General features: G+C 36.4%; 1 pseudogene; it reads left to right on the forward strand.

Moving 5' to 3' along the window:
- The first annotated feature begins 23,084 nt into the window (after positions 1–23,084).
- LOC119522352 lies at positions 23,085–24,433 on the forward strand (annotated as a pseudogene).
- The last annotated feature ends 47,656 nt before the right edge of the window (positions 24,434–72,089 follow it).

Raw genomic sequence — 72,089 nt, forward strand, 5'->3', positions numbered from 1 at the left:
CTGGTTGATGATACCAGTGGGAAACAGTCACTGAAAATGTGAAGAGGAAAATAAAACTGTCTAACCAATAAATAGTCACCACAGAACCAATTGTATTTTTTTGCTGTTACTTAAACTGAAAAAGTAATCATAAGCCGTCCATTATTCTGTGATTAGTTCAAATGTTATATATTTCTCAAAGACCAAACTTGAAAATGTCCAAAGGTTTTGTGAGTTATTGTCATTTCGTGCCAAAATACCAGAATCTTAACTGGAATGATCCACAAGAGATCCTAACTTCAGGCCAGCAAATGTCTAATATTTAAAGATGGATGATTTCTGTTCTTGAAGGTTACATGGACTTAACCTTCTTCAGCATCTTCATCATTTTATTATCTGGTTTTTAATAATTAGGAAATTCTTCTTGATTTCTATCCAAAAATATCCGAAGGTAAATAGACTTTTTGATACACTTTTGAGGAGCTTTAGGTGATATCAAAATTGTTATGATGTATCTTATCTATTTGAAATTTTGTTAGTTTTACATTTTCATAAATCAAATAGGTAGGTATGTTGTATTGCAAATGACAAATTTAATACTGGGGTGTTGCAGTGCTAAAACTAATATTCTTTTAGTTTAATGTGAAATTCAAGAGAACCTCCTAATTTAACTTAATGTTTTGATTCTTTGTAAGGATAGTCTTAATATTTGACAGTTTACAAAATATTATTTTGGGATATTTGAGGGTGCAATGCTTTGATATTGGATTATTCCCCAGATTTTAGTTTTGGGGGTTAGCTCAGACTAGTAGACACTATGAGATATGAGATATATATCTATACCTATATATAATAACTATTATATATGATATTTATTATATATTGCATACATATAATAACTAAACTCAAAGGAACTAGAAATGGAAAATCAGAAAACAAATCTCTTTTTTTAAAAGCTATTTTATAAGAACTGAGCTTTCTTTAGAGTAGTCAGTAGTCTTCAAAGTTTGTCCCTAGCTGGACCCAGACAGAGCACTATAATTTTGTAGTTTCTACCCAGTGAACTTCTAATAAGCCATAAATGTCATTACCAAAACTGAAAATTATCAGAAAGCTTAACCAATACAGCATATTAAATAATCCCAATGAAATTAAAGAATACCTTTGTGTACAAACACTACACATTAACACTTTACCTATATGGCAACAACTTTTCTATGCTGATTTACTGTCAAAATGATGGAAATTTCTTTGGGTCAAAGAATTTGTTTTGTTTTTTTTTTAATTATTAAGACATTTAAAAAACACCTTTGTTTTAGCACTGTTATGTCAAAGACTAAAGTAAGCCCTGTCTTTTCTCTCTTTTTTTGCCAATAAAAAAGTGTTGTAGTGACTAAATAGTACTGATTTTGTTATTGCTTCCACTTCCAAAAATGTATCTCCAATACTAAATAAGATAATAGTTTTACTGTAAAACTATTATTTTAAGAAACTTGATTATACTTACCAAAGGAACATTTCCTTTTCCTTTTGTGTTAAATCTTGAAAGGTTTGGTCTTTTACCTAAAAAGTCAATTTTATCAAAGTGATTAGTCCTAATTTTCTTTTCAAAAGAAATATATGGAATGGAGTCAACTAAAAAATAAAAAAAAAACAAAAACAGAATCTAAACCATAAATGTTGAAGAAATTCTCTAAAGAACTGATTTAATTAAATACAAGTGTAATATTTCAGAATTCTTTTTTGAGGTTTTCAGGGGAGAAAAAGGGAGCAACAGTATGGAGATTGCTGATTTTGGAATATGAACTAAAATAGATGATGAGAACCATCAGATTTTAAAAATTGCATTGTGAACATAAAGTTATATCAAAACTTTGCTCTCACTCTTTTGGGTATATTAGAAAATGCTAAATAGAAAAAGTGAAAAATTGTAATAGAGCATGAAAAAAATGTAAAAAAAAAAGCTAAATTCCAAAAATTATCTGAGATCAAGAGATAAAGGTGTCACAGAAGACTCAAGACTGTTATCAGTTAAGAACTCTCATTTCAGTTTTTTTGCATGACAATTCACTTCAGCTTCATAAAGATTTCCAATGAAATTGAAGAACTCTGCTTGGATTTATTTTGAGTATATGTCTCTCAAGTTATGTTATTTCTTGTAGAATTTTATAAATATGAGTTTTGTATTTTGTGTTTAATGGTTTATGATATAGTTGTTTTATGCAGTTATTCTAAAATGTTGCCTGAAGATAAATCATGACAAGATTTTTTTCTTTTATTTTAAACATGTGGGACCACTCATAGATTTGAATTTTTGTTTCATTTTTCCTGTACTACCCTCCACTCTGTATCTCAAAACCCATTTGGTGGAAGTTCTTTCAAGAAATGAACTTGCTAAAAGCTCATAGCTTGAAAGGAAGCAAAAGAAGCAAAAGGCCAGTAAAATTGATTTCTGAACAAAAAAATAGAATTGATTGGAGATCTGGTTCACAAAGATGGTGGTAAGATACTCCAGGGTGCCATTCCCTAACAAAGTCTTTGAACAACCAGCAAAACTGGCAGAGCCATTTTCTCAAAACTCTAATAAATTGTTAAAGGGTTGCAGGAACTGGGCAAGTGGCAAATTAAGAAAACACAGCCTAGAAAATGAGGGTGAAGCTCATGGTACTCTTTCTAGCTGCTTCCCCACCCCCTTCCTGACAAAGTGTGGAGCTAGTCTGAGCACCCATTCTGGACCTCTGGCCATGTTCCAGAGGGTGCAGTCTAACCCCTGTGTGCATACTGAAGTGCCTTCCTATTGGTGCCAATATATCAGGAGAAAACCTGAAAGACTGAACCAGGAAAATTATCTCAGGCTCACCCACCCAGAACTTGTCTTGAAGGAGGAAGCAGCTTGCAGACAGATGAAGCAATGTAAGAAATAATTAAGTCAAAGCATCATCAGGGCAATGGATTACCTGCATTACTTCATACAATAGTGTACACAGGAGGGGATGAAATCTGTTTCATAGGAAGTAGAGGGTGTATTTGGATTTCTGTAATCAGTGAAATCCTTAAGGCTATGAGCAAGCATAATTCCAGAACAAGGAGCAGGCTCCACTCAGGCTCAAAAGTGACAGAGAAGACAAGGCAATTGTCCCATGAATAAAAGGTCAGGGCCAGATGACTACACAGGTGAAGTTTACCAAACATTCCAAGATTAAATAACACCAATCCTGCTCAAACTTTTTTAAAAAATTGAAGAGAAGGTAACACTATCTACCACATTCTATGAGTACAGCATCACTCTAACACCAAATCCAATAACGATACCACAAGAAAAGAAAATAACAGACAAAAATCCCTTATGAATATAGATGTGATAATACTCAACCAAAATATTAGCAAACAATGCACATTAAAAGAATTATACACAATGATCAAGGAGGATTTAATTTCCTATTAATCATGAAGGAGAAAAAAAAAACATGTATCTCAATTGATACAGAAAAGATATTTGACAAAATCCAGCACCTCTTAATCATAAAACACTAAGATCTAGAAATAAAAGGAACCTTCCTCAACGTGATAAAGAGCATATATAAACAGCTCTCCAATGGCATCATCCTCAGTGGCTAAATGCTTGAAAATTCTTTCTCTGATCAGGAACAAGGCAGACTATCCACTGTCACCACTGTTAGTCCAGCGGTAACATTGTATTTGGAAGTTCTATCCAGAGTACTTAGGCAAGAAAAAGAAATAAAGAGCACCCAAATTGGAAAGGAAGAAGTTAAACTTTACCTATTGGCAAATGGCATGATTCCATATACAGAAATTCCTGGGGAAGAAAAAAACACAAAATATTGCTAGTGCTAATAAATTCAGCAAGATAGCAGGGTACAAGATCAATGTGGAAAAATGAACAGTGTTTGTATACGCTAGTAGTGAACAATTTAAAGTGGAAATAAAGAAAATAATTCAATTTATGATACCAAATAAAAAAATCAAATGCCCAGGGATAAGTATAACCAAAGACATAAAGGATTTGTACTTAGAAATATATGAAACTTTGCTAAGAGAAATCAAAGACCTAAATAAATGGATTGGAACACAAAATATTGTTACATATTCAGTTCTACCGAATTCAATTTACAGATTTAATTCAAACCTAATTAAGCCTTATTTGCAGATGGGAAACATAATGAACAACTTTTTTGTGGATGGTAAGGGGTCCTGAATAGCCAAATCATCTTGAAAATGAATAATAAAATTGGAGAACTCACACTTCATGATTGTAAAATTTATTACAAAACCACAGTAATAAAAAAATCATAGTACTGGCACAAGGACAGATATACAGAAAAGTGAGATCAAATTGAAAGTTCAGAAATAAACCCTCACAGCAGTGTCAGAGGGGTTTCCATAGAGGATGGAAGACTAAGAGTAAAAGAACACACTTGTCCCACAAAACATCAAGTATACAGGCAGAAACTGTTGGAATCAAAATTTCTGAGGCTCTGAAGACCAGGGGAACACTTTAAAGAATCCAGGAAAGTGGGATGGGAAGTCTGAGAGGCTGCAGCAAAAATTGTGAGTGAATCACTCCTGTTGCAGTGGCCAGTGTCCATCTCTCACTCTCAAGCTTTGGCTAAGATATGGTCCATAGCTGGCTGCCCCAGAAAGAGAGGGGCATGATGGACTTCACCTCAGGAACTGAGGAGGGGATGGGACACAGTTAAGTGTTGACTTCTGGCTTCTGGCTATGAATCACATTCTAGAATGCCTGCAACAGGGAGCTCCATGGCCACTGTTTCAACAATTCCAAGTGGAGGTTGAAAAATTCAATCCATGATTAGAGCTGTGGGACAGGATGGCTGAAGAGTGCCATCTGTTGGGCAGGTGAGGAAAGTGCAACTTAAAGAAGGTGAAAGTAAAACAGACTGAAGGGTGGGGCAAGATGGCAGAATGGTGAGGTGTGGAATTTAGTTACTCATCTAAGGCAGCTGGTTAATAGCCAGAAACTGTATGGGACAGCCATTTGAGGGATTCCTTGTTACTGGCCATACATCTTACACCAGTCTTGAATGAGTGGAATGGCTGAGATCACAGCAAGACCTGTAGGTTTCCTGAGTCAGGGGTTGGTGCCTGTCCACCCCAGGCATGGTAGACTGACTTGGAGCTCATTCTCTGAAGGAAAAAGAAACAATCTGTGCTGGGAGCAAAGAGGGGGCTCAACCTGGTCCCAATTGCAGAATTAATTAACAAATTCAGACTGCTGAATAAAATCTCTAAGCACAGATAAACCAAGAACAGATATGAAAGGAATCTGGAGGAATCAGTCTGGCAGAGAAGAGGGGAAGATAACAACAACAGCAAGAAAAAAAACAGACTTTTGGAGTTGGAGGTGTTCAGAATACAGGAAAAGTGTTGGGTTCCTAGAAAAAGGGGCACATAGAAATAGGTAACAACTCAGGCTCTAGTTGGCAAACACATGGAGCAGGAGTCTCACTCTGAAAAGGGTTTTTCTTTCTTCTTTTCTTTTCTTGTTCTCTGACTCCATAACTTTCTACTTTTCAATAACCCATCAGAGCCCCTGCTTCAGCAGTCTCAGGGGCAAAAGCAGAATTAAAGTTGTTTGAGAGTAACTATTCAGGTGAAAGGCATAATAGCCTAAAGGGTGTATCCTTAAATAGTCTATATGTGGACTGACAAAACTTGGGGGCTGGGAAGAGGCCTTGAAAGGGGCTTTCTTTTTCTTTCTTTTTCTCTTTCTTTCTTTCTTTCTTTCTTTCTTTCTTTCTTTCCCTTTGGAAATCATTCTTCTAAGTAGCTCATTATAGAAAGCCTCAGATATTTGCAATTGACCATTTGACCAGGCAAGAGCAGAGCTAAGATAGGTCTGAGAGAAAAAGCCATGAGTCTAGTGGGGGAGACAATTCCCTAAAGGGCATAACTTCCCTGAGAAAAGGGGTGGGTAGTTCAGCCCAGCTCAACTAGCAGCCCTCCTTCAAAGAACTAAGACCCCAGGGCTGGAAAACAGAAACCAGCTTGAGACAGCCATTCCTCTGGAATGGACAGTGTATGCAAAGAATTAAAGGCAACTGTGGCACCTCTTTACCCAGAAAAGGGAGATGTAGACTGACAAGAACCACCTGCTGGACAGGATAGGAAAAGCACAGAGTCAAGAGTCTTAAGAGGTGGGTCTGACAACTTGCAGAGACTCATTCTCAGGGAAACATCATACCTTGCTCCTGACACCTGGGACTGTCTGGACTGGGAAAATCTGATTTGAGTCAATCATATCTGGGGCAACCCTGTCACAAATAGGTTACATAGAGGCAGGGCAAGAAACAGAAAAGTGATGAAAAATTCTGACCAACTAAACAGAAACTAGGTTAGAAGTCTAGAACAAGTTTAACTGAACACCAAACAACAGATAGAGAACAAAGTAACCAACAAGAAAAACCCTAGGTAAAAGAATAAAAATGAGCTCCAGAATAAAATAATCAAGAAACTCAGATACATAGTTAAAAATAATGAGCCATACAAGGAAACACAAAAATATGGACCAGCCAAAGGAACAAAGTATCACTTCAACTGAGATACAGTAATTGAAACAAATAAATATTTTCAAACAAAAATGCTAAACCAATTCAAAAATAAAATCAATGAGCTGAGGGAAGATATAGCAAAGAAGACAAAGGGTATACAGAAGACATTGGGCAAACATAAGGAATAACAAAAGTTTGAAAAAACAAATGACAACTTATGGGAATGAAAGGCAAAATAGAAGAGATGAAAACCACAATGGAGTCATACAACAGTAAATTTGAAAAGACAGAAGGAAGGATCAGTGAACTGGAAGAGATTATATGAAATCATACACATAAAAGAACAGATAGGGAAAGAATGGAAAAGTACAAGCAGGGTCTTAGGGAACTGAATGAGAATATGAAGCACCTGAATATATGTGTTATGGAAAACAAAAGGGAAAAGGGGCAGAAAGAATAATAAAAGAAATAATCACAACATATTTTCCAACTCTTGTGAAAGACATAAAATTACAGATTCAACAAGTGCAGCACACACCAAACAGAATAGATCCCAATACACTTACTCCAAGACACTTACTGATCAAATTGTTTAACATCAAAGACAAAGAGGGAATTCTGAAAGCAGCAAGAGAAAAGTGATCCATCACATACAAGGTAAGCTCAAAAAGTCTATGTGCAGATTTCTCTGCAGAAACTATGGGGATGAGAAGGCAGTGACATGACATATTTAAGGTTCTTAAATGGAAAGATTGCAACCAAGAATTCTGTATCTGACAAAACTGTTCTTCAAAAATGAGGGAGAGATTAAAATATGTTGATACAGACACTGAGATTTTGTGAATAAAAAACCAGCATTACAAGAGATACTAAAGGGAGTGCAACAGGCTGTTAGGAAAAGACAGGAAAGAAACATTTGGAGAAGAGTGTAGAAATGAAGACTATAAGGACAGATAAAGGAGAGAGAGAGAAAAAAAGTAAGAGATGACATATAAAATCCAAAAGACAAAATGGTAGATGTAAGTACTGACCTTACATTAATAACACTAAATGTTAATGGTTTAAACTCCCCCCAAAAAACACAGTCTGGCAAAATGGATTAGAAAACATCTATAGGCTGTCTACAAAAAATCTCACTTTATAAACAAGGACAAAAGTAGGCTGAAAGTGAAAAGTTGGAAACAGTTATTTAATGCAAACAACCACCAGAAAAAGTGGGGGTAGCAATATTAATATCAGATGAATTAGACTTCAAATGTAAAACAATTAAGAGGCAAAGTAGGACACTCTATATTAATAAAAGGATCAATTCATCAAGAAAACATAACAATCATAGGTATTTATGCACCAAACCAGAGTGCCCCAAAATACATGAGGCAAATACTGACAACACTGAAAGGAGAAGTAGATACCTCTGCAAGAATAGTTTGAGACTTCAATACACTGCTGTCATGGATGGATGGAACATCTAGACAGAAGATCAATAAGGAAACAGAGATGTTAAATTGTACAATAAATGAACTAGACTTGACAGATATTTATAGAACACTACACCCCACAACAGCAGGATACACATTTTTCTCAAGTGCTCATGGATCTTTCTTTATGATAGACTACATATTGGGTCACAAAGCAAGTCTCAACAAATTTAAAAATACTGATATACAAAATACTTTATCAGATAATAGTGGAATGAATTTGGAAAACAATAACAGGCAGATATTGGAAAATTCATGAATATATGGAGGCTAAATAACACACCCTTACACAACCACTGGGTAAAGGAAGAAATTACAAGAGAAATTAGAAAATACCTCAAGGAAAATGACAGTGTAAACACAACATATCAAACCTTATGGGATGCAGCAAAGTCAGTGCTGAGAGGGAAATTTATTGTCCTAAACATTTATATTAGAAGAGAAGAAAGCACAAATTGCAGAATTAACTTTTCACCCACTGGAACTAGAGAAAGAAAAATTAAATATTCCAAAAGCAAACAGAAGGAAAGAAATAACAAAGATTAGAGCAGAAATAAATGAAATTGAGAACAGGAAAACAAAAGAGAGTATCAACAAAACCAGAAGTTGGTTCTTTCAGAAAATCATAATATTGATGGGTCATTAACTAGGCTAACAACAAAAAAAAGAGAGCAGATGCAAATAAATACAATCAGAAATGGGAAAGTGGACATAACCACCAATCTTGCAGAAATAAAGGAGATAATGAGAAAGTACTACAAGCAACTGTATGCTAAAAAACTAGACAAATTAGACAAAATGGAAAACTTCATAGAAAAGAATGAGCAACCAGCATTGACTTGAGAAGAAATAGACACCCTCAACAAACCAATCATAAGTAAAGAGTTTGAGTCAGTCATTTAAAAGCTCCCAAAAAAGAAAATCCCAGTACCAGATGGCTTCATGTGTGAATTCTACCAAGCATTCAAGAAAGAACTAGTACCAATCCTGCTCAACCTCTTCAAAAAAATTGAAGATGAAGGAAAACTTCCTACCTCATTCTATGAAGCCACCATCACTGTAATAACAAAGTCAGACAAAAATACTACAGAAAAAGGAAAGTATAGACCAATATCTTTAATGAATATGGATGTAAAAATCCTCACCAAAATACTCGCAAATTGAATCCACCAGCACATTAAAAGAATTATACAGAAGATGGTGGAGTGGTGAGGTGTAGGTTTTAGTTACTCCTCCAGGGAAGTAGGCAGAAAGCCAAGAACTGCATGGACTGGACACCACAGAGCAACTTGACTTTGGGCATACTTCATACAATGCTCATGAACATGTGGAACTGCTGAGATCAGCGAAATCTGTAAGTTTTTGCAGCCAGGGGACCCATGCCCCTCCCTGCCAGGCTCAGTCCCGTGGGAGGAGGGGCTGTCAGCACTGGGAATGAGGAGGGAGAACTGCAGTGGTGGCTCTTAGCAGAAACTCATTCTACTGATCCAAACTCCAATAATATATAGACTGAGACCAGATCCCAGAGAATCTGGGAGCAGCCAGCCTGGTGGAGAGGAGATAGGGATAGCAAAAACAGCAAGAAAAACCCAAAATTAAACACAGAAGCTTTTTGGAGTTCTGGTGAACATAGAAAGGGGAAGGGCAGAGCTCAGGCCCTTAGGCTCATAGGCAAATCCAGAAGAAAAGCCATCTCTCTGCCCCCTGGACCTTTCCTTAATGGCCCTAATTGCTTTGTCTCTTAGCATTTCAATAACCCATTAGATCTGTGAGGAGGGCCCTTTTTTATCTTTTTTTCTTTTTCTAAAACAATTACTCTAAGAAGCCCAATACAGAAAGCCTCAAAGTCTTGCAAGTTGGGCAAGTCAAGACAAGAGCAGAACTAAGAGAGCCCTGAGACAAAAGGCAATAATCCAGTGGCTGAGAAAATTCACTAAACACCACAACTTCCCAAGAAAAAGGGGGAATCCTCTCACAGCCATCATCCTGGTGGACAGGGAACACTCCTGCCCATCACTGGCTCCATAGCCCAGAGCTGTCCCAGACAACCCAGTGTGACAGAAGTGCTTCCAGTAACATGCACATACCACAAAATCAGGTGTGGACATTAGCCTTCCCTGAACCCTCAGCTGGTTGTCCCAGAGCTGTGAAGGCAGAGCAGTGTGAATTAACACACCCCTTTCAGCCACACTTTCAGCAGACTGGGAGCATCCCTAGACAGCCCTGCAGCCCAGAACTGCCCTGGGGGGATGGCACTCACCTGTGACATAGCACAGTCATCCCTCAACAGAGAACCTGGGGGTGCACTGCCTGGAAGAGGGACCCACTCGCAAGTCTCAGGGGCCATATGCCAATACCAAGGACTTGTGGGTCAGTGGCAGAGACAAACTGTGGCAGGACTGAACTGAAGGATTAGAATATTGCAACAGCTTTAAAACTCCAGGAACACCACAGAGATTTGACTGTTAGAGCTTCCCCCCCTCCCTGACCACCTAGACACACCCCCCATATACAGGGTGGGCAACACCAAATACACATGCAAGTTTGGTACACCAATTGGACCCCACAAGATTCACTCCCCCATTCACCACAAAGACAAAGCAGGGGAGAACTGGCTTGAGGGGAACAGGTGGCTCATGGATGCCACCTGCTGGTTAGAGAAAGCGTAATCCACGAAGCTGTAGATCTGATAAATTAGAGATAAGGATTTCAATTGGTCTACAAATCCTAAAAGAATCCTATCAAGTTAAGCAAATGCCAAGAGGCCAAAAACTACAGGAAATTTTAAACCATATGAGAAAACCAGATGATATGGATAACCCAAGCCCAAGCACCCAAATCAAAAGGTCAGAGGAGACACAGTACCTGGAGCAATTAATCAAAGAACTAAAGATGAATGAATAGACCATGGTACAGGATATAAAGGACATGAAGAAGAGCATGGCACAGTATATAAAGGACATCAAGAAGACCCTAGAAGAACATAAAGACATTGCAAGAGTAAATAAAAAAATAGATGATCTTATGGAAATTAAAGAAACTGTTGACCAAATTAAAAAGATTCTGGATATTCATATTACAAGACTAGAGGAAGTTTAACAACTAATCAGTGACCCAGAAGACGACAGAATGGAAAATGAAAGGACAAAAGAAAGAATGGGGAAGAAATTGAAAAAATTGAAATGGACCTCAGGGATATGATAGATAATAAAAAACATCCAAATATAAGACTCATTGGTGTTTCAGAAGGGGAAGAGAAGGTTAAAGGTCTAGGAAGAGTATTCAAAGAAATTGTTGGGGAAAACTTCCCAAATCTTCTAAACATCATAAATACACAAATCATAAATGCCCAGCGAACTCCAATAGAATAAATCCAAATAAACCCACTCCAAGATATATTCTGATCACACTGTCAAATATGGAAGAGAAGGAGCAAGTTCTGAAAGCAGCAAAAGGAAAGTAATTCACCACATACAAAGGAAACATTATAAGAATAAGTAGTGACTACTCAGCAGCCCCCATGGAGGCGAGAAGGCAGTGGCATGACATATTTAAAATCCTCAGTGACAAAAATTTCCAACCAAGAATACTTTATCCAGCAAAGCTCTCCTTCAAATTTGAAGGAGAGTTTAAATTTTTCACAGACAAACAAATGCTGAGAGAATTTGCTAACAAGAGACCTGCCCTACTGGAGATATTAAAGGGAGCCCTACAGACAGAGAAACAAAGAAAGGAGACAGAGACATGGAGAAACGTTCAGTACTAAAGAGATTCAGTATGGGTACATTAAAGGATAATAATAGAGGGAAAATATATATGACAAACATAAACCAAAGGATAAGATGGCTGATTCAAGAAATGCTTTCATGGTTATAACATTGAATGTAAATGGATTAAACTCCCCAATTAAAAGATATAGATTTGCAGAATGGATCAAAAAAAAATGAACCATCAATATGTTGCATAAAAGAGACTCATCTTAGACACAGGGACACAAAGAAATTGAAAGTGAAAGGATGGAAAAAATATTTTATGAAAGCTACAGCCAAAAGAAAGCAGGTATAGCAATATTAATATCAGATAAAATAGACTTTAATAGTCTATATAATAGTCTTTATGAGAGACAAAGAAGGCCACTACATACTAATAAAAGGGGGAATTCAACAAGAAGAAATAGCAATCATAAATGTTTATGCACCCAATCAAGATGGCAGAAAATATATGAGAGAAACACTGGCAAAACTGAAGGAAGCAATTGATGTTTCCACAAAATTGTGGGAGACTTCTACACAACACTCTCTCCTATAGATAGATCAGCCAGACAGAAGACCAATAAGGAAATTGAAAACCTATACAATCTGATAAATGAATTGGATTTAACAGACATATATAGAACATCACATACCAAATCACCAGGATACACATTCTTCTCTAGTGCTCGTGGAACTTTCTCCAGAATAGATCATATACTGGGACGTAAAACAAGCCTCAATAGATTTTAAAAGATTGAAATTATTCAAAGCACATTCCCTGACCACAATGGAATACAATTAGACTCAATAACCAACAGAGACTTAGAAAATTCACAAATACCTGGAGGTTAAACAACATGCTCCTAAACAATCAGTGGGTTAAAGAAGAAACAGCAAGAGAAATTGCTAAATACAGAGAGATGAAGGAAAATGAAAACACAGCATACAAAAACCTATGGGATGCAGCAAAAGTGGTACTGAGGGGGAAACTTATAGCACTAAACACATATATTTAAAAGGAAGAGAGAGCCAAAATCAAAGAACTAATGGAACAACTGAAGAAGCTAGAAAATGAACAGCAAACCAATCCTAAACCAAGTAGAAGGAAAGAAATAACAAGGATTAAAGCAGAAATAAATGACATAGAGAACAAAAAAATAATAGAGAGGATAAATAACACCAAAAGTTGGTTCTTTGAGAAGATCAACAAGATTGACAAGCCCCTAGCTAGACTGATAAAATCAAAAAGATAGAAGACCCATATAAACAATATAATGAATGAGAAAGGTGATATTACTGCAGATCCCAAAGAAATTAAAAAAAAATTATAAGAGGATACTATGAACAACTGTATGGAAACAAACTGGATAATGCAGAGGAAATGGACCACTTCCTGGAAACATATGAACAACCTAGACTGACCAGAGAAGAAACAGAAGACCTCAACCAACCAATCACAAGCCAAGAGATCCAATCAGTCATCAAACAGCTTCCCGCAAATAAATGCCCAGGGCCAGATGGCTTCATAGGGGAATTCTACCAAACTTTCCAAAAAGAACTGACACCAATCTTACTCAAACTCTTTCAAAACATCAAAGAAAATGGAAAAGTACCCAACTCATTTTATGAAGCTAACATCAATCTAATATCAAAACCATGCAAAGATGCTACAGAAAAGGAAAACTACCAGCCAATCTCCCTAATGAATATAGATGCAAAAATCCTCAACAAAATACTTGCAAATCAAATCCAAAGACACAATAAAAAAAAAAAAAAAACATACACCATGACCAAGTGGGGTTCATTCCAGGCATGCAAGGATGGTTCAACATAAGAAAATCAATCAATGTATTACAACACAGTAAAAAATCAAAAGGGAAAAATCAAATGATCATCTCAATGGAAGCTGAAAAAGCATTCGACAAAATCCAACATCCTTTTTTGATAAAAACACTTCAAAAGGTAGGAATTGAAGAAAACTTCCTCAATATGATAAAGAGTATATGTGAAAAGCCCACAGCCAGCATAGTACTCAATGGTGAGAGACTGAAAGCCTTCCCTCTAAGATCAGGAACAAGACAAGGATACCTGCTGTCACCACTGTTATTCAACATTGTGCTGGAAGTGCTAGCCAGGGAAATTCAGCAAGACAAAGAAATAAAAGGCATCCAAATTGGAAAAGAAAAAGTAAAACGGTCATTGTTTGCAGATGATATGATCTTATATCTAGAAAACCCTGAGAAATTCATGATACAGCTACTAGAGCTAACAAACAAATTTAGCAAATTAGCGGCATACAAGGTTAATGCACATAAGTCAGTAATGTTTCTATATGCTAGAAATGAACAAACTGAAGAGACACTCCAGAAAAACATACCATTTTCAATAGCAACTAAAAATACCAAGTAGCTAGGAATAAACTTAACCAAAGGTGTAAAAGGCTTATACAAAGAAAACTACATAACTCTACTAAAAGAAATAGAAGGGGAACTTAAAATGTGGAAAAATATTCCATGTTCATGGATAGGAAGGCTAAATGTCATTAAGATGTCAATTCTACCCAAACTCATCTACAGATTCAATGCAATCCCAATCAAAATTCCAACAACCTACTTTGCAGACTTGGAAAAGCTAATAACCAAATTTATTTGGAAAGGGAAGATGCCTTGAATTGCTAAAGAAACTCTAAAAAAGAAAAACGAAGTGGGAGGGCCTACACTCCCTGACTTTGAAGCTTATTATAAAGCCACAGTTGTCAAAACAGCATGGTACTGGCACAAAGATACACATATTGATCAATGGACTTGAATTGAGAATTCAGAGATAGACTCCCAGATCTATGGCCAACTGATCTTTGATAAGGCACTCAAAGACACTGAACTGGGCCATAATGGTCTTTTCAACAAATGGGGCTGGGAGAGTTGGATATCCATATCCAAAAGAATAAAAGAGGACCCCTACCTCACCCCCTACACAAAAATTAACTCAAAATGGACCAAAGATCTCTATAAAAGAAAGTACCACATAACTCCTAGAAGATAATGTAGGGAAACATCTTCAAGACCTTGTATTAGGCGGCCACTTCCTAGACTTTACACCCAAAGCACAAGCAACAAAAGAAAAAAATAGGTAAATGGGAACTCCTCAAGCTTAGAAGTTTCTGTACCTCAAAGGAATTTCTCAAAAAGGTAAAGAGGCAGGCAACTCAATGAGAAAAAATTTTTGGAAACCATGTATCTGACAAAAGACTGATATCTTGCATATATAAAGAAATCCTACAACTCAATGACAATAGTACAGACAGCCCAATTATAAAATGGGCAAAAGATATGAAAAGACAGTTCTCTGAAGAGGAAATACAAATGGCCAAGAAACACATGAAAAAAATGTTCAGCATCACTAGCTGTTCGAGAGATTCAAATTAAGACCACAACAAGATACCATCTCACACCAATTAGAATGGCTGCCATTAAACAAACAGGAAACTACAAATGCTGGAGGGGATGTGGAGAAATTGGAACTCTTATTCATTGTTGGTGGGGCTGTATAATGGTTCAGCCACTCTGGAAGTCAGTCTGGCAGTTCCTTAGAAAACTAGATATAGAGTTACCCTTCACTCCAGCGATTGCACTTCTTGGTATATACCCGGAAGATCTGAAAGCAGTGACATGAACAGATATCTGCATGCCAATGTTCATAGCAGCATTTTTCACAATTGACAAGAGATGGAAACAACCCAAATGTCCTTCAACAGATGAGTGGATAAATAATATGTGGTACATACACACGATAGAATACTATGCGGCAGTAAGAAGGAACAATTTCATGAAACATATGACAACATGGATGAACCTTGAAGACATGATGCTGAGTGAAATAAGCCAGGCACAAAAAGAGAAATATTATATGCTACCACTAATATGAAGTTTCAAAAATGTAAAACAAATGTTTTATAATGTAGAATGTAGGGGAACTAGTGATAGAGAGCAATTAAGGAAGGGGGAACAATAATCCAATAAGAACAGATAAGCTATCATGGGTAAATTTAACGTTCTGGGAATGCCCAGGAATGACTATGGTCTGTTAATTTTTGATGGGTATAGTAGGAAGAAGTTCACAGAACTGTTGCTATTTTAGGTTACTTTCTTGGGGTAGAGTAGGAACATGTTGGAAGTAAAGTAGTTATCTTAGGTTAGTTGTCTTTTTCTTACTCCCTTGTTATGGTCTCTTTGAAATGTTCTTTTATTGTATATTTTAATTTTTTTTTTATTTTTTTTAATTTTTTATACAGTTGATTTAAAAAGAAATGTTTAATTAAAAAAAAAATCAAGGAAAAAATATGCAGATCCAGATCCCCCTTGAGGAGCTGGTGGAGAATGCAGGAGTATTGGCCTGCCCCACCTCAATGGTTGCTAACATGACCACAGACATAGAGGACTGGTGGTTTGATGGGCTGAGCCCTCTAACACAGGACTTGCCCTTGGGAAGACTGTTGCTGCAAAGGAGAAGCTAGGCCTCCCTATAATTGTGCCTAAGAGCCTCCTCCTGAATGCCTCTTTGTTGCTCAGATGTGGCCCTCTCTCTCTAGCTAAGCCAACTTGAAAGGTGAAATCACTGCCCTCCCCACTATGAGCGAATCTCCCTGGCAACATGGAATATGACTCCCAGGGAGGAATGTAGACCCAGCATCGAAGGATGGAGAACATCTTCTTGACCAAAAGGGGGAAATGAAAGGAAATGAAATAAACTTCAGTGGCAGAGAGATTCGAAAAGGAGCTGAGAGGTCACTCTGGTGGGCACTCTTTTGTACAATATAGACAACCCTTTTTAGGTTCTAATGAATTGGGGTAGCTGGTGGTAGATACCTGAAACTATCAAACTGCAACCCAGAACCCATGAATCTTGAAGACGATTGTATGAAGATGTAGCTTATGAGGGGTGACAATGGGATTGGGAAAGCCATAAGGACCACACTCCCCTTTGTCTAGTTTATGGATGGATGAGTAGAAAAATGGAGGAAGGAAACAAACAAACAAACAAACAGACAAAGGCACCCAGTGTTCTTTTTTACTTTAATTGCTCTTTTTCACTTTAATTATTATTCTTGTTATTCTTGTGTGTGTGGTAATGAAGGTGTCAGGGATTGATTTTGGTGATGAATGTACAACTATGTAATGGTACTGTGAACAATTGAATGTACGATTTGTTTTGTATGACTGCATGATGTGTGAATATATCTCAGTAAAATGAATAAAAAAAGAATTATATACCACAATCAGGTGGGATTTATTCCAGGTATGCAAGGCTGGTTCAACACAAGAAAATCAATTAATGTAATACACCACATAACAAAATCAAAGGGCAGAACCACATGATCATGTAGATTGATGCAGAATAGGCTTTTGACAAAATTCAACATCCTTTCTTGATGAAAATAGTTCAAGGATAGGAATACAAGGGAACTATCTCAATATGATAAAAGCAATGTATAAAAAACCCACAGCTAACAAACACCATACTCAATGGGGAAATACTGAAAGCTTTGACTCTCAGATCAGGAAAAAGGGATGCCCACTGTCACCATTGTTATTCACCATTGTGCTGTAAGTTCCAGCTGGATCAATTAGGCAAGAAAAAGAAAATTTAACCAAATTGGGGAGGAAGAAGTAAAACTTTAACTGTTTGCAGGTGAAATGATCCTATATGTAGAAAATCCAGAAAAATCTACAGCAAAGCTACTAGAGCTAATCAATGAATACAGTGAAGTGGCAATCTGGAAGATCAGTGTGCAAAACTCATTTGTGTTCCCATACACAATTAATGAGCAACAGGAGGAGAAAATCAAGAAAAAATTCAATTTACAATACGAACTAAAAGAATCAAGTATTTAGGAATAAACTTAACCAAAGCCACAGAAGAGCTATACACAGAAAATTACAAGAAAGTGCTAAAAGATAACAAATATCACCTAAAAATTGTAAGAACATACTGTGTTCATGGACTGGAAGACTAAATAAACTTAAGATGTCAATTCTACCTAAAAGGATTTATAAATTAAATGCAATACCAATTAAAATCCCAACAATTTATTTTGCAGAAATAGAAAATCCAATAAGCACATTTATTTGGAAGGGCAGGATGCCCTGAATAGCCAAAACTATCTTGAGAAAGAGGAGCAAAGTGGGAGTTCTCACACTACCTGTCTTTAAAGCATCGTACGAATCTACAGGGGTCAAAACAGCATGGAACTGGCATAAGCATAGATATACTGACAAATGGAATTGCATTGAATGTTCAGAAATAGACCCTCTCATTTGATCTCAGTTGATCTTTGAACAGGCAGTCAAGCCAATGCAACTGGTACAAAACAGCTTCTTCAATAAATGTTTTTTAGAGAAATGGATATTAATATCCAAAAGAATGATAGAGGGCTCCTCTCTCATACCCTACACAAAAACAAAAACAAACAAACAAACAAAAACTCAATATCAATCAAAGATCTAAACATTAGCAATAAGACCATAAGATTTTAGATGAAAATGTAGGGAAATGTATTCAAGCTCTTGTGATAGGAGGTGGTTTCTGAGACCTTACACCCAAAGTGTGAGCAATGAAAGAAGAAATTGATAAATGGGATCTCCTCAAACTTAAACACATTTGTACATCAAAGGACTTTGTTAGAAAAGTAAAAAGGCAGCCTATCCTATGCGAATCAATATTTGGAAACCATATATCAGATAAAGGAGTAATATCTAGGATATATAAAGATATCTTGTAACTCAAGAACAGAAAGACAGACAACCCCAATAAAAATGGGCACAAGACATGGAGAGAGACTTTTCTGAATAGGAAATACAAATAGCTCAAAAACATGGTAAAAGATACTCAACTTTCCTGGCTATTAGGGAAATGCAAATAAAAACCAAACTGAAATATCATCTCACACTTACTATAATGACCATTATCCAAAATAAAACATAAAATTATGAATACTGGAGAGGATGTGGAGAAAGAGGCACACTTATTCATTGTTGGTGGGAATGTAGAATGGTGCAGCTACTCTGGAAGTTAGTGTTGGTGGTTCCTTAGGAAGCTAAGACTAGAACTGCCATATGATTCAGCAATTCCATTACTAGGTGTATACTCAGAGGAACTGAAAGCTAAGACACAAATTGACATTTGTAAACCAATGTTTATAGATGCATTATTCATGATTGCCAAGAGAGGGAATCAGCCCAAATGTACATCAATGGACAAGTACATAGACTCTTGTATATACACATGATGGAATATTATGCATCTGTAAGACAAAACCGAGCTACAGAGCATATAACAACGTGGATGAACTTTGAGGAAGTTATGTTGAGCAAAGTTAGCCAGAAACAAAAAGACAAATAATGTATGGTCTCACTAATTTGAACTAACATTAATGAGAAAACTTAGAGTTAAAGCTGAGGACACAGGTTATCAGGAGATAGAGAATCAAGATAGGGCATTTGGTGCTGAAGAAGTATAGAATGTTCAACAGGATTGATTGTATAGATCCAGAAATGGATTGCATAATACTGTGTGATGGTAGCACAACATTGTAACTACACTGAACAAAGATGTCTGTGAGTAAAGCTGAAAAAGGAGGGCTATGGTCATGTACAACACCAGAAGGAAAGATAGACAATAAAGACTGGGACTGTGAAACTCGGAAACTTAGAGTGGTCGGTGATGATGACTAAAAGATATAAATATAAAAATGTTTTTGCATGTGGGAGAACAATTAATGTCAACCTTGCAAGGTGCTGAAAAAGGGATGGTATCGGGGGAAAATATAATCAATGGAAACTGGAATCTATGGTTAATGCAACATTGCAATATGCTTCTATTAAATGTAACAAAGGCAAAATACTAAACATAAATGTCTATGAGAGGGGATATCAGGGAGGGGTGTGGGATTCTTGATAACGGTGTTTTAGTCTGACCTTATTACTGTATTGTATGGTATTATAATTTTAATCATTTTATTATTTTTTTAATTTTGGGGGGAGTAGTGAATATGTTCAAGTATTGATTGTGGTGATGAATGTAAAACTATATGATGATAATGTGAACAATTGATTTTATAGAGTGGGTTACTGTATGATATGTGAATATATCTGTACAAAATTGAAGGGGAAAACATAAACAGAGAGACACAAGCACTGGAGAAAACATGGTGAGATGGATGTAGCTATTTCCTGTTGTTGGGCAAGTAGAATGGTGGAGCCAATCTAGAGGATAGTGTGGTGGTTCCACAAGAAGCTAAGTGCTTGGGTGCCATAAGGACCTGCAAACTCATTATGGGGTAAATTCTTGGAATATCTGAGAGCAGGGACATGAATGAACATTTGCATACTGGTGTTTATGCAGAAGTATTCATGATTCACAATGCATGGAGGTGGCCTAAGGGTACATCGACTGATGAACAAAATGGTGAACTGTGGTGTATGCATGCAGCAGAATATTCAGCAGCTGCAAGAAAGAATGGAGTTGTGAGACACAGAACTATGTGAATTGATCTTGAAGACAGACCTTTGAGTGAAGTACACCAGAAATGAAAAGACAAACATAATGTCTCACTAACATGGTCTAATTATAATGTGTAATCTCTGATAATTGAAACTTAGAACACTGGTTATCAGGGAATGCTTATTGTAATGGTCCATAGATTATAAGCTCTTACAGCAGTCATATCTGTTCCTGAGTTGTAATACTTAACTCCAAATTCTTGATGCTAAGCATTTTGTGTCTAACTTGGTTGACCTCTGAAACATTGGATATCTTTGTCTGATGACTGAAATCAGTGCTAGAGCTTGGCAGCTATGAATGTCAGTATTACCTCTGACAGCAACTGTTAAGAAAGCTGAAAAAGAGTTCAGATTTCAATTAGAAATATGAGTGAAGTGAATCTGGTCAGGAGTTAGGCAAATTAGGCCAAAGGGTAAAGGATGTTATTGACTGCATTTTAGTAACTCAGTTTCTATGTGAGACCAAGGGAAGAGATGTTTATTTGGTGAAGCATCTATATTTTCTGCCACACACTAAATATTTTTTCTTTTATGGTCAGTGTTTCAAACACCATAGTTACATGGAACTTTGAATAGAAAGTGAGATCTGGTAGGTTTGTACTGGTTATTGTGAAATTCTGATATATCCCAAAGTAATTTGGGCAGAGAATAAAAATATATTTGCAGCCCTCCCAAAGAACTGGGGAAAATGCAGAAAGTTTGGACTTCCCCACCTGGGTTATTACTTGTATTCTCAAAAGCATTGATAATGAACAATTTAGTAGGCTGAGCCTTCGATCTTGGGGCTTGTCCTTATGCAGTTTTTACTGAAAAGGAGAGGCTAAGCCTACTTATAATTGTGCCTAAGGATCTCCCCAAGAGTATCTCATTTTTGCTCAGATCTGGCTTCCCTCTCTCTCTAAGCTGACTTTGCATGTGAACAAACTGCCCCTCCCTCCATGTGGTACATGACTCCCAGGAGTGTAAATCTCCCTGGCAACATGGGCTATGACTCCCAGGAATGAGCCTTCACCCATCATCATGGGATTGAGAAAATCCTCTTGACCAAAAGGGAGAAGTGAATTGAAACAAAATAAAGTTTCAGTGGCTGAGAGATTTCAAATGGAGTTGAGAGGCCACTCTGGAGGGCATACTTATGTGCTATATAGATATCGCTTGTTAGTTGTTATTTCTTTGGAACAGCTGGAAGCAATACCTGAAACTGCAGCAATGCAACCCAGTATCCTTGATTCTTGAAAAAGTTTTATAACTATGTAGCTTATATGATGTGATTATGTGTTTGTGAAAATCTTGTGGCTCACACTCCCTTTATCCAGTGTATGGACTGATGAGTAGAAAAATGGGGACAAAATGAAAAATTGGGTTGATGGAGGAGGTGGAATGCTTTGGGTGTTCTTGTTTTCTTTTATTTTTATTCTTATTTTAATTCTTTCTCCAGTAAGGAAATGTTCAAAAATTGATTGGTGTGATGAATACACAAATATATGATGGTACTGTGAGCAGTTGATTGTATCCTGTGGATGATTTTATGGTATGTGAATGTATCTCCATAAAAGTGAATTTTAAAAAACAGTTTGGACTTTTGGCTTCTTGCTCTGAATCACAGTTCTCACCTGCCTGGAACAGGGATCCCAATGGTCATTGTTTCAACACTTGCAAGTGGAGGTTGAAAAAATAAAATCACCCTTAGGGCTGTGAGAAAGGCTGATTAAAGAGCACCATCTGCTTGGCATGTGAGGAAAGTGAACCTCAAAGAAGGCAAAAGTAAAATTGACCAGCAGAATAAACATGTGAAAATAATCAGGTGCCTACACATCAGAAAAATTTACAAGCCATTCAAAAAACAGAAATATAAGACCCATTAAAGGGAACAAATTAAAAACGTGGAAGAGACACAGAATTTGGAACAACTAATCAAATATGTTCAAACAAATCCCCTAAATCAATTCAAGGAGATAAAGGAAAATATGGCTAAATAGATAAAGGATATTAAGAAGTCACTGTGTGTGTGAAAATGAGACTTCAAAGCATGCCAAGAAAAATAACAGAACTTATGGTATGAAAGTTACAATAGGTGAGTTTAAAAATACACCAAAGGAATACAACAGCAGATTTGAATGGGAAGAATAAAGGATTAGTGAACTTGAAGACAGGACAGTTGGAATCTTACAGACAGAAGAACAGACAGAGAGAAGAAAATGAGGAGGGTCTCAGGGAATTCAATGATGGCACAAAGCATGCAAACATATGCACCATGGATGTCCCAGAAGGAGAAGAGAAGGGAAAAGGGACAGAAAGAATATTTGAGAAAATAATGGCAAAATCCCCCAACTCTAATGAGAGAAATGAATATACATGTCCAAGCTGTGCTCCAAAAAGAATAAATCCTGATAGACCTATTCCAAGACACATTCAGTGAGAATGTCAAAGGCCAAAGATAGAGAATTCTGAAAGCAGCAATAGAAAAGTGACTCATCACATACAATTTGTCCTCAATAGGATTTAATTCTGACTTCTCATCACAAACCATGGAGGTAAGAAGGCAGTGGTATGATATTTTTAAGATAATGAATGACAAGAATGACCAGCCAAGAATGCTATATCTGGCAAAATTGTCCTTCAAAACTGAGAGAGGCTCCCCTGGCCTGGGGCATGAGTACAGGGCCCCACCTAGGGTAGTATGGCCCCACTCTGATGTGCCCTCTGCCAGTTGGTTCAGAGCTGCACACAGCCATGCCCTGGTCACAGTCTGGTTCCCAGCCCTGCTCCTGGGTTGCCACCCTATCCATGAAGATGCACTTCTGTATCCCCATTTCCCAGAACAGCAGCCCGATGCACTGCATGTGTGTGTGCTATGTGCTGTACTCCATGTACCTGGATGGGTTCATCTTCTGTAGGGTGTGCTGCCACCAACTACATCATGGAATGAACAGGTGAGTTGAGTCTTTGGAAATTGCCCACCTCCCTTTCCACTAAAGAATTATCTCAAAATGACCACATCCATGCCTGATGAGAGGAGGGAACAGTTGGAACAATATTTGCAAAATGTATCCATGGACCCAAACATGTTGAGAAGTGATGTGTTCATTACTTTTTAAAACTGTTACAGCTGGAAACATTTAATATCACTACGAAGAAATCCACTCCTGATATAGTTCTGCCTGATGGAAGTAGTATTAAAATCAAAATTCTAATATCAGATATTGCTGAAAGAGTCCTAGAGGTATTTCACACAGAATTAGACTTTGTCAGGAGTTCTTGGACTACTTCAGCCTATTTTGCATTCAGTTGCACAAGGAGGGCAAGCACTCTGTTGTGAAAAAAATGGCAGACTTTGAACTTCCCCATGTTAGTCTTCAAATTTCAAAAGTGGAAAACTGTAAGTTTGCACCCTGAAAGTGGTAAATGGGCCCTTCCCTTGATGCCAGGCTGATGGACTGCACATTGGCTGGAGAGCTGACATACCTGCAGGCAATACAGGATATTGAAAAGGAATGGGCCAAGCATACACATGCACAGAGGGAGAAAGTAGAGGTTTTCCTGAAAGAAGACAACCAAACAGTTTTTGGTGCTGTCTCAGGGGGTATGTCATTATGGATACATGCAGCTGGATCCCTGTACCTGTGACTATCAAGAAGCAGGATGTGTGGCCATTATTTCAGTCAGCAATGAACAGATAAGCTGCTGCATAACCCTACCTGATAACAAGACCCAGGATGTTGTCTTCCAGATTAATAGGGTGAAGTGCTGGCAGGTCACTTTCCTTGGGATGCTACTGAATACGGACGGGCCACTGAAAGCTCTCAACCAGAACTTAAAGCTCAGTTTTCAGTACAGGGAGGACAGTTGCTGGCAATGGGCTGGGTTTTTAAACAAAACAGGCTTTTTTGCTGAGTAGCTGCTTGAAAAAGATGATCACAGAAAGGATGGTAAAGCTAGCTGCAGAGAATCCAGAAATGCAGATTGAAGTTGCAGAACAAGGCAAAAGTAAAAGAAATCACATTCAACAAAATCAGTAGAAAGAATATTTTAGTTTTCTACCAAGAAAAAGCAAGATTTCCATTAAGGTAACTTAAGATGACTGGGTTTTTGGTACCATAAAGGAAAAAAGATCTTTAAAGAGAAAGTCTTTTTAAAATATCCTTTAAGGCTATCTCAAGACAATGAACAAAATTTAGGGGTTGAAGGTGGACTTCCTACCAGATTTAGAAGAAATTTTAACCCCTCCTATTTTTTGGTAATAAGATGGATCATATTCATCAAGACTATTACAACACAGATTAAACTCTATGTTAATCTCAAGATTAAAAAGAAATAGGGGAAGGAGGGGGCAAGATGGTGCCATAGAAGGGAGTGAAATTTAATTAGTCTCCTGGAGAAACTAATGAACAACCAGGAATAGCTAGTAAATTATTTGTAATAACTGCTGAGGGACAATTGTGACTGTCCACACATCATATGCCAACCAGGATTGGGAGGAATGCCTGAGATTGCAGCATAAATTATGTAAGTAAAAGCTATGGAACAGTGACAGGAGCCTCTTTCCTCCATGGCGGGCTAAGCTGCAAAACCTCACTGTGGTAGAAAGCAGCAATCTCTGAGCAAGCAAATGCAACTCAGTCCAGCTCCAACTGGGGTTTTAATTAACAAATGTGGACTGCTGAATACAAGCTATAAGCACCTAATAAGCAGACAGAGGCTTTTAGTGATGACTGACCTTAAAGAATGAGTGGACTTATCTGTCCTTGGAGGAGGAGCCCAGAAGACCAGTGTTACCTCTGTCTGATGGGTGAAACTGGGGCACTGTGGACTGGCTCTGAAAGGGGGCTTTCATTCCTTTTTCTCTCTCTCAGCCTGAGGGGCTCAGTAGAGTGATCCTCAGCCATTTTCATTTCACAGCACTCTGACCCATACAGAGGTGGAGATAGAGTCAGAGAGACAAAGGAGATATTCAAATGCAGATGAAAACTCCCTAGGGGTTGAATCTTCCCTAAGAGGAAGGAGGGGTGCCCAGCCCTACTACTGGGCTTCCCTTCAGAACCAGACCCCATAGCCTGGGGGGAAACAGCCAAAACAGAAACTAAAGGGGCCACACCTCCTTAAAGCAGTCAGGAGTGACAGGCTGACAGGTGCCACTACTGGACAGATGAGGAAAAGCACAATGGCTAGAGACCTCACAGGAAAGTCAGTCAATCTCTAAGACACACCCACAGGGGACTTGAAACTGAATATAACCCCACTCTGAGATCTGAACATGTTGTGGTCTGGGAAAATCTGATTGGGTTAACCAAGGAAACCAGATGCCTAGACAATAGAATACTACAATCTACACTGTGAAAAACAAAGGTATGGCCCAGCCAAAGGAGCAACCTTACACCTCAATCAAGATAGAGTTGAGATATTATTTTACTTTAATGAAACAATCTAATAAAGATTTTCAAAGAAATCTGCTAAATCAAATCAAAAAACAAATCAAGGAGTTCAGGGAAGATATGGCAAAAGAGGTGAAGGCTATAAAGAAAACACTGGGTGAACATAAGGTAAAAATCAAAAGTTTGTAAAAACAACTGGCAGAATCTATGGAAATAAGAGACAAAACACAAGAGATGAAAAACACAATGGAGTAATACAACAGCAGATCTCAAGAAGCAGAAGAAAACACACAATAACTGGAGAAAAAGACAACTGAAATCCACCCTACACACAAAAGAACAGATAAGGAAAGAATGGAAAAATATGAGCAACGTCTCAGGGAATTGGATGACAACATGAAGCACATGAATGTACATGACATGTGTGTCCCAGAAGGAGAAGGGAAAAGGGGGCAGAAGCAATAAAAGAGGAAATGATCAATGAAAATTTCCCGTCTCTTATGAAAGACAAAATTACAGATCCAAGAAGCACAGTGTACCCAAAACAGAATAGATCTGAATAGACCTATGCCAAGACACTTAATAATCAGATTTTCAAATGTCAGAGACAAGGAGAATCCTGAAAGCAGCAAGAGAAAAGCAACCCACATAAAAAGACTATGTGTGAATTTCTAAGCAGAAACTATGGAGGCAAGAAGGAAGTGGTGTGATATATTTAAGGTAATGAAAGAGAAAAACCACCAAGCAGGAATCCCATATCCAGCAAAACTGTCCTTCAAATATGAGGGAGAGTTTAAAATATTCTCTGAAAAACAGTCAATGAGAGAGTTTGTGAACAAGATAGCTGCTTTACAGGAAATACTAAAGGGAACACTACAGACAGATAGGAAATTACAGGAGTGAGAGGTTTGGAACACAGTTTTGGGTGATGGTGGCACAGAAATGTGGGTGCACTGAACGGGGTTGACTATGGCTATGGTTGAGAGAGGAAGGTAATGAGCATGTGGGACAGCAGAAGGGAAGAGGAAAGATAAAGCCTGGGGCTATGTAACTCAATGAAACCTGGAGTGCTCAACAATTGTGATAAAATATACAAACCCATTTTTTCATGGGGAAGAGCAAATGAATGTCAACCCAGCAAGGTGTTAAAAATAGGGTGGTATTGGGGAAAAATATGGTCAATGAAAACTGGAAAGTGTAGTTAACTGAAACATTATGTTATGCTTCCTTTAATGTAGCAAAGGCAATATACCAAAACTAAATGACTGTAAGAAGGGGACCTTTTATATATATTCCCATCATTTAACCTCCAACTTTCCTTCTGGTGACATGCGTGACTCTAAGCTTCCCCTTTAAACTACATTCATACACCATTCAACACTGTTAGTTATTCGCACAATAATGTGCTACCATCACCTCTGTCCATTTCCAAACACTTAAGTTAAACCTAGTTGAACATTCTGCACATAATAAGCAATCTCTCCCCATTTTTTATCCTCATTCTATGTCCTGGTAACTTATATTTCATGTCTATGAGTTTACATAATATACTTAGCTCATATCAGTGAGACCAGGCAATATTTGTCCTTATGTGTCTGACTTATTTCATTCAATATAGGGCCCTCAAGGTTTCTTCATCAACTCGTTTTTTTTTAAGATTGTTTTTTCACCCACCATAATTTCTGTCCTGTGTGAACAATTGATGGTTCCCTGTAAAGTCACAGGTAGACTATGTCCATGATTAATGGTATGAGTATTAGAAATCTTTTTCATGAACTAGAACAAATGTATGACACTATAACATGAAGTTAATAATAGAGGGGTATGTAGGAAAAAATATATGTATTGCAAACTATGTACTACAGTTAGTAGTATTTTAACATTCTTTCATCAACAGTAACAAATATTCTATACCAATATTATGAGTCAATAGTGGGGGGTTGGTTAGGGGTATGGGACGATTTGAGTTTTTTTTTTTTTTTTGTCTTGTTTCTTTCCTAGAGTAATGAAAATGTTCTAAAAATTGAAAAAAATATAATTGTGGTGATGGATGCACAGCTGTATGATAGTACTGTGGGCAACTGTGCACTTTGGATCTTTGGATAATTGTATCATATTTGAACAATCCCAATAAAATTTAATTTTAAAAAAAAGTGACCAAAGTTATATGGTCGATTTTTTAACCACTCATAAATCACAACTGACAAGCCCAAATCAACTAATATAAAACTCATTCTATTTTTGTTCTGAAATAAATATCTGCCAAGTTTCATGAAGTCTTTTTTATGTTCTGATATCCATGAATGTAAGACTAATTATAAAACATAAACATGCAGTGAGTCTAAATTGTTATCATCTCAGATGTACTTTAAGCATGGATATAGGGAAACTATCAGGACTCAGTTGCTGCTTAGAGTTTTTTTTTTTTTTTTTTTTTTTTGACTTTTATAAAGAGGGTTTATTTGGTTACAATGTTACAGTCTTAAGGCCATAAAAAATCCAAGGTTAGGCATCAATAATAGGGTATCTTCACTGGAGAGAGGCCATTGGCATCCAGAAAATCTCTGTTAGCTGGGAAGGCACATGGCTGGTGTCTGCTTGCTCCCAGGTTGCATTTCAAAATAGCATTCTCCAAATTGTCAGCATCAGCTTTTAATGGCCATCTTCAAAATGTCTCTCTAAGCTGCAGCTGCGAACTTCTTCTATCTGAGCTCTTATAAGGCTCTAGTAAACTAATCAAGACCCAGGCTGAATGGGTGGGTCACATCTCCATGGAAACAGTCAAAGAATTACAATATAATCAACACTAATATCTCTGCCCATACAAGATTGCATGAAAGAACATGGCACAACATCTAAATGCAACACATGATCCTAGATTGGACCAGGGACCAGAAAATAAAAATCCCTATAAAATGCATTATTGGTATCACAGGATAATATCTCTACTGAGAAACCTGATAATGAAGATGCTGAGTCCTTCTCTCTATGCTGCTCTCATATACCACCTGATGTTTTCTGTTCTAATAGTGAAGAACCAGTTATTCCTTCTGATATAGAAGCATATTTAACAGAACTTTTACCTAAAAGCACTCAAGTACAATTTCCAAGTGATAAAAAGTGGAAAGACCTTACTATAATAACTGTGACAGATGATTCATATCCTTCAAGTCCTGTATTAGAATATTATACTGAAGGAGAAGCTAAATAATTAAAAAAAATCTGTGAATATTTTCAAGAAAACAGAAAGGTCCTCTCAACCTTCTTAGATATAGGTAACATGTTATCCCCTGGTCTTCTGTGAAAACAGGGTGGGACTGCAGCTGTTACTTTAATCATAGAGAAGTCGTAAATAATGTAGCAAGGTTGAATACAGTCCTAATCAAATGTATGTTTATCAGTGTGATACAATGGCTAAACTAATCATAGAATAAAATGAAAAACTATATTAACAAGTTAGAGACAAGTAATAGTAATCCCTTTTCTAATTTTTAGACTATATAAGTAAAAGTATGTTATATTGCTCTTAAAGAAATTATAGCTTAATTAATAAAAATATTATCAGTAGAGTTTTATAGGCATTCAAGGCTAAGTCTCTGATAACATGGATACCTTCCTTTGATCTTGAACTACTCGTGGATCAAGGCGCTTCGCTTCATGAGTCATTCGTGTTCACAAAGCAACATTTAATGTAAAAATAGAATGACTTAATTAAAGGTCCTCTAAATCAAGAGGCTATAAAATTTCTGTAACTGAGACAAGGGGGCGCTCTCTCTGATCACATGTTCAGCTGCATCTGGAGGAGTAGGGGCTCCCAGGCTTCACAAACTATCAATCAATTTTTACATTGTAAACTTGTTCCTTTTACCTTAAGTGCTCCTTTAGTAAAAATATGTTAAAGGTGGATTCTTGTCTTGATTGCTCTTTATGTTTAAACTATTGTCTGTCCCTATACTCTTTTTTTTTTTTTTAATTCAGTTTTATTGAAATATATTCACAAACCATACAGTCATCCATGGTATACAATCAATTGTTCACAGTATGATCATATAGTTATGCGTTCATCACCACAATCTATTTCTGAACATTTTCCTTACATCAGAAAGAATCAGAATAAGAATAAAAAATAAAAGTGAAAAGAGAATACCCAAACCATCCCCCCATCCCACCCTATTTGTCATTTAGTTTTTACTCCCATTTTTCTACTGATTTTTTTTTCAATTTTTTAACTTTGTTTATCAAAAAATTAAAAACAAACAGGCAAACAACAACCAAAAAAACCCCACAACATTTCAAACAAAGCAATGGATTAAGGAAAACAAATAACCTAAAATAACTACTTTGCTTCCAATATGTTCCTACCATACCCCAAGAAAATTAGTAAACCATGTCCAAACAGAGGAGTAAGAAAAACAAATAATCTAAAATAACTACATTGCTTCCAACATGTTCCTACCATACCCCAAGAAAATTAACAACCCCTAAGAAAACAAAGGAATAAGAGAAAAAAAACCTAAAATAACTCTATTGCTTCCAACATGATCTTACTATATCCAAGAAAGTTTACAAACCATAATCATTCCTGAGCATTCCCATAACATTGAGATTACCCTCCATAGTTTATCTGTTCTTATTAGATTATCATTCCCCCTCCACTAATTGGTATCTCTAGGTCCCCTACATTCTACAGTATAAAACATTGTAAATTTTCACAGAATTCACATTAGTGGTAACATACAATATCTCTCTTTTTGTGCCTGGCTTATTTTGCTCAGCATTATGTCTTTTTTTTTTTTTTTTTAATCTTCATTTTATTGAGATATATTCATATACCACGCAGTCATACAAAACAAATCGTACTTTTGATTGTTCACAGTACCATTACATAGTTGTACATTCATCACCCAAATCAATCCCTGACACCTTCATTAGCACACACACAAGAATAACAAGAATAATAATCAAAGTGAAAAAGAGCAATTGAAGCAAAAAAGAACACTGGGTACCTTTGTCTGCTTGTTTCCTTCCCCTATTTTTCTACTCATCTATCCATAAACTAGACAAAGGGGAGTGTGGTCCTTATGGCTTTCCCAATCCCCTTGTCACCCCTCATAAGCTACATTTTTATACAACTGTCTTCGAGATTCATGGGTTCTGGGTTGTAGTTTGATAGTTTCAGGTATCCACCACCAGCTACCCCAATTCTTTAGAACCTAAAAAGGGTTGTCTAAAGTGTGCGTAAGAGTGCCCACCAGAGTGACCTCTCGGCTCCTTTTGGATTCTCTCTGCCACTGAAGCTTATTTCATTTCCTTTCACATCCCCCTTTTGGTCAAGAAGATGTTCTCCGTCCCACGATGCCAGGTCTACATTCCTCCCCGGGAGTCATATTCCACGTTGCCAGGGAGATTCACTCCCCTGGGTGTCTGATCCCACGTAGAGGGGAGGGCAGTGATTTCACCTTTCAAGTTGGCTTAGCTAGAGAGACAGGGCCACATCTGAGCAACAAAGAGGCATTCGGGAGGAGGCTCTTAGGCACAACCATAGGGAGGCCTAGCCTCTCCTTTGCAGCAACCGTCTTCCCAAGGGTAAAACCTGTGGTAGAGGGCTCAACCCATCAAACCACCAGTCCCCTATGTCTGTGGTCATGTTAGCAACCATGGAGGTGGGGTAGGCGAATACCCCTGCATTCTCCACAGGCTCCTCAAGGGGGCACTGCATCTTTTTTTTTCCTTCTATTTTTTTTTTAACTTTCCCTTCTTTTTTAAATCAACTGTATGAAAAAAAAAAGTTAAAAAGAAAACAAACATACAATAAAAGAACATTTCAAAGAGACCATAACAAGGGAGTAAGAAAAAGACAACTAACCTAAGATAACTGCTTAACTTCCAACATGTTCCTACTTTACCCCAAGAAAGTTACCTAATATAGCAACATTTCTGTGAACTTGCTCCTACTATATCCATCAGAAATTACCAGACCATAGTCATTCCTGGGCATCCCCAGAACGTTAAATAGCTTATCTGTTCTTCTTGGATTATTGTTCCCCCTTCCTTAATTGCTCTCTATTACCAGTTCCCCTACATTCTACATTATAAGCCATTTGTTTTACATTTTTCAAAGTTCACATTAGTGGTAGCATATAATATTTCTCTTTTTGTGCCTGGCTTATTTCGCTCAGCATTATGTCTTCAAGGTTCATCCATGTTGTCATATGTTTCACGAGATCGTTCCTTCTTACTGCCGTGTAGTATTCCATCGTGTGTATATACCACATTTTATTTATCCACTCATCTGTTGAAGGACATTTGGGTTGTTTCCATCTCTTGGCAATTGTGAATAATGCTGCTATGAACATTGGCGTGCAGATATCTGTTCGTGTCACTGCTTTCCGATCTTCCGGGTATATACCGAGAAGTGCAATCGCTGGATCGAATGGTAACTCTATACCTAGTTTTCTTAGGAACTGCCAGACTGACTTCCAGAGTGGCTGAACCATTATACAGTCCCACCAACAGTGAATAAGAGTTCCAATTTCTCCACATCCCCTCCAGCATTTGTAGTTTCCTGTTTGTTTAATGGCAGCCATTCTAAACGGTGTTAGATGGTATCTCATTGTGGTCTTAATTTGCATCTCTCTAATAGCTAGTGAAGCTGAACATTTTTTCATGTGTTTCTTGGCCATTTGTATTTCCTCTTCAGAGAACTGTCTTTTCATATCTTTTGCCCATTTTATAATTGGGCCGACTGTACTACTGTCATTGAGTTGTAGGATTTCTTTATATATGCAAGATATCAGTCTTTTGTCAGATACATGGTTTCCAAAAATTTTTTCCCATTGAGTTGGCTGCCTCTTTACCTTTTTGAGAAATTCCTTTGAGGTGCAGAAACTTCTAAGCTTGAGGAGTTCCCATTTATCTATTTTCTCTTTTGTTGCTTGTGCTTTGGGTGTAAAGTCTAGGAAGTGGCCGCCTAATACAAGGTCTTGAAGATGTTTTCCTACATTATCTTCTAGGAGTTTTATGGTACTTTCTTTTATATTGAGATCTTTGGTCCATTTTGAGTTAACTTTTGTGTAGGGGGTGAGGTAGGGGTCCTCTTTCATTCTTTTGGATATGGATATCCAACTCTCCCAGCCCCATTTGTTGAAAAGACCATTATGACTCAGTTCAGTGACTTTGGGGGCCTTATCAAAGATCAGTCGGCCATAGATCTGAGGGTCTATCTCCGAATTCTCAATTCGATTCCATTGATCTATATGTCTATCTTTGTGCCAGTACCATGCTGTTTTGGCAACTGTGGCTTTATAATAAGCTTCAAAGTCAGGGAGTGTAAGTCCTCCCACTTCGTTTTTCTTTTTTAGAGTGTCTTTAGCAATTCGAGGCATCTTCCCTTTCCAAATAAATTTGATAACTAGCTTTTCCAAGTCTGCAAAGTAGGTTGTTGGAATTTTGATTGGGATTGCATTGAATCTGTAGATGAGTTTGGGTAGAATTGACATCTTAATGACATTTAGTCTTCCTATCCATGAACATGGAATATTTTTCCATCTTTTAAGGTCCCCTTCTATTTCTTTTAGTAGAGTTAAGTAGTTTTCTTTGTATAGGTCTTTTACATCTTTGGTTAAGTTTATTCCTAGGTACTTGATTTTTTTAGTTGCTATTGAAAATGGTATCTTTTTCTTGAGTGTCTCTTCAGTTTGTTCATTTCTAGCATATAGAAACATTACTGACTTATGTGCATTAACCTTGTATCCCGCTACTTTGCTAAAGTTGTTTACTAGCTCTAGTAGCTGTATCGTCGATTTCTCAGGGTTTTCTAGATATAAGATCATATCATCTGCAAACAATGACAGTTTTACTTCTTCTTTTCCAATTTGGATGCCTTTTATTTCTTTGTCTTGCCGTATTGCCCTGGCTAGCACTTCCAGCACAATGTTGAATAACAGTGGTGACAGCGGGCATCCTTGTCTTGTTCCTGATCTTAGAGGGAAGGCTTTCAGTCTCTCACCATTGAGTACTATGCTGGCTGTGGGTTTTTCATATATGCTCTTTATCATGTTGAGGAAGTTTCCTTCAAATCCTACCTTTTGAAGTGTTTTTATCAAAAAGGGATGTTGGATTTTGTCAAATGCTTTTTCAGCATCTATTGAGATGATCAATTGATTTTTCCCTTTTGACTTGTTAATGTGTTGTAATACATTGATTGATTTTCTTATGTTGAACCATCCTTGCATGCCTGGAATAAACCCCACTTGGTCATGGTGTATGATTTTTTTAATGTGTCTTTGGATTCGATTTGCAAGTATTTTGTTGAGGATTTTTGCATCTATATTCATTAGGAAGATTGGCCGGTAGTTTTCCTTTTTTGTAACATCTTTGCCTGGTTTTGGTATTAGATTGATGTTAGCTTCATAAAATGAGTTAGGTAGTGTTCCATTTTCTTCAATGTTTTGAAAGAGTTTGAGTAAGATTGGTGTCAGTTCTTTCTGGAAAGTTTGGTAGAATTCCCCTTTGAAGCCATCTGGCCCTGGGCCTTTATTTGTGGGAAGATTTTTGATGACTGATTGGATCTCTTTGCTTGTGATGGGTTGGTTGAGGTCTTCTATTTCTTCTCTGGTCAGTCTAGGTTGTTCATATGTTTCCCGGAAATTGTCCATTTCTTCTACATTATCCAGTTTGTTGCCATACAGTTGTTCATAGTATCCTCTTATAATTTTTTTAATTTCTTCAGGATCTGCAGTTATGTCACCTTTTTCATTCATTATTTTGTTTATATGGGTCTTCTCTCTTTTTGATTTTGTCAGTCTAGCGAGGGGCTTGTCAATCTTGTTGATCTTCTCAAAGAACCAACTTTTGGTGATATTTATCCTCTCTATTGTTTTTTTGTTCTCTATGTCATTTATTTCTGCTTTAATCCTTGTTATTTCTTTTCTTGTACTTGGTTTAGGATTGGTTTGCTGTTCATTTTCTAGCTTCTTCAGTTGATCCATTAGTTCTTTGATTTTGGCTCTTTCTTCCTTTTTAATATATGCGTTTAGTGCTATAAATTTCCCCCTTAGCACTGCTTTTGCTGCATCCCATAGGTTTTGGTATGTTGTGTTCTCATTTTCATTAGTCTCTATATATTTAGCAATTTCTCTTGCTATTTCTTCTTTAACCCACTGATTGTTTAGGAGTGTGTTGTTTAACCTCCAGGTATTTGTGAATTTTCTAAGTCTCTGATGGTTATTGACTTCTAATTGTATTCCATTGTGGTCAGAGAATGTGCTTTGAATAATTTCAATCTTTTTAAATTTATTGAGGCTTGTTTTATGTCTCAGCATATGATCTATTCTGGAGAAAGTTCCGTGAGCACTAGAAAAGTATGTGTATCCTGGTGATTTGGGATGTAATGTCCTGTATATGTCTGTTAAATCTAATTCATTTATCAGATTGTTTAGGTTTTCAATTTCCTTATTGGTCTTCTGTCTGGTTGATCTATCTATAGGAGAGAGTGATGTGTTGAAGTGTCCCACAATTATTGTGGAAACATCAATTGCTTCCTTTAGTTTTGCCAGTGTTTCTCTCATGTATTTTGTGGCACCTTGATTGGGTGCATAGACATTTACGATTGTTATTTCTTCTTGCCGAATTGCCCCTTTTATTAGTATGTAGTGGCCTTCTTTGTCTCTCAAAACATCCCTGCATTTGAAGTCTATTTTATCTGAGATTAATATTGCTACACCTGCTTTCTTTTGGCTGTAGCTTGCATGAAATATTTTTTTCCATCCTTTCACTTTCAGTTTCTTTGTGTCCCTGTGTCTAAGATGAGTCTCTTGTATGCAACATATTGATGGTTCATTTTTTTTGATCCATTCTGCGAATCTATATCTTTTAATTGGGGAGTTTAATCCATTTACATTCAACGTTATAACCGTGAAGGCAATTCTTGAATCAGCCATCTTATCCTTTGGTTTATGTTTGTCATATTTTTCCCCTCTGTCTATTAATATCCTTTATTGTACTCATACCGAATCTCTTTAGTACTGAACCTTTCTCCAAGTCTCTCTGTCCTTTCTTTGTTTCTCTGTCTGTAGGGCTCCCTTGAGTATCTCCAGTAGGGCAGGTCTCTTGTTAGCAAATTCTCTCAGCATTTGTTTGTCTGTGAAAAATTTAAGCTCTCCCTCAAATTTGAAGGAGAGCTTTGCTGGAGAAAGTATTCTAGGCTGGAAATTTTTCTCACTCAGAATTTCAAATATATCGTGCCACTGCCTTCTTGCCTCCATGGTGGCTGCTGAGTAGTCACTACTTAGTCTTATGCTGTTTCCTTTGTATGTGGTGAATTGCTTTTCTCTTGCTGCTTTCAGAACTTGCTCCTTCTCTTCTGTGTTTGACAGTGTGATCAGTATATGTCTCGGAGTGGGTTTATTTGTATTTATTCTATTTGGAGTTCGCTGAGCATTTATGATTTGTGTATTTATGTTGTTTAGAAGATTTGGGAAGTTTTCCCAACAATTTCTTTGAATACTCTTCCTAGACCTTTACCCTTTTCTTCCCCTTCTGGGACACCAATGAGTCTTATATTTGGACGTTTCATATTATCTATCATATCCCTGAGGTCCATTTCGATTTTTTCAATTTTTTTCCCCATTGTTTCTTTTATGCTTTCATTTTCCATTCTGTCATCTTCGAGGTCACTGATTCGTTGTTCAACTTCCTCTAGTCTTGTACTATGAGTGTCCAGAATCTTTTTAATTTGGTCAACAGTTTCTTTAATTTCCATAAGATCATCCATTTTTTTATTTAGTCTTGCAATGTCTTCTTTATGCTCTTCTAGGGTCTTCTTGATTTCCTTTATCTCCCGTACTATGGTCTCACTGTTCATCTTTAGTTCTTTGAGTAGCTGCTCTAGGTGCTGTGTCTCTTCTGGTCTTTTGATTTGGGTGCTTGGGCTTGGGTTATCCATATCGTCTGGTTTTTTCATATGCTGTACAATTTTCTGTTGTTTTTGGCCTCGTGGCATTTGCTGAACTTGATAGGGTTCTTTTAGGATTTGTAGACCAATTGAAGTCCTTATCTCTAATTTATCAGATCTACAGCTTCGTGGAGTACACTTTCTCTAACTAACCAGCAGGTGGCGTCCATGAGCCACCTGTTCTCCACAAGCCAGTTCTCCCCTGCTTAGCCTTTTTGGTGAGTGGGGGAGTGAGTCTTGTGGGGTCCAATTGGTGTACCAAGCTTGCGTGTGTAGTTGGTGTTGCCTGCCCTGTATATGGGGCGTGTTTCTGGGCAGTCAGGGAGGGGGGGGGGGGTGGCTCTAACAATCAAATCTCCCTGGTGATCCTAGAGTTTTAAAGCTGCTGCAATAGTCTAATCCTTCAGTTCAGTCCTGCCACAGTTTGTCTCTGCCACTGACCCACAAGTCCTTGGTATTGGCGTATGGCTCCTGAGACTTGCAAGTGGGCCCCTCTTCCAGGCCGTGCACCCCGGGTCCTCTGTTGAGGGATGACTGTGCTATGTCACAGGTGAGTGCCGTCCCCCCAGGGCAGTTCTGGGCTGCTGGGCTGTGTAGGGAGGCTCCCAGTCTGCTGAAATGATGGCTGAATGGGGCTTTGTTAATTCACACTGCTCCACCTTCCCAACTCTGGGACAATCAGCTGAGGTTGCAGGGAAGGCTAATGTCCACGCCCAGTTTTGTGGTGTGTGCCTGTTATTTGAAGCACTTCTGTCACACTGGGTTGTCTGGGGCAGTTCTGGGCTATGGGGCTGGCGATGGGCAGGAGTGTTTCCTGTCCACCAGGATGATGGCTGTGAGCGGACACCCCCCTTTTCTTGGGAAGTTGTGGTGTTTAGTGAATTTTCTCAGCCACTGGATTATTGCGTTTTGTCTCAGAGCTCTCCTAGTTCTGCTCTTGACTTGACCTGCCCAAGTAGCAAGTCTTTGAAGCTTTCTGTATTGGGCTTCTTAGAGTAATTGTTTTAGAAAAAGAAAAAAGGATTAAAAAAACAAAAAACAAACAAACAAAAAAAAAAAAAACGGGCCCTCCTCAGAGATCTAATGGGTTATTGAAATGCTAAGAGACAAAGCAACCAGGGCCATTAAGGAAAGGTCCACAGGGCAGAGAGATCAGCTTTTCTTCGGGATTTGCATATGCGCCTCAGGGCCCTTCCCCTTTCTATGTTCACCAGAACTCCAAAAATCCTCTGCTTTTATTTTGGAGTTTTTTGTGTTGTTTTTTTTTTATGCCTGTCTCCTCTCTGCTGGGCTGGCTGCTCTCAGATTCTCTGGTGTCTGGTCTCAGTCTATCTATGGTTGGAGTTTCCGATAAGGGCTGCCACTGCAGTTCTGCCTTCTCCTTCCCGGAGCTGACAGCCCCTCCTCCCCCGGGACTGAGCCTGGCAGGGAGGGGCACGGGTCCCCTGGCCGCAAAAACTTACAGATTTCGCTGATCTCAGCAGTTCCGCGTTTTCATGAGTGTTGTATGAAGTATGCCCAAAGTCAGATTGCTCTGTGGTGTCCAGTCCACGCAATTCCTGGCTTTCTACCTACTTTCCTGTAGGAGTAACTAAAACATACAGCTCACCAGTCTGCCATCTTGCCCCGCCCTCCGCTGCTTAGAGTTTTAAATACTGCAATTGTTAATTATTTGCTGTGAAGGTATTTGGAGGAATTATAGTAGAACACATTAGGATATTTGTCTCATATAGTTTTGTAAGCCTGTTAAGTTTGGATGACCTGACTCATCAATCAAAGATAATATGGCTCTTCCTAAGAAATGGAATCATTGAAAAAGAAATCTAGACTTCACTATTCTATCCACCCAAAAAACCAGGGCAAGGAAGTGATGAAATACTGATTTTTTTCCCTTAAGTAATTCTGAGGCTACCAGTTTGGCCATGCTCAAAGAATGAACTGTCCAGTTCTATGTTTCTCCACTGTTTTAATTTTGTATTCTTTCCTTGAAATGCTGAATACACTTCAGTAATAGTCATGCCACATTGAATGGGCATTTTTGTTTTGTCTTTTTTTCTTTTGTTTTGTTTTTGGAAAGCAACAGGGCCCTGCATTTGTTATCAGAGACATTACAAGTTTCTTAGCCTTAAAGTCATGTATAATTTCTCAGTTTTCCTTGTTCAGTTTCATTAACCTCATGGTAATTAATATAATTATGTATAGAATTAAGATCACAATAAGTGAAATGTAACTAGGTAAAGTTCAATACTGTATTCTAAATGTTCTTTTTTACTGGGTCATGTAACTAATTATAAAATAAATATGAAATTTATTCTAAGGAGAAAAAAAATGAGGGAGACAGGGGAGTGAATCTCCCTGGTGATGTGGGACATGACTCCCAGGAATGAACCTGGCTCTGGCATTGAGGGATTGAAACTGTCTTCTTAAACAAAAGGGGAGAAGAAAGGTAAAATAAGGTTACAGTGGCAAAGAGATTTCAAATAATATCAAGAGGGTTTCATGGAGGTTACTCATATGCAAGCTCCAGCTAGCAATCCCAAATGGCCACAAGACCTAGCAAACAGTGGTCCCTATCTGAGATTCTATAAAATTTCACTCACTAAGTTTATTTCTCAGAAACTTAAATCCACTAGAATGTTTCTATGCCAGACAAGTCCTAAAACCCAGAGGCAACAGCATCTTTAAGAACAACAACCAGATGCAGTCCCCTTTTCAATAATGTTGACACCACTTTTCAATATGAACAAGTTAGTGTGGCTGCTGTCCAGACACCCCTGAAGATAGAGAAAGTGATTAAATGAGAGGAAGGGGTAGCAACAGACAAGATAAGATTTAACAAAGGATTACAAATACTGTATCTTTATATATAATTTTTAGATGATAGGGCACTGGAATAGCTAGAAAGAAATAACTGAAATGGTGGAAACATATCCCATAACATTCTTTGAAATGTATTCTGTAGCTACTCATTAAATTGTACTTTGAAAGTTATCATCTTTTTGTATATACCTTATATGTCACCATAAGGAGAAAACTGAAACTGTGGAACTTTAACCTGTAATATTATTTTAAATTGCCTATATAATTACTTTTTAAATTGTACTTTGATAGTTTTCACCTTTTAGTATATATGTTATATTTCACAATAAGAATATAAATAAAATTGTGGTACTGTAACCCATAACATTCTTTGAAATTTGCTATCTACCTACCTGTTATATTGTATTTTGAAACTTATCACTCTTATGTAGCTATGTTAAAGTTCACAATAAAAATGTATTTTAATAAATAAATAAATAATAAAAAATATTTTAAAATTGTAGGAGAGTTTAAAATATTCACAGATATACAGAAACTGAGAGATTACATCAAGAAGAGACCTGCCCTACAAGAATTGTTAAAGGGCATTCTGCAGGCTGAAAGTAAAAGGCAGGAGAGAGAGGTATGAAGGAGAGTGTAAAAATGAAGATTATTAGCAATGGTAACTAAAAGGGTAAAAATAGAGACAAAAAATAAGATATCACATGTAGAAGCCAAAGGATAAAATGGTTGAAGTAAATACTGACTTCATGGTAATAACATTGAAGGTTAATGGATTAAACTCCCCAATAAAAATAAACAGATTCGAAGAATTGATTTTAAAAAATGTTTGATCTATGTGCTTTCTACAAAAAACTCACCTTAGATGCAAAGACACAAATAGATTTAAAATGAATGATTGTAAAATGTTACTCCACACAAGCAGTAACCAGAATAGAGCTAGGGTAACAATACTACCAGAAAAAAATAGACTTTAATTGCAAAGTTATTATAAGAGACAAAGAAGGACACTACAAATTAATGAAAGGGGAAATCCACCCTGAAAAAATAACAATTTTAAATATTTATATGCCTAACAAGGGTGCCCCAAAATACATGATACAGACTCTGGCAAAACTGAAGAGAGAAATTGATGTCTCTACCATTAGTTGGAGGCTTCAACACAACACTCTCATCAATAGATAGAACACCTGGACAGAGGATCATTAATGTAGCAGATAACTTGAATAACATGATAAATGAACTAGAGCTAGCAGACATATACAGAACATTGCACCCCAAAACAGCAAAATATATATCCTTTTCAAGTGTTTATGGATCATTTTCCAAGATAGAACACATGTTGGGTCAAAAAACAGGACTCAATAAATTTAAAAGGTTTGAAATTATATAAAGCACTTTCTCTGATCATAATGGAATGAAGCTGGAAATCAATAAGAGTGTCAGACTGGGAAATTCACAAATATATGGAGGTTAACAAACACACTTTTAAACAAGCAATGGGTCATAGATGAAATTTTCAGAAAAATCAGTAAATATCTTGTGATTAATGAAATCATCAAAACTTATGTAGTGCTGAGAGGGAAATTTATAGCTATAAACACCTACATTAAAAAAGAAGGAAGCTAAAATCAAAGATCTAACTGCACACCTGGAAGAATTAGAAAAAAGAACAGCAAACTAATCCCAAATAGATCAGAAGGAAAGAAATAACAGAGATTTGAGCAGAAATAAATGAAATTAAGACCAAAAACAATAGACAGAATTAACAAAACCAGAAGTTGGTTCTTTGAGATCAGTGAAGTTGACAAACCCTTAGGTAGACTGACAAAGAAAAAAAAATTAAAGAAGGTGCAAATAAAAAATCAGAAATGAGAGGGGGGACATTACTACTGACCTCACAGAAATAAAAATGACCAAAAGAGGTTACCATGAACAACTAACTGTATGTCAACAAATTAGACAATATAAAGGAAATGGACAAATTCCTAGAAACCCTCAAACAACCTGCACTGACTCTAGAAGAAATAGAAGACCTCAGTAAACCAATTACAAGTAAAAAGACTGAATCAGTTATCAAAAACTTCCCAACGAAAAAATTCCCAGGACCAGATGACTTCACAGAGAATTCTAGTGCTAACATTAAGGAATTTCATATTTAAAAAGAGACAAATTCAAACTTAATGAAAAATAATAAGCTTTGAAAGATGTTTATACTGCAATCAGTAGAAAAAAGGTAATATATTTAATATAGTAGCATATCCTAATTATATTAAAAATTCAGACATTCTTCATTTCAACTCATCCCTAAGCCCACAAAATACATTATGGACATAAAGGCAATTTCAGAAGAAAATGATGGAAGAAAAGAAAGGGAAAAGAAGTTCACATAAGCAATGAATATATGAAATATTTCAACCATAGAATTGCAAAGTGAATTTGTCATATCACTATAATTATGATCATTGTTTTAGTCATTGTTTAAATTGGAAAAAAGTTAAATACTTCATTTATTCTGTAATAGAAATCCTTTTTACATTGCTGAAAAGAATGCAAATTTTTTCAAACATTTAAAAGCAAAGTTGGCATTACGTATCAGTAAGTGTTGAAATGTGCATTTCCTTTTTCTCTGGTTTTCTATTAATAAGAATTTATGCTAAGGAAAGTGTCATAAACGTATGGCTGTTTACTACAAGATGACATAAATTTATTGTAATAATTAAAAATTATGTTCCTTAATAATTTTGATTGGACATTCTCAAATTATATGATTGTGAAAGTCAAGTTGCAAGGGTTGTCAAATCTTGATCCTAAACCCATTTAAAATAATTTGCTCACAGGCTATCCTGTTTCCATGTACACATTAGCTAAGATTATCTCTATGTGGCATATTTTAAGGTGTCTGAGGAACATAGAAAAGAGTAAATAGAATATGGACAGAAGTCAATAAGATATAAATAAAGGATTTGCAAAATATTAGGGAGAGCTGAAGTTAGTAAATGGTAGAGTTTGATATACAGTTTTGAACATTCTCTAGTAGTCCTTAGGATCCTAAGAATAGAAGATGAGAACTTAATGATTCAGGGTTGTGGACTGGTGTGATGGTAATGGTGCAAGATTAAACTCATGTCCAATTTTAGGAATGATACAAGTATATCAATTAAAAGGTTGACCTTGTTTGCACAGGCTAAGTAGGGAAGGATATGGGATCAGAAGCTGTTCTGATAGATGTGGAAAACACCATGAGATCAAGGGATCAAAAATCATGAGGGTGTGTAAACAGAGGGGAGTGTGGAGTAATGAATCAAATATATAATCTTAGTGGTAAAAGGGTCTTTAAAAATCTTTTGCTTTAATTTTTAATTTTGAATTTTGAAATAATTTAACAGTTTCATAAATATTGCAAAAATAATCAAAATGATCCTCGTGTATGCTTTACTCAAATTCTGCAAATATTAACATCTTATTAACATCTTACATGATCAAATTCAATTACCAAATTCAGGAAATTAGCATTGATACAATTCTATTACCTAATCTATAAATCTTATTCAAATATCACCAATTTCCTCCTAACGTCCTTTTCCTTGTCCAGCATCCAATTCAGACTCACACATTGCTTTAAATGCATTATCTTCTAGTTTTACAAGTGGCTGTGTGTTAATGATAGCAATGTACAAGTTCCAGTGGGGGACTAAAGTGAAAAAGAGGTGAAGTCACATTGGATAATACCACAGAAGTCCATAATATCATTCATTCATTCAGTAAGTTTCTTTTGATCAGTTAAATATGAGACAAGGATATAATATTATGCCCTACTTGTTGAAAATAGTAAAGTAGATATATCATAGTCTATACCCTCAGAGAGTTCAGAATCTCACTCAGATATCTTTCCCTTTTTATGATTCTGAACAAAGGAAAAAGCAAAAGAGTTTAACAATTTTATAATTTACTTTGAAATACCTCCAACTATTATTAATTAAGACAGGATCTGTCTTTCTAGGTTGTATATTTGACACTTCCCTTAACACATTGTTGGTATTTAAATAAAAATAAATATTAATGGTCTACATCACTATTGAAAGACTGAGATTATATTCACCACCTCCAAATATAAAGACCATACAAATATGAATCAATTTCATTCTTCTTATGAAGAATGAAAATTCTCTATTTAACACAGAGAAAATTTATCATTGTATATCTCCATGAGTTATCATACTAATAACTAAACTACTATTGCTCTTCCAAATAAATAAATGTCTGCATTCCATATTGAATAATAGCTTGTAGAATGCTTAAATGTTTCATCCCTGAAGGGAAATGAGTTACTGATGATACTGTGTTTTTCCCCACTGCCTATAGAGTAATATAAATTGTGTAGTTTAACATTCAAACTTTTTGAGACCAAATTCTGACCGTTCCAGACATTCTCCAATTTCTATCCTATATGAAATCTTTCCTCTATATATCGACTAAACAATTATGTGCAACACATACTATATTATGGTTCTTATATTTGTGCTGTTCACTTCAAATTTGTGCTTCATCATCCCTCTTATATACTAAAAGTCTACCCATACTTTATGTTCTTCATGCAGTAACTGCTCAATACTTGTTTGCTGAATAATTCTTTTGAATGTTCTCCTACATTTTGAGGTAAAGGAAAGAAAATATTTAGAACATCACTCTAAGAACACTGGCCTAAACTGTCAGCCATATAAATGATGTAATCAGTAATACAAGAAATACAATAAATAATAGAATACAAACAATGAGGACCCTGGAATATTTCTAACAGTTCACATTTGTAAAGTTACCCTGGCTGTTTCTGCACATCAAGTACTTTCTTGAAGAAATTATGAGAATAAGTATCTCTTAAAAATCCATATAAATGTCTCCTAAAATCCATATTGCAGAATCAAATAAAGAGAAAAATATTAGGTAGGAAACTTCCATCCTGGACCATTCAGGCCTTTCCCTCCCCACCACTCAGTCCCATGAAGCTCAGTCCCAGAGGCAGCAGCCAGGATCACTCTCAATTCCCACTGGGGAAATAGAATATAAAATCTGTCACAGCAGGGAGACAGATCCACACCTATATCAAGACACAGAGAACCAAGCCCACAGGAACCCACAGCAGAATTTAAGCTACTCAGGAGTGCAGAATACAAAGAGCAGCAAGAAAGAGCTTCCAAAATTGAGGATCATGGTGGGAACTGCAGAATCTTCCCTAAAAGAAAGTACCCAAGCAGAAAATACCCAAATCAAATATTTGGTGACCTGGGAGGATAGGAGAGGACATTTCAAGGGTCAGGTCAGTGAGGGGTGAAGAGTCTGAGAAAATGTAGAGAGACACTGTGTTTCCAGCCCTGGGTCCTGGTGCCCATCCCCCAGCCTTGAGGAAAACAGCAGTGGGAGACATGATCCTTGCCTGGGGGATGGCTGAAGACTAGGGAAGCTGGGGGAATCCTCTGCCACAAATAAAGTGGGGGACACTGCCCCACATTGAAACCAATTTTGTCTGGCAAACTGACAGCACAGGAACCCTGCAGTTTCAGCCCTGACCAGTCAGTCAGGTGCTGCCTGGCTCCAGTGGGTAAATAGCTTCTGATGACTATTAAGTCAACAAACAATGCCATTTTCTGGGCAGGTTGGAAAGTGCAGGGTACCTGCAGGGCATTTGAGAGCCTCTCCAGTCCCTGTTTCAGGCCCACTGGAGCTGATCTACACCACCTGCATGGGTACTCAGCCCTGTTTTGGCTCAGAAATATGGATGACCCAACTGTGAAAGCAGTGTCTTAAAACAAATATAGGTCTTCCTTGGTGACAGAAAGCATAGCATTTCTAGGCCAGTTGCTGGCTGGGGAAGTTGAACCTCTCAGTCTTGCAGCCTGGGATCATTCCACATAGGATTCTGGAAATAAGATAAATCGTGCACACAAGTGGGTTCTCAGACAAGGTTCACAGTGTCTACCCCCACCCCAGGAGTCAGCAGATTCCAGTTAATATGGAGAACTGCAACCTCTATTGGATTGTTGCCTGGTTGGCTCCCTGCTCATTGGGCTGATGCAGTTGGGAAGAGGTAGGATTGTAGGGAAGAGGTGGCCCAAGAGTGTCATCTTCTGGGAAGACAGAGAAAGGGCAGTCTGACAAACTACTTTTCTGCCCAACCTCTAACAAACTTCTGAAAAGGGTTATACCTCCTGTGTGAGGCTCCAGCCCTGGTTAACCTGGGAATTACTGACAAACCAAGGGCCAAAGGAGACCTTCAATGCAAAACCAAGCAAGAGCAAAATCTTAGGTGTGCAAGGGAAATCAAATTTCAAATAATCTTATCAAGACAATCAAATGCCAAGAAACCAGCAAAAAATCACAAAGCACATGAAGAAGTGAGAAGTTTTGACTGAGTCAAATTACCAAATTAACAAGCCAGAGTATACATAGAATTTGGAACAACTAATTAAAGATGTTCAAACAAATCTGCTAAATAACACCAATGACTTGGCTAAAGAGGTAAAGTATATCAAGAAGACACTAGAAGAGCATAAAGGAGAATTTGAAGGCATAAATAGAAAAATATCAAATCTTATGGAAATGAAAGATAATGTAGATCAATTTAAAATATATTAGAGACACACAACAGCAGATTTGAAGAAGCAGAAAAAGAATAAGTGAACTAGAGGACACACAACTGAATTCAAATGCACAGTAGAACAAATAGTGAAAAAGCTGGAAAAATTTGAATTGGATCTCATGGAAATGATAGACAACTCAAACACACAAATATAAGAGTCATTGGTGTCCTAGAAGGAGAGGAGAAGTGTAAAGGGCTAGGAAGATTATTTGAGGAATTAATTGGGGAAAACATCTGAATGCTTATAAAAGACATAAATATACAAATCAAAGAAACCCAAAGAACTCCAAATAGAATAAATCCAAATAGAACCACTCCAAGCATATACTAATCAGACTGTCAAATGCTGAATAAGAGTCCTGAAAGCAGCAAGAGAAAAGTGAATCACCACATACAAGGGAAGTCACATAAGACTAGGCACTAACATCAGGCACCATGGAGGTGAGAAGGCAGTGATATGATATATTTAAGGTTCTGAAAGAGAAAAATCATCAGTCAAGCATTCTTTATCCAGAAAAGCTGTCTTCAAAAGTGAGGGAGAGTTTAAAATTTTCACAGATAAACAAATACTGAGAGAATTTGTTAACAAGTGACATGCCCTGAAAGAAATACTAAAGGGATTTCTGTTGTTTGAAAAAAGTCAGGAGAGTTAGGTCTGGAGGAAGGCACAGAATTGAAGAGTATGATAAGGATAACATAAATATAAAAAGAGAGAGAAAAAATATAGTTCTGACAAATAAAAACCAAAGGATAAGATGGTTGAATCAAGAACTGCCTTTACAGTAATAAATTTGAATATTAATGGATTAACTTCCACAATAAAAGACACAGATTGGCAGCATGGATTAAAAAATATGATCCATCTATATGCTGTTTACAAGAGACTCATCTTAGACCCAAAGATACAAATAGATTGAAAGAGAAAGGACAGAAAAAGATATTCTATGCAAGTAGTAACCAAAATAACTAACGCTGTTCCTACTCAAACACTTTCAAAAAATTGAAGAAAAGGGAACACTACCCAATGCATTTTATGAAGCTAATATCACTCTAATACCAAAACCTAATAAACATGATACAAGAAAGGAAAACTACAGACCAATCTCTCTAATGAATATTGATTCAAAATTTCTCAACATATTCTTGCAAATTGAATCCAATGGCACATTAAAAGAAGTATACACCATGACCATGTGAGGTTTATTTCAGGTATGCAAGTGTGGTTCAACACAAGAAAATCCGTCAATGTAATACAACACATTTACAAATTAAAAGGGAAGAATCACATGATCATCTCAATTAACACAGAAAATGCATTTGATAAAATTCACCATCCTTTCTTGATAAAAACTCTTCAAAAGGTAGGAATCAAAACTTCCTCAATATGATAAAGGGCATATATGAAAAACCCACAGCCAGCATCATATTCAGTGGTGAATGACTGAACATCTTCCCTTTAAGATTGAGAATGAGACAAGGATGCCCACTGTCACCACTGTTATTCAACATTGTGCTAGATGTTCCATCTAGAGCAACTGGACAAGAAAAAGAAATAAAAGGCATCAGAATTGGAAAGGAAGAGGTAAAACTCATTATTTGCAGGCAGCATGATCCTATATTTGGAAAATCCTGGAAATCTTTAACAAAGCTACTTGAGCTAATAAATTCAGCAAAGTTGTGGGATACAGCATTAAAGTGCAAAAATCAGTAGTGTTTATACATTACTAATTATGTAATGAAGGAGGCAATTAAGATAAAAAATCCATTCACAGTAGCAACTAAAATAATCTAGCATCTAGGAATAAACTTAACTATGCATGTAAAGGATCTATAAACAGAAAACTATAAAACATTGCTAAAAGAAATCAAGAAGACCTAAATAAGTCAAAGACATTCTGTGTTCAAGGATAAGAAGGTTAAATGTCATTCAGTTTTCAGTTCTACCAAAATTTATCACCAGATTCAATGTAATATCAATCAAAATTCCAAAAAACTAATTTTCAGATTTTGAAAAGTTAGTTATCAAATTTATTTGGAAGAAAAAGGGGCCTTGAATACACAAAGACATCCTAAAAAGAATGAAGTGGGAGGACCTACACTTCTTGGTTTTAAATCTTAGTATAAAGCCACAGTGGTCAAAATAGTATTGTATTGGCACAAATATAGACATATTGATCAATGGAATCAAATTTAAATTTACAAATAGACCCTTAGATCTATGGCCAACTTATTTTTGACAAAGCCCCAAATCCACTGAACTGGGACAGAATAGTCTCTTCAATAAACGGGGCTGGGATAACTGGATATCCATATTCAATGGAATGAAAGATGACCCCTGTCTCACACCCTATACAAAGACTATCTCAAAGTGGATCAATGACCTCAATATAAGAGCCAGTACTATAAAACTCCTAGAAGAAAATAAAGAGAAACATCTTCAAGATCTAGTGATAGGGGGTGGCTTCTCAGACCTTATACCCAAAGCACAAGCAATGAAAGAACAAATAGATAAATGGAATTTCTCAAGATAGGACACTTCTGTGCTTCAAAGGGCTTTGTCAAAAAGGTGAAGAGACAGCCAGCTGCATGGGAGAGAATACTTGGTAACCATATATCTGATAAGGGTTTGATGTCCTGTATATATAAGGAATCCTACAACACAACAATAAAAGGACAAACAACCTAATTATAAAATGGACAAAGGATACGAATAGACATTTCTCCAAGGAGGAAATCCAAATGGCTAAAAAGCACATTAAAAGATGTTTATCTTCATGAGCTATTAGGGAAATGCAAATCAAAATCACAATGAAATATCATCTGACACTTATAAGTATGGCTGCTATTAAACAGGAAACTAAAAATGTTAGAGAGGATGTGTTGAAATAGGAACACTTATTCATTGCTGGTGGGAAGGCAAAGTGGTACTGCCACTGTGGAAGACAGTTTGGCAATTCCTCAGAAAACTAAGTATTGAGTTGCCCTATGACCTAGCAATTCTGCTACTCCATATATAACCAGAAGATCTTAAAGTAGGGACACAAACAGACATTTGCACACTGATGTATTTCTGGTCTACTTACCAACTCCAGGATAATGTTGAACCTCTCAATTTCAGTGCAACATTATTGCAAAAGGTGGTGGCATGTTGGTAATGAAATACTTGAATATGTGTTGCACCTGGAGGAGATCATAATACACATGAACATGCTATCTTTCTGGCACTTTGTACCCCTACTCCCAATTTCCCAAGATCATGGCTACATTATATACTGAAAAAGCATCTATATTTGCATATAATATCTTTCTCCCTCAGCAAACTTGCTTTCTGGTGTCCTCAACTGTTAAGAGTTCAGGTAGGTCAGCACAAATAAAACCCAAAAAAGTCTTTCTCCTTAATGTTTCACATCATTTCCTCATGAAAATCCCTACAATACTGGCCATTCTGTGTCTTTTCTGTGAATGGAAAATTTGGAATTAATTCTCTCTGAAAAAAAATTAGAAGTGGAGCCTTGGATGTTTAAAAACAATGTCAGTTTTAAATCTTTAAAAATTGTTTACATACTCAGTGTCCTGACTTATACAAAGACTTACATGGATACAGGTAAGCAAACATGACAAACAAATTGAGGGCATTCAATGATTGTATCCTGGATTTCTTTTGTTAGTTGTGTCTCTGAGTTATTTGGCACACATATTCCCCAAAATGATCATTCAAAAATACACTAGATCCTGAACTCCCCAGAGTATACATGTTAAAAGAGAAAAAGAGTGGCATGGATAATGAAACAGTTGCTTGATAGCAAAATTTATATTTATTGCCTCAACTTGGACATAACTGGGCCTGATTTTCTTTATGAAATTTTACAACTCTTAACCCAACCTCACACCAATTTATGTAGTTTCCCTATCCACAGGGAAGGCAGATGCTTAGCAAAACTAAGAAGAAAAGAAGGCCCATAAATCATGACCTCCTCTTTCTCTCCCTTCCAATTTAGTGGGCGTCTTCTCTCTCAAACTGCATCTCTTTCTGTCACTACCAAATATTTACCCCAAGTCCAATTCTGACTCGTGTTTCCTACCATTTCCAACCAAGATTCTTACTCGGATTGCCCCATCCAGGGCCTCTTTATTACTCTTAGAGAATTGGGAAGTTGAAATTTTTAAGTCCCAAAGGAAAAGATCCAATAGTACAATAGACTGATGGAGGAAACATTTGATAATAAGAAATTCTATCCCAAAATCTCTTGTATCTATTCTGGCTGTATCAAGTGTTGTGTAAAGAAATGCCATGATTAACATATTAGATATGGGTACCCAATAAATACTCCTTGACTTGCACTGCCTTGCAATTACATTGCCAAATATCTGGTATATATGTATAAGTATATGTCACTTAGCTTTCTGTAACCTTGAATATGTAAACTTGTAATGGTCTGGATGAGTAAAATAGTTGCAGTTTGCTTTTCCAATGTGAGCAGATAGCAATGTATGCTACATTGCAGGTTAATATCTGTATACTGAAGTCCAGCCTGTGATCAGAAGAAATCTTAACCTTGGACTTGAATCCCAAGGAGAGCATTAGCTCACTGAAATAGAAAGGGAAAGAATAGAATTTTAAGATAATTTAAATTTCATAAAAGGGAAGGAAATCACCATTTCTATGCTTATTACAATGAAATCCAATGGAGAATTGAAACTTGACTTTTCACCACTGATAAATCCTGATCTGGGGGTAGCATTGCCTTCATGATGAAAGAGAAAGAGGAAGATCTGATGGACTTTTCCTGCTTTTTCATGGTTCTATTTAATACTGCTATGAAAAGAAATCCCACAGCAATGACTTTTTATTCTATTTATTGCCTTACTGTCCTCACAGGTAGCAAAATTACCTTTTTGTGGGGGGGGTATAGGTGATGAAGAACTCCTCTTACTGAGAGTTAGCTAAATACAACTGATAGTCAATTTATTCTATACCTAACACTTTTTTTAGTTTTTCCAATATGGAAAGGCCTGCTCTCACATCCATGAATGAATATGCAAAATGATTCCTATATGGACAGCCTAATGCACAGTAGTTCTCATAGTGAGAGTAAGCCCAGTAGTGAGACATGTGTTTTCTGCCTGAGTTGGATACAAGAAAAGAATCATCAGCTATCAGAACAATATTTATTCTTACTAGGTGAGATAACTATCAGAACAATAATATTTATTCTTTACTAGGTATGATATAGGAAGGACCATACTTTGACAATTCATAATACCACTTTGTTATCTCACCTCAGGCAGTAGGGATATCCTCTGTTTTATTCAGAATGTCTAGTTATCATGTACACTGTACCCAATAAATATTTAATCTTCCAATTCCTAGTTTTCCTCTATGGATATAGAAACAAAAGCACCCTGGGATAACCTGGAGGAGTCATGTCAGGCACAATTAAGATTTTATTTACTGACTTATATTAATTCATTATATATATTCATTATACATATATATAATGAATTAATTCATTATAGTACCAGTAAGCAATTATATCATGTTGGTCCCTCATTCTGCCTTTCTTGAAGTACTTCTTTGACCAGTAGCTCTGCTCATCATATCAGTGTTTATCTAGGCTTCACCCATATTTGTGATGAGCTAGAGCAGGGGTTTGGAAACCTAAAATGGGGTAGTGGGGACTGTGCAAATGTGGTGCTTCCTTTCCTTAAGGAGAGTAGAGTGAGGTGCTTTATGTCAATCATATGCTGCATTGGAGTGGTCTGAACTACCCTGAAGAGTTCATTGGCTTGTGTATAGGAAAAAGAGTATAACTTTCTTCACTGTACTGCAGACTGCTGGCCACTCACCAGTTCTTTCTGCTTCTGGAAAGCAGTTAGAATTGTTAATCCATTGAAGGGATGTGACAGTATGGTCTTCTGCCTTTCTTTCCAGTAATAATGTCTCAGAGAGGCCATTTGATGCCTGAGGAAAGTGAAATGTATACAGGTCTACTCCTTCTCCTACCCTCCCTTTTCTCATTTTGTCTCCATTCAAGCAGAGAATATGTTTTGACTTGCAGAGAAATAAACAGGGTGTTTATTGTCCCCAGGCTATGCAGCAAAGAAAAAGAGTATAATTGAAGCAGGTGTAGTGCTAGAAAAAGAGGTGAGGACAGAAGTTATTCAAATCTAGAGCATTATTCTGTATTGGGAAAGGAAAAATGTAACAGAAATAGCTCCCGCAGAGGAGCTAGTCCCTAAGTCAAAAACAGACAACACCAAGAAATGAGGAAACATGGTATAAAGAGCTATTCTCAGACACTCTGAACCTTGTCAAGACAGTTGGGGACTCAAGTTGCCTCAAATACAGACTCTTTTACAGGAATGCTAGTCACATTGCAGAAAGAGGTGGTTGAGGGGGAAGAATTGCAGCTGAGCAAAGATTATGAAAATGGCCTTTGTACCCTTCCAGTTAGCTGTCAAATTTGGTAAAGCCCAGGAAGGAAACTGTGAAACTACACACTGTGCTGCTAAGAAGAGAAAACATGCTAATTCTTGGAATATTCCTGTTGATGAAAGAGACCCTGGAGCATCTGAAATGAACTCCTGTCATATACAATTATTTGTGAATCCCACTCAAAGTTACAGCTAGCCTAGGATATTAAAAATAAATTTCCCAGTCTATCCCCTCCCTACCCCTCACCATCCAACAATATAAAAATCTCTAGTGTTAGAAATTCATATGAAAGCATCAGAGCACTGTAAGAGTTGTTTGGCTTTTGTTGATATAGACTGACAGAGAAAGATCTACAGTTTCACCTTGTAGTCTACTAATGTACAAAAAACCCAAAAAATCTGAGATATAGTAGGAAAAGAAACTTGTCTAAAGAAATTATTTCCCTAATAATTCCAGGACTTATCTAAACAAGGCCTCACACAAATAAGTTGATTTTACCTAGGTAGGCACAGGATTTAAATAGCAAATAACACCATGCTTCCTCATTGGCTTTTCTATTAGAGTGGGCACAGATCTTGAAAGGCTTTGTTGACAAACACCATGGGAGGAGTCTGAATTTCTGAACTACACATATCAAGCAATGGCAGCTGGCAGACCAACCTAGAAGCTCTATTGAATGCTTGATGTTAAGGATTCTGTGATGATTCAGTTCATTACACTGTCATAAAACAGTTCAAAAGGCAGAGTAGTCTTTATTATCTGGCATTAGAGGGACAAGATAGTACAATTTGCCAATTTGTGCCCGGGGTGCATGAAAAAGGATACAGGATACATAATAATTTGGGGGATGGAAAATATGTAGATAATGATTTTATAATTATATCAAGAAATGGCAGGTAATTAAGGTTATGGTTATTTATGAAAGTAGCATTAGCATTTTCCATGTATCAATCACTCTTTAGAAATTTTATAAAGTAGATGGCCCTTTCTGAAAACTTTTTCTACCTCAGTGACATCCTTCCACATCTGGAGCAGTGTTTACTGCTGAACCATTCAATTTATAATTTATCATGAGGTAATGGAAAATACAATGGACTGTGAAGCAGAAAATTCTGGTACAACATTTGCCACCAAATAGCTGTGGGAAATTTGAGCAAGCATGTTTCCTGCTCAGGCTTCTCTTTCTTCTCTTGGAAAATGAGAAGTCTGGATTCAATGAATTGCTAAGGAAACTTCTGTCACCCCAATTTCAAATATTGCTCTCAAACTGCTTTGTATATGTCAATGCTGACAAACTCACTATCAGCTGGGGTGGCTCATTTCATCTGATTATAGTTCAGATTATTAGAAAGTTCTTAAAATGCATCAAAAATAAATAACACTGCTCAGTGAAAGACACTTTGGATAATGTTAATGAACATAACTGATTGGAAAAAAGTTCCAATATCTCTACAGATATAGCCTTTCATGCTTACAAGCAGGGAGGACAAGTGTTATTGAAAACATGGAAGAATAAACACCTCAAGGATCAACATACCCCCAAGTGGGAGGGGTCTTTCATTGGGTTGCTAATCACTCAGTCTTCTCTAAAACTGCAGGGTATTAAGCATTGGATTAACCATTAATGAGCTAATCCAGCCACAGTGAAGAAAGAAATATAAGACTCCCCCTTCTCATGTGACCCCAATGCTGATTTAAAATTACTCTTCTGTAAATCGCCAAAAACAGTATAATGATTAGGATTAAACTGTACACCTTTTGCCTTTTTCTCCCACTCTATTTTGTGCATAATAATATCTTCCTAAAATGGACTGCAACAATAGCAGCTATCCATCACAGGAATGATTGCTGGTTTGTCCTTATTTGTCTACTGCTGAAAGCACAAGTTTGTCATTGGCTATCTTACCTTTCCACTACAAAATTGGTCTTATTAGTTAATCTTAGTTTATCTTATTACCCCACTCTTTTGTACATGGTAGGACTTCCAACACTCAACCTAGGCCCTATCATAAGCCCTTGAGAAAGTCCGCAGTTAAACTATGTGGCAGCCTAGGAAAAGTACATCTAGTCTAAATTAGAATACTATTTCTCATCACCCCCCTTGTATACCTCAGCCTGGGATGTGAAACAGTGGCTAATAGCAGAAAATGGGGTGCTACATGGTAATTTCCCCTTTTGTGTAGAACAACAAAACACCTCTGACCAACTTAGTCTTGTAGGAGATGTACCCCATTCTAAATGCAATAAAATCATCTCCCCTTGGAAAGATGAATGGCCTTGTGTGAAACCATGAAAGCCATGGAATCTAATCCAGAGGTAACCTCTATAGAAAAAGAATTATGAAACTATTTGCCTGAGCTGGAGCCTGGCATCTCTGTGGGTCCAACTTTTGGTCATATTTGCCTTATAACTGGATAGAAAGATGAACTATTGGATACCCCTTTTAGCCTGGGCAAATACTTAAAAGTCTATCTGAAACACCAGGTAATGTAAAATCCTTAGAGGCCTGTTTAAATTTGCATAAGAAAGCCTTATACTCAAGCAGATCAGAGAACCTTGCAGTGGTGGGAATGGCTTTTAGCTATCCTCCTTCTAGAAGGGGGTGCATTAGACACCCCTTCAAAGATTACAGCACTAGCTAATGTCATTTCTCAGTTTATGCAAAACACCAAGCAAGGGCTCAGTCTGTTAAATAAAGAGGTAACTCAAATGAAAAGACTGTCCTTCAAAATTGATTAGCGTTAGCTCTACTGAAAGCAGCTCAAAGAGGAGCCTGTGCTCTCATTGGCATTAAGTGTTGCATATATATACCAGAAGAATATGACAATATCTATTCAATATTAAATCATATGTAGGATGATATTGATCATGTTAATGATTATAGTAAACTGGACTAATTTTCTGAGTGATTAATGAACATACCTATGAAATGGAGAATAGCCTTTATTAGCATGGCTTTTATTTTGCTTGCCATATGTTTGTCTTCTTGTTGCCTGTATTCTATATATGGGTTTATGTCCAGAGCATCTTGAAGCTTAATATAAGAACCTCTTAGCCCTTGCTCATCAAGAAGCAGTTACTGAAGGTAGACCTTTGCCCACCTTCCCATTTATAAAAAAAACGCTCACAAGATGCTGCTTCTCAAGAATAAGAAAATATGATGTGAAAGGGGAGGATTTGGTAGCTGGATGAGTAGAAAAAGTACTCAATATAATTCTTGAGCTGGAAAATGTGTAGTATAGTCTTTGATAGCCAAAAAAAAAAAAAAAAAAAAAAAAAAAAAAACTGTTTATTAAGATCACTTCGCTCAAGCAGCCTGGAGTTATTCTAAGCATAAAAACCCTTATTAAAACAACTTGCTGTTGCTCTAATCTCAACAACACAACAAAATACTTACTCTCTGTTCCCAGGAACTTTCCTAGCATTACCTGTAGGGTACAGGGGATATCACCATATGGTCTGATAACCAGCAGCCTCTTCTTGCAAAATAAGTCTGAATGAGGGGAGGGCTTCAAGATAACAGGAGACTCTCACCAAACATCTTTTTTCTTCTATTTTCCCCCTTCTGCTTTTTTCTGGATCCTGGATTTTTTTGTCTGCTTGGGGTTATAAAAGCCCAAACCATTCTTCTCACTCTGAACTGGTCTTGGATTTTTTTCCTCCAGTTCCTTGTTGATGCATCTTCAATAAATTCACCTTCTCACCAAAACAAAAAGACTTGTTTCCCTGACTGATGAAGAATCAGCCAGGCCTGACTATTTAGGACCATGTTTTTGGATGGTAGCAATGCCATATAAATAAAAAGGGCATGTAAATATTTATGCAGTGTTTTCAGCAGAAAAGTTTCTCAAAATTGCACATTGTATATTTTGTACTTTTTGACCAGTATAAACTTGGCTTTATAGATGAAAAATGTAAGCAATTACTACATGGACATATTTGCAGGGCTCATTCTCTGCAGAATGTAAACACACAAACACATGACACATACATACACACTCACATTTTTAAAAATGTTTAACATTACACCATTAGGTATTCACTACTTAGAAAATGTTTTCATTTTTTCCTTTCCTTTCTTTTCTTTTGTTTATTAGAGGGGTTGCAGGCTTACAAAAATACCATGCAGAGAATACAGAATTCCCATGAACATTCCCCACACAATTTTCCTTAACATTTTGCATTAATGTGGTAACTTTGTTACAAGTGATGAAACAATGTTTTTACAATTATACTATTGACTACAGTCCATAGTTCACATTAGGTTTCACTGTGTTGTACAGTCCTATGATTTTTTAAAAAATTTATTCTAGTAACATATATACAACCTAAATTTTGCCCTTTTCACCACATTCAAATACATAATTCAGGGTGTTAATTATATTCACATTCTTGTGTTGTCATCACAACTGTCTATTACCAAAACTTTTCTATCCACATTACTTAGGATTCTAAAGATGTTTCTATCTTTCAAGTGTTAAAATGCAAACACACTTAGGCAGAGGGACTACTTAAGCTTTTATCAACTTAAGTTAATATCTAACACCTCATTTGACATATTTTCTAACTATATCTGAAATTACACTATCAGAGAACTAATTCCTTTGCATCTCCAGAAGCTCTGTTAAAAAGGTATCTGTAGTTGAAACAGTCAGATTGTTTCCCAGGGGTCCAGCTAGATGATGGCAGTCCTATAGGAATGGTTGACCAGAGAAATAATGTTTGAAGAAGGAGAGTAGTAATATACAGAACATGAAACACTGTTTATGAGAGTATGACTAGGCTCTGCATTAGGAACACTGGGTCACAATTAGGCAGCTATAGGGTTGTGTGATTTTGGGTGGGAATGTGGTTGTGGAAGTGCTCCAAAACCACTGATTTTTTTTTTTCATTTTGCTAAGGCCAGTTATAGTTATGGAAAAAAGATGTGGATGAAAAAATAGCAGTGATGCAAATAGGATGCCTGGAATTTATTAGGTGCTTTTCATGTTAAGGGCTATGTTTTAGGCTCCATGGTGTGCCTGCTCCAGCATAGTACTTGATACTCATAGTCAAATAATACATGATTCTTGAATTTAATGACAAAGGATTTTTAAAACTATCAACTAATGTGATTTGCTTCATACAGTATCTCAAAACTTCGAAGATAGTATCTCTTTCTATCCAAACATGCATTGCAGTTTCTATTTATAAAAATGCTAAAATCTGCTCCAGCTTTGAAGTAAGGAAAGTGAAAGATCTGACATTCAGGGTTGTTAACTAGAACCAATTTTCCCAATTTATTATTCTGAGGTGCAAGTAGTTGCACATCATAGAGAGAATAAATGTGCAGCATGGAGAGAAAGTTTCAACTCATTGTAAGTCTATTATATTACTCTCAGAATAACATAGTTTCCTGAAGATTTCAAATCTAGCCTTGCTACAAATTATGTTAAATTCTGACTATAGTCTGGACAACTGTTTAAAATAGAAGCTTCAAGAATTAAATTGACCTAAAGTCAATAACATCTAATACTTTTTCCTTTCTTTACTTTACATATTTCACCTTTTCCTTTGCCTTCTATATCTTCCTCTCAGATTCTAATGCTGACATTCAGTCAGACTGATTTGCTAAGCAAAGAATTACTTGTTTTCATGAATGTTTTCTAAGTTGAAGAGCTTCAACTGCCTGTGGTAAGACTGGAATGTAAAACCAAATACTGCTTTGTTACTGAGACTTCCTTGGCCTCCATGCTGTGGGTCAATCCCTGTAAATCCATTCATTCACTAAGTATTTATTGAGGTCTATGGAAATCTAACATACTGGTTAAGACAAATGATTTGTACATACCAATATGTATCTCCTTGTACTGTAAATCCTGCTGTGCCTAACTTGAAAGGAGTTCAGGATCCCTCACCCAGCTAATGACTGCTATAAAGTCTACATTTAGGTAGCATAATTGTTCCAGTTTGGAAATGTTGCCATTATGCAAAATGCCAGAAATGGACTGGCTTTTATAAAGGGGGTTTACTTGGTTACAAAGTTACAGTCTTAAGACCATAAAAGTGTCCAAGCTAAGGCATCAAAAATAGGGTACCTTCACTGAAGAATGAACAATAGCATCTGGAACACCTCTGTTGTCTGGGAAGGCATGTGGCTGGTGTCTTCTTCCTTTGTTCACAGGTTGTGTTTCCAAGATAGCATTCTCCAAAATGTCTCTCTTAGCTGCAGCACCAAACTCCTGTCTGCGCTCTTATAGGGCTCCAGTGATTTAGTTAAGACCCATGTTGAATGGGTGGGGTCACACCTCCATGGAAATAATCTAATCAAAGGTATTACCCATAGTTGGGTGGGTCACATCTCCATGGAAACAACCTAATCCAAAGATTCCAACCTAATCAACACTAACATGTCTGCCCCCACAAGATTGTATTAAAGAACATGGCATTTTGGGGGACATAATACATCCAAACTGTCACAATAATATAATAGCTAAATGCCCAGTCTTGGAGTCAGACTACCTGGGTTCAAATGTCTGCTCCACTTCTTGCAAAACATTTTGATCCAGTGGTGTAAGTAACTTAAAATCTCAATGTTTTAGTTCCCTCATTTCTAAAACTGAGATAATTATGGTATGTCCTGCATAAGGTTATTCTGAGGGTTAAACAATATGTGTAACGTACTAAGAACACAAAAATTATCAATTTTACTTATTAACATTATGTTTTTAAGTTTTATTAGTTGTCAAGCCTTTTGCTGTGAGCTCAAAGTACAGGGATGAAAAAATTTTCAAGTGTAGGAGGCAAATAGTTACCAAATTTTGTGATCATTGAGGTACCTAGTCTGCTCTCAGGGAAATCAGGAAGCTGTCACTGAGGATATTATTCTAAACTTAGACATGGGCGATAAGTAGTAGTTAGTCAAGCAAACTGTGAAGGTTTGTTATGGGAGTAACAGTCTTCTAAAAAGTGAGAACAGTCATGAAACAAGAACACATATGGTGAGTACCAGGAGCTGAGAGAAGTTCAACACAGCTGTCAATGAGTCATATTGACACAGGCAGAAAAGATCACAAAGGGCCTTGAAATCCCTATTAAGGAATTTACATTTTGCCATGTAGGCAATGGTCAATATTGAAGGATTTTAAGCCTTTGATATATTTGCATTTAAAATTTTATTTTAAAAAGTTACTTTAATTGCAACATGATGAAGGTTTTGAAAATAGAGTTAGTAGTTACGAGGCTGTTGAGAAGATGATGATCTTAATTCAGTTAATACCAATGGGATGGAGTAAAGTGGAAGGAATACAGAGATATTAAGGAGACAGAGTCGGCAGTACTGTTGATTGACTGGATATGAGAGTAGTGATAAAGAGGACTCAATGATTTGAATTAATAGAATGCTTGTGCACCCACAGCATGACAAGGGCATCTCAAATTTTAACTTGGATATTTTTCCACACCCCAATTTATAAAATAGAGAATGAAGAGCATATTTGGGAGGGATGGGCTAATAGAAGCTATTGGCATTTGTTTTAGATTTTATTGGTGTAAAACGCCTTTAGAGCTACTGTGTGAAGATGTCTTGGGAATGGATCTGGAACTCAGGAGAGAAGTGTTGGCTTCTCCTTAGACCCAGTTCAATTGAATATGTTCTTTTTATAATTGCTCTACATGAATTGTATTTGAAGCTATTGCCAGTCATGTCTTAGTAGTGCTCTCAGAACTTTATAGATCTTTTCTTGATGATTTCCACATTTTCCTTTGAATGTAGTTCATCGTTAATCAGCTGAGTGCCTAAGGTACCATATAGTTGGCAATTGTGCTAAGGTGTTCTAGGCAACCATGCAGTATCTATTCTTGATCTCTGATTTTTATTCTAAGTGCAGTCTTTTTGCAAAGCCATTTTTCTCTTTGTCCATTGACATAACTGTTTCTAATGGAAGGATGGTAATAGTTTTGACATTTTGCCCTTCCTTTTCAGAAAGGTTTGGTAAGCAAGCATTGATGAATTTCCCAGTTCAATAATCTATTTTTCATCTATTGACTACTTCTTTATAAATGTTCAAACTCCTTAAATGTGCTGTGCTGCACTGCCCCTGGCTTCTAATCCCCAATAATCTCCTACATGTATTACCTCAAAGCAGCCAACCAAGCAACTAACTGGGGACTTTATCTGGTCACATTGCTAGTTATTAAAAGGGTTGCAATGAGCCTTTACTCCACTCTCCCCCAGAATAAAATACCTACATTTCATTTGGGATGTAAGTACACAATCATGGTTCCCTAGCAAGAGGATGTTTATAATGAAAAAGACAAATATAAAAATCTTAAGGCAGATGACTTAGCCATAGTGAAATAAGGTCCATCTCATGTGTTCCAGGTACCAACTAAAAACTTCAAGAAATATTCCTTGAGTACTGTGGAGCACAATGATTACTCCAAGCTCTGACTCTTTGTAGTATTTATTATTGTCCAATTTTGTCACTTTAATGTGAATTACATAATATTTCTGTGACTTAAACTTGTCTTTCAATCACTGCAAGTGCCTTTAGGGTAGAGATTATATTTTAATGGAAGAAGATATAATGTGTTTATGTAAACACAGAGTGTACATAGGCTGTATGCTGTTGCCAACAGGGTAGACATATAAATAATTGAAACAGAAATACAAGCCCACAAATGAACCCTTGCATTTTGGGTCAATGGATTTTTGACAAGGATGGTAAAACAATCCATGGAGGAAAGAATAGTCTCTTCCACAAATGGTGCTGGAATAATTGGATATTTCAAAATTGGATATTGCAAAAAATGATGAATTTAGAATCATACCTCACTTGGTATGTAAAAATTACTCCAAGTGGTTTATAGACCTAAATGTAAGAAAACTATAACAATTTTAGAAGGAAAACCTAGGAGAAAATGTTTGTGACTTTTTGTTAGGTAAATAACTATTACCTAATGAATATGATCCAAAAAAGAATAACATGATAAATTGGGCTTCATCAAAATTAAAAACATATACCATTAAGTAAATGAAAAATGAAAGCTAGACTGGGAAGAATTATGTTTAAAATGCTTTTCTATGATGGACTTGTAACCATAATATATAAAGGAAACTTACAATTAAATAATAAGACAAATAACGAAATTTAAAAATAGGCAAAAAATTTGAATACACATTTCACTGAATAATATATATATATATATATATATATATATATATATATATATATCTCCAATAAGCACATGGTCAATATCATTAGTCATTGGGGAAATACAAATTAAAACCTTAATGATATATATCTTCACACCCATTAGACTAGATATAATAGAACAGGTAGATATAAGAAGTGTTGGCAAGGAATATGAAGAAACAGAAACCCTCATGCACTGCTGTCAGGAAGGAAAAATGGTACAGGGACTCTGGAAAACAGTTTCTTAAGAAGTTAAACAAAGAGTTCCTATATGACCCACTAATTCCACTCCTAATTACTAACCCAAGATAAATGAAAATATGTGCATGAATGTTCATAGCAACATTATTCATAAGAGCTCCAAACATAAATAAATCCAAAGATCCATCAACTGATAAATAGATAAATAAAATATGGTATATCCATACAACAGAAAAAAGAAGGAACAAACTGAAACATGTTACAACAAGGACAAACTTCAAAAATATTACACTATGTGAAAGAAGCCAGACGAAAAAGACCTTGTATATAATGTGTCCAGAATAAGGAATCTATAAAGAGAAGGTAAATTAGTAGTTGCCAAAAGCTGAGAAGAGGAATGAGAATTGACTTCAAATGGGCACAAGACTTATTTTCATGGTAAAGGAAATGCTCCAAAAATGGATTTAGTTAATTGAATCTGTATATTTACCCAAAATCATTGCTTTGTACATTTACAATGGGTGAACTGTATAGTACATAAATAATGCCTCAATTAGGCTCTTAAAATAATGAAATATAAAAAATAAACCATAGGCTATAAAGTCAGGCAACTTGAGTTTGAATATCAACTCTGCCACTTTCTGTTTTTATTTGCACAGTCCTTTAGTTTCTATGTTCCTCGTTTTCTCCATTTGTGAAATGGGGATAAATATAGTACTTTGTAGAATGGTTCCATTAAAAGGGAAAACATATGGGGAGTTCTTAAAGCATATTCTGGCACATAATAAACACTCAAAAAGTAAGTATTGGACTTTCAGTTCTGGACCAAGGTGGAGACACAACTCACTCTCAATTTCTTCTGCTAAGTACAGCTAAAAACCCTGGTATTACATATAAAGCAAACATAAGAGAGCTCTGAAATGTTAAAAGAAGGCAATCTGGCTAGAGACTTTGGAAACTTAGGAACAATATGTGATGGTGAATCCCCTTGATTTTCTTTATGGGTTATATAACCTGGACTGGGTTCTAGTGAAGCTGGCAATCTGGAAAAAGAAAAACAAAAAACAAACAAACAAACAAAAAAACATTGAGAATTGTTAAATTGCTAAAGCTGACAAATTCAGTATACCAGAAATGGGTTGGCTTATAACAATGGGGATTTATTATGTTACAAGTTACAATTCCATGGCTATGAAAATGTCCAAATTAAGGCATCAACAAGAAGATGGCTTCTCTGAAGAAAGACATAGCATTCAGCGTTCTTCTATCAGAGAGCAAGGCACATGGCTGGCATCTGCTGGTCCCTCACCTCTGAGTTTTGTTGCTTTCAGCTTCTGGCTCTTTCAGTTTCTGTGGCTCCTTTCTTGCTTCTCCAGGATATTTGTCTCTCTTGGTTCTCTCCAAATGTCTCTACCTATCACAAAGGACTCCAGTAAAGGATTAAGGCCCACCTTGAATGGGCCGGGTCACATCTCAATTGAAACAACCTAATCAAAAGGTCCCACCCACAACAGATCTGCATGAACATGGAGGGATTAAAAATTTTCTGGGGTGCATAACAGCTTCAAACCGGCAGAGGAATAAACAAGAATTGCCCCAAGAAAAACCAGATCTTACTTTCCAAAGGCCAAAGAAAGAAGGAGCCTAGCAAGGCTGAAAACTTTCAGATAATACAGGTTCCTTCAGCTAAATGCCACAGGTAAAAGCACAACCCCACCCCTGCCCTCATCAACAAAGTCTGAATAGGAAGCCTTGACTTCCATCATCTACAGGTTGTACAACGGCTTCCCTCTTCTTGCATCCCAACTGGTGAGAGAAGGATGTGGAAATCCAGGGCCTTCATCCTTGTTCAGTGATAACAAGCCCTGCCCCTATGGGGTCAGTGGAGGACAAATGGGGACACTGGACACCAACCTCCACTCTGCAGTAATGAAATGTCCCTTCCCTTCTCCACAGGTGTCAAAGGAGGGAGAACAGAAAGTTGAAAATTTTTTCACCATTCAGCCATAAGAAAGAACCCCAATAGCCTGTCCCACTGTATCAGTAGAGGTGAGTGGTAATGAGGAATCCCTCCCCATCTTAGTCAGGTTGATGTCAGCAGGGAACTAGGGGGAAGACTGAAATCCCAATCCTGCCCAGCAGTAACAAGGCACCCCACCCAATAACACACAACCTGGTGTCAGATGTGACCCAGAGGACAATTGATGCTTAAGGATTACAGAATGTTCAATAAAGTTCATTGTAAAGGTTCAGAAATGAATAGCACAATACTGTATGATGACAGCACAATATTGTAAGTGTAATTAACAAAGCAGAGTACATGGTTGAAAGAGGAAGGCCAAAGTCATGTATGTCACAAGAAGGAAAGCTAGAGGATGAAAACTGAGGTTGCAGAACTTAGTGAAACTCAGAATCGGCAACGATGGTGGTTAATTGTATAAATATAAGAGAGTTCTTACATGAACTAGGACAAGCTTACATCACTATAATAAGTTGTTAATAATAGGGTGTTATATGAGAAAAATACAATTAATGTAAACCAAGGTCTATAGTTACATTAACATTAACATTTAAATTCTTTCATTAATTGTAACAAAGGCATTATGCCAAAACTAAATGGCAATATTATGGGATATAAGGGAGGCATATGGGATTTTCTTTTGTTTTCCAGAAGAAATGGTAATATTGACCATAGTGGTGAATGCATAACTATGTGATTATACCATAAGCCATGGATTGAGCATTTCAGATGGATTGTATGGTGTATGAATAAAACAGCTTAAAAAATTAACCCCCACCCCAAGAAAAAGTGGCCCAATAGGGAGCCCAGATTTTCATTCTCACCTGACAGTAATGGGAAAGCACTTGCTTAACCTGCCAGTTTGGTGTCAGAGGAATTCTGCTAAAATTGAAGATTAAATAAGGTCTAGAGTCTCATAACATAATACCCCAAATGTTCAGATTTCATTTGAAAATCACTCATCATACCAAGAACGAGGAAAAGCTCAACTTGAATGAGAAAGAGCAAAAAACAGATGCCAACATGAAGATGACGGAGATGTTGGAATTGTCTAACAGGGATTTTAAACCAGTCATACTAAAATTTCTTCAGTGAGCATATATGTACATGCTTGAAACAAATGAAAAAAAACAGAATGCCTCAGTAAAGAAATAGAGATACACAGGAAAACTAAATGTAAATTTTAGAACTTATACAACAACTGAATTAAAAAAGAACAATAGTGGGCTCAATAGCAGAATGGAGATGACAGAGGAAAGTGCCAGTGAACTGGAAGATAGATAAATATAAATAAATATAAATACATATAAATATAAATAAAGATAGATAAATATAAATATACATTACCAAATCTAAACAACAGGGAGAAAATACTGAATTAAAAAAAAAAAAAACAAGAACTCAAGGACCTTTGAGACAATAATAAAAAAGTTAACATGCTTATCATTGGAGTCCCAGAAGGAGAGGATAAAGAGGATTAGTGTAGAAAAGTATTCAAAGAAACAATGGCTGAAAAAATTTCCAAATTTGGCAGAAGGTAACTATTTTTTTAAATTTATTTTATAGCTAGAATAATATATAAGTGGTTGAAAATATTCATCACTGCCACCCTCGTCCAATCTTGGTGCCTATATCAAATGTTTGATATGGAATAATCAAGATATTACAAAATTTCAATTGTGAAAGACTGGCTTCTAAAGAATATAGATGCAAAATATAAAAAACATACAAGTATCACTGAAATCATGGTTCATAGAGAATAGTGTTCTAGGACTTTTATAATTCCTTAAATGGACCAATAGCAAGTAATTTTATTTATATTGGATTCAATAAATATTCCAAGGATTACCAAAGCACCTTATTATATCACAGTTATCTGGTATCAGTGTTTATAGGTAAGAAATTAAGTAATGCCCAATTTGTGAGCTATAAGAATTTTAATAGAAATACAGATTACAGAGGTGCAATTTGAAGCCCAATTTAAATGTTTCTATTGCAGCAATCATATGGGAATATATTGTCCATGTGATTTGAATTTTGGGAACATCATGGGATGCCCTCAAACTGCAATTGAGCATTTCAATTTCTTCTGAAGATGGTGAGATTAAACAACTATTAGTCAACAGAACATTATGGGAACTACCATGATTGTTTTTAACATATACCTTTGTGATATCTGTATCCCTAGAACATAGCACAGTAACAGATAATAGCAACTCAAAAATATTCATTGGATAAATGAATAAAAAAATTTCAGGTGACAAAACTTTGAATTTCTGCAAAATTAATTGTATAAAAAACAAAGTTATGTTGTCAGTTACCAAAACGATCATTTTAAAAACTTCTGTCAAATTTCAGACATTGTTCTTGGTTTATAACTCATTTTGAAAAGAGCTTTAAACCTTTCTTATTTTGAAGCATGAAATTAAAACAAATAAGACTTTATGTAAATTTTGATAACAACATAAAATCTGAGAAACACTCTCACTTGAGAAAATCTTCAAATCCAAGATCAGCTTACCTTTGGAAGTTTTTTTTTTTAAGGGAAGTAACCCTGAAGTATTTTTTTTTTATGTCTTACAAAGTTTTTTTTTTTTTAATTTCAATAATGTATCTGAGACAGCTATTTTTTGTCATTAGGAAATGGATTTACATGACCTTTAAGTATTAAATATATTCAAGTAGCACTGTTTACATATTTACCACTAAATTAGACACATTACTCCCCAGAGATTAAAAACTAAATATAGTTGATGTTATTCAAATTTTCTCAGAGCACTCAAATATAATGAGATGGAAAGATTACTGGATTAAATTCTTGTCCTGGTTCTATTTGTATTCATTCATTTATTTGTTTATAGTTATTAAGAACCTACTAGGTTGCAGATATAGATTTGTGAATAAAACAAATATGGTGTCTAAGTTTATGCATTTACATTCTGGTAGGAATGACAGAAAAGAAATAAGCTAATAATTATATAATTAAAATTAATTTCTGTGAAGGAAATGAATAGAGATAGATGATGGGATATAATGCAGGCCTATGTTAGATATGTTACCAGGGAATGTCTTTCTAAGGATTTAACATTTAAAGTGAGTCTTGACAAATAATGAACCAACCATGCAAGCAAGATGGGGCAGCATATTCTAGATGTAAGGGCAACCATGTATGAAAGCCCCAAAATAGGGAAGAGCATGTCATGTTCAATGAACAGAAAAGGGGCTGTACGACTGGAGGATAATGAGCAAGGGGGAGAAAGGCCCCTGTTGAATTTGAGAAGTAGTCAGGGAAAGAGTATTTAAGGTCTTGTAAACCATGGGAAATTGGATTTTAGCCTATGAGTGAGAAAAAATGTGAGAAGGTTTTAATCAACAGTGTAATACAATACAATTTTATATTTTAAAAGATCACTCTGACTTCCATATGTAGAAATAATTGCAGGGGGAAAGAGAAGAAATGTGAAGAAGGAGCCTTTAGCAGTGCCCCCCCTGGGAGAAATGATGGTCTAAATAAAATAAATTGCTGCCTACATTGGCATTGCCAGGAGTGCCCATTTTCTGAAAAGTGACAGACTTTCTCAAGAGTCAAAAATAAAGTTGGGTGCTTTATGAAAAAAACAGATCATACCCTGTAAAAGTTGAAGTTTAAACAACAGTTAAATATAAGCTGGTTTCAGTCCAGTAGTGATAACCATTCAGAAATAGACAACTATGCTCTAATAATGAATCTAAGATCATTCCTCACTTTGTAAGAACCTCTTTTGTAATAAACAACTTAACTGTCAATGTGTGATTGTAAACTTCTCTTTGGAAATCTCCTAATTGTCTTTATAATACAATGTAACTTACTAAGTATTTGAAAATTTTACTTTGGTTTGATATCTCCCTGCTTGAGAAGTTTCTCTTTAAATAAGCCTACTATACTGATTAATGATTATTGTATTTTACTCCATTTATTCTGACAGTGGTAACATAAACTCTACTACAGACAGTGGAAATGAAGAGAAATAGATATGTGAGATATGTATTTAGAAATTATAAATATATTTACAAATTGTAAACATCAGGATTTACTGATAGATTATACATGGAAGAAATGGAAAGGAAAATATTAAGGATGTCTCTAAGTGTTCTGGTTTGAAACACCATATTGTAGTGTCATTTACTGAGCTATGAAACAGAAAGGTGAGTGGAGGTAGTGTGTAAAGCTAAATTTGAGATGCCCATGAGACATCCAAGTAGAGATGACAAGTAAGCAGAAGAAATATAAATCTAGAATTCCATCGAGAGGTCAGGGATATGTAGAGAGATTTGAGAAACTTAGGGGTATATATAGTACTGGTGGTTATAAGATGACTGAGAGCACCCAGAGAAAGATTGTAGATACAAGGGGGATGCAAACACTGAGCACTGTGATACTCTAATATTCAGTGGTCAGAAAGAGGAGAAGGACACAGCAAAGGCAGTTTATTTCCAAAATACCTCTAATCTGCCTTTATTTTAGTTCTGGTCACCACTACAACTCTCCTGAATCAAGACAGTGGAATTTTTCAAGATGTGACCAATATTTTGGAGCTTCATTTTCTCACATAACATCTCTGTAGCTTACACATCCTCTGAAACAATCTATGAAATAGAGAATTAAAAACAGATTAAAATACTCTACAACACTGTAACTGCTCTCTAGATTATGCATTTCTGTTACTATGTGGAAGAGTTTATTCACAAAAGCCTTGATAAATTTGAAGGGATTGGTATCTGTTTGGTCCTTATTCAAATACTCACAGGGTATAACTCTACACATAGGATATGAGATTAAACAAACATTTAAATGCATATGCTGTGTGCCAGGTTGAATATGTTGTGTACCCTATAAAAAAACATGTTCTTTGGTGCAATCTTGTGGGGCAGACCTCTTATGGGTGGGATCTTTTGATTAGATTGTTTCCACAGAGATGTGACCCACCAATTGTGGCTGGGACCTTTTGATTAGATTGTTTCCCTGGAGATGTGACCTCTCTCATTCAATATGTATCTAAATTAGGTTACTGGTGTCCTCTATGAGAGGATAAAAGGCAGAGATATTATGAGGAGATGCTTAGAGCAGACAAAGACCCAGATGCTTGGAGATGCTTTAGAATATGATTTCACTAATTATCAGTAAAGTGGGTAAGAGGACATATAAATTTGAAATGTTGAGGGTCAGTTCTAACATTTGTGGTTCTTTAACCAAAATTCACATAAATATTCTGTTATAGTTGCTTGTGAATGCATGGAACAAACTTTTGTTTTATTAGGAAAGTTGTGGATTTATGGAACAATCATGCACAAAATACAGGCTTTCCATACACCACCCCATCACAAACAACTTGCAGTGGCATGAAACACATTTTTATAATTGTACTATTAATGTCCATTGTTTAACTTTGGATTCCGTGTTTGTGTAGTGAAGTTCCATGGATTTTTACAAAGAAAAATTTATTCTGTTTCCATATATACAATCGAACATTTCCCCCTTTTAATCACATTCACACATATATTCTCATTGCTGTTAATTGTGTTCACAGTATTGTGATACCAACACCACCATCCATTACCTAAACATTTCCATCATTCCAACTGAGAACCCTGTACATATCAAGCCTTAACTTCACATTCCCTATCCCCACCCAATCCCATGGTAACCTATATTCTAGACTCTAACTTCATGAGTTTGCTTATTCTAATTACTTCAAATCAGTGAGATCATACAATAATTGCCCTTTTGTGTCTGGCCTATTTCACTCAACATGATGTCTTCAAGGTTCATCCATGTTGTCACATGTTATCAGGACTTCATTTCTTTTAAGGCTGAATAATATTCAATTTTATGTATACACCACATTTTATTTATACATTCATCTGTTGATTGACACATGGGTTTCTTCCATCATTTGGCAATTGTGAATAATGTTTCTATGAACATTGGTGTACAAGTATCTCTTTGAGTCCCTGCTTTCAGATATTTTGGATACATATGTAGTAGTGAGATTTCTGGGTCATATTGTAGTTCTATTCTTAGCTTTCTGAGGAAGAGCCAAACTGTCTTTTACAGTGGCTACACCATTTTACATCACCACAGTGAGTGAGTGTTACTATTTCCTTGCATCCTTTCTAATACTATTTTCTGTTTTTCCTAATAGCAGCCCTTCTAATGGCTGTAAAACTGTATCTCACTGTGGTTTTGATTTGCATTTCCCTGAAGGCTACTGTTCAGAATTTTTTTATGTACATTCTGACCTCACAGAATGAATTAAGTAGTGTTTCCTCCTGTTCAGTTTTATGGAAGTGTTTGAGCAGGATTGGTAGTAATTACTCATGGAATGATTGGTTGAATTCACCTATGAAGACCTCTGGTCCCGGACTTTTCAATGTTGAAAGGTTTCTGATGGCTGATTCAGTCTCTTTACTTGTAATTGGTCTGTTGAGGTATTCTATTTCCTCCAGAGTCAGTGTAGGCTGTTTGTGTGTTTCTACAAATTTGTCCATTTCATCTTGGTTGTCTAATTTCTTGGCATACATTTCTTCACATACATATATACATATTTCACATACCATATAAACCATACAAGATGTACATTCTATGACCTTTTGCATAATCAGAGTTGTGCACTCAACATCACAATAAATTCAAGAATATTTTTATTGCTCAAAAAAGATAACCCCCATACCCCTTAGCAGTCTCCTCTTGATCCCTCTATCCTTCCCCAGTCTTCCCTAATTAACAATGCAATTCTATCTCCATATATTTATTTATAATTAAATTATACAAAAATACTATGCTAATTCTTGTCTATAGTTTGCATTAGATGTATTTTATTCCATATACCAATCTCTTAGTAATACCTTGTAATAGTGATATACATTTGTTATACTTCATGAAAGAGCATTCTTATATTTGTACAATTCACTACAGATATTGTCCAGCACATGGTTCACTGTTATACAGTCCCATAATTTATCTTCTAACTTTCCCTATAGTAGGATACATGACTTAAAACTACCCTTTCATTCCATATTCACACATAATTTACTACTCCTAGTTATATTCACAATGATGTACTTACCATAACCTCTATTTCCAAACATTTGCAATCAACATAAATAGAAATTCTGCCCAGATTAAGCATCAGCTCTGCATTCCCTATTCCCAGTCTACCTCCCGGTAACATATATTCTAGATTCTACTTTACATGTTTGATCATTATACTTAGTTCATATTAGTGAGATCATACAATTTTGTCCTTTTGTTTCTACCTTGTTTCATTCAACATAATGCCCTCCAGGTTCATCCATGTTGTCACACACATCAGGACTTCATTCCTTCTTACTGCTGAGTAATATTCCATTGAATGCATATACCACATTTTGCTTATCCATTCATCAGTTGATGTACACTTGGATCATTTCCAACTTTTGGTGACTGTGAATAATACTGCTATGAACACTGTTGTGTAAATATCTCTTTGCATCCCTGCTTTCTGTTCTTCTGGGTATATAACTAGCAGCAGGATTGCCAAATCATGTGACAATTCTATTTTTTGCTGTTGTTTTTGGGTGTCAACTCTAAGAAATCATTGACAACCACAAAATCTTGAAGATGTTCCTTACATTTTCTTCTAGGAGTTTTATGGTCCTGGTTCTTATATGTAGGCTTTTAATCCATTTTCAGTTAAGTTTTGTGTAAAATGTGAGATAGGGGTCCTCTTTCATTCTTTTGAATATGGGTATCCATTTCTTCCAGCACAATTTTTTGAAGAGAATATTCTGTCCCAGTTGGGTGGACTTGGCAGCCTTGTCAAATATCAATTGGCCATAGATGTGAGGGTCTATTTCTGAACTCTCAATTTGACTCCATGATTTGGTACATCTATCTTTAAGCCAGAATCAAGCCATTTTGACCACTGTAGCTTTGCAATATGGTTTAAAATCAGGAAGTGTGAGTCCTCTAACTTCATTCTTCTTTTTCAAGATGTTTTATGCTATTTGAGGCCCTTTACTCTTCCAAAAAATTTTGATAACTGGCTTTTCCATTTCTGCAGAGTAGGTTGTTGTTATTTTGATTGGGATTGCAATAAATCTATAAATCAATTGGGGTAGAATTGAAATCTTAATGATACATTATCTGCCAATCCAT

Source organism: Choloepus didactylus, chromosome X (assembly GCF_015220235.1).
Source record: "Choloepus didactylus isolate mChoDid1 chromosome X, mChoDid1.pri, whole genome shotgun sequence".
NCBI classification, from domain to species: Eukaryota; Metazoa; Chordata; class Mammalia; order Pilosa; family Megalonychidae; genus Choloepus; species Choloepus didactylus.